General features: G+C 38.0%; 1 protein-coding gene across 3 annotated transcripts; it reads right to left on the bottom strand.

Moving 5' to 3' along the window:
* Window positions 1-20,863: 20,863 nt before the first annotated feature.
* GUCY1B1 (guanylate cyclase 1 soluble subunit beta 1) lies at window positions 20,864-64,813 on the bottom strand. 3 transcript variants are annotated; one of them, XM_025874361.2, is made up of 14 exons: window positions 64,681-64,813; window positions 63,940-64,013; window positions 50,042-50,142; window positions 48,446-48,564; window positions 37,676-37,873; window positions 34,028-34,258; window positions 32,637-32,753; window positions 31,533-31,666; window positions 28,833-29,030; window positions 26,040-26,277; window positions 24,847-24,987; window positions 23,953-24,107; window positions 23,285-23,411; window positions 20,864-22,064 (listed from the first exon to the last, which is right to left on the bottom strand). In XM_025874361.2, exons 1-14 carry the CDS (start codon window positions 64,681-64,683, stop codon window positions 22,041-22,043), a joined length of 1,860 nt encoding a protein of 619 aa, XP_025730146.1. In that variant the 5' UTR covers window positions 64,684-64,813; the 3' UTR covers window positions 20,864-22,040. The 3 variants fall into 3 exon arrangements, with proteins under 3 accessions (XP_025730146.1, XP_073748505.1, XP_073748504.1); XM_073892404.1 differs by lacking the exon at window positions 34,028-34,258; XM_073892403.1 differs by lacking the exons at window positions 63,940-64,013; window positions 64,681-64,813 and adding an exon at window positions 51,717-52,018.
* Between the last annotated feature and the right edge of the window lie 2,759 nt (window positions 64,814-67,572).

Raw genomic sequence — 67,572 nt, 5'->3', positions numbered from 1 at the left:
AATACGTATATCTCATCACCTGGAAATCCCAATCATGGTAAATACTTCAGAGAAATTCTCCCACAGACACGTGACAGGCTAGGAGTTTCCTTATCTACACAGCTGTCAGGCGGGAGACCTATGTCAGTGGTGTGGGGACATGCTATGAAAGACAAAGCAGCAGAGAGACACTTTGGAGTAAACGCGATCATGCCCAAAACTGATCTGTTGATAAATCTTAAAAATAAAATGTTAGGTAGAAAAAAGCTTAAAAGGCTCCTGGGTGGCTCAGTCAGTTAAATGTCTGCCTTCAGCTCAGGTCATGATCTCGGGGTCTTGATGGAGCCCCATGTTGGGCTCCCTGCTCAGCGGAGAGTCTGCTTCTCCCTCTCCCTCTGCCCCTCCCCACTGCCCATGCTCTCGCTCGTGCTCTCTCTCTCTCTCTCAAATGAATAAATAAAAAATCTTACAAAAAGAAAGAATAAAATTCCTTAAAAAAAAGAAAGGAAAGGTGCCTGGGTGGCTCAGTTGGTTAAGCGACTGCCTTTGGCTCAGGTGATGATCCTGGAGTCCCAGGATCGAGTCCCACATCGGGCTCCCTGCTCAGCAGGGAGTCTGCTTCTCCCTCTGACCTTCTTCCCTCTCATGCTCTCTCTCTACCATTCTCGCTCTCAATAGATAAATAAAAAAAAGAAAAGAAAAAAGCTTTATTAAAAACATAAAACACTCCCAAAGGCTATCATGGGAGAGTTTACGTAAATTGAATACGCATGTACACAGAATAAGTATATATGTCTTAAGAGAACACGTATTTAAAAAGTAAACGAAAATATAATATAAAATATTTACATAAAAAGCACATTAGAAAGATTGCCTGTGGTGGAAAGGGGAATGAGAAGTGGGGAAACAGAACAAAATGAAATAAACAAGGTGAATAAATAAACAGGAAATACAAGAATGATGACAGTGCAATGTGAAAATTCACTCATTTCTCTGTCCTGTGGACCAAAAAATAGAATAAAATATTTGGCTGCAAAGCCATAGTTTTTTTTATTTGGTTGTTTTTGTTTTGACACTTGTGAAAAATCATTTGTTGCGCTAATAGTATGACTGAGTCTCAGGCTTAGTGCAAGGCAGCTTCTCCCTTCTTATATTACAATTCTTTTCCCTTCTACTTATCCAAATTTGTTAAGCTAAATCAAGGAGATACTATTCTTACTCTTTTTTTTAACATATTGAAAAAAATATTTAAACGATTTGTATTGTGAGTGATTCATGGAAGAAGGACTCCGCAAATATTGTATGCCTAATATAAATGAGAAAGTAGCAGAATATAATCAGGATGACTCCTCTATTTTTTGGACTTGATGAATCTTGAATTATAAGAAATTCTAAGTATTTCACATGACTTTCATTAACTTATCTTCTGATATTCCTATGCTTTAAAAATTACAAATAGAGGGGCACCTAGGTGGCTCAGTCGGTTAAGCATCTACCTTTGGCTCAAGTCATGATCCTGGGATCCTGGGATTGAGCACCACATCGGGCTCCCTGCTCAGCGGTGATCCTGCTTTTCCCTCTGCTGCTCCCCAACACCCCCCCCCCGCTTGCGCTCTCTCACTCTCGCTCTTTCTCAAATAAATGAATAAAATCTTTTTAAAAAATTACAAATATATATTGTTTGAAAAAATTAAATAAAGATTGTTGTAATGAAAGAAGTAACTGATTAAGAATGGAGATTCTTAGAACGTAAGTTTCACTTCTCTTAATTCAGACCCAAGATCTTAGACTCTAGACCCTAGACCCTGGAACAATAATGCCAGTCAAGAGAATTGGACAATGCAGAGCAATATAAGGAGTAGCTTTTGGATCCCTGAATCAATAGATCAGAATTACTTTGGGGAAACAATAGGTATTATGGATTTCATGAGATTCTGATGCTCAAGGGTCGTCACCGTACCCTTGGTTTAAAGTAGCAAAAACTCTAAAACAGATTTACCAGAGACCAATCTTTTTTTTTTTTTAAGATTTTATTTATTTTTTTGACAGAGAGAGAGAGAGAGAGACAGCAAGAGAGGGAACACAAACAGGGGGATTGGGAGAAGGAGAAGCAAGCTCCCCGCTGAGCAGATTTATGAAGATGATTGTCCCCCTGACAGAAGTCTAGCATTGCATCTTAGCATGGAATTTTAGGCCTGCAAGTCATTAAATGCAGCAACTACAGATGATCCTTAGAGGAGTCAATGATTGATCTGTTACCAGGCTTTGGTGGAGACAGATCCTGCCACTGAGACATCAAATAATTCTAAACCCCAATACAGTTGCAATGTCAGAGACACCTTCCAATAAAGACAGAACAATGCAGAAGGACTCACTGATAAGATGGAAATGGTACTTACAGAAGCATGTTTCATGGTCACTGTGAAGGAAGGGAAGGGTGGGAGTATACTGCATCCAAGAACACATGTAGCTGTGCAGTTAGGGCCAATGACAAAAGCCCCCAAATGGTGAGCTCCTATTGCTGAATGGCACAGACACCGTCATTTCCCTTCTGTTTTAGCAAAGCAAGCTGCCTGATATGCTGATGGAAAATTCTTCACTGACAGATGTAAGTCAGTTTGGAAATCAACCCCCATTCACCCTATGAGCGGTAAATCTTTGGTTAAAGAAGGCAGAGTAGGTCCACACGATGAACGTAAAAGAACGTAAAAGAAAGCATTATATTTGGGAATACTGAAGCTTGGGACTCCCACCCCCAGAATAACATTTAGATATTTATAGACTAACAGATTGATCTAATAGCCTTGCTCTATGGCCAATCAAATAAGCCCTCAAAAATTGGATAATTAGGAATAGCTCTTGGCAGGGAATGCAATTTTAGAAATCTCTCTAAGAATTCTGAAGAAAAATCTAAATGGGTTATGTAGATGTCCATCTGAAAAGCCTAGCAGTTGACTCAAAAGGAGTCTGGAATGCAAAGACTGAGGCTTATTCTGGCCCCTGGAGCTAGCTACTTGGTATATGAAATATAATAACACAGAGGTGTTCAAACTATGCAGTGATTGGTAGAAAAGTGACCTATTCTTTTCTCCTGTGGTAAAACACTTCCCAGAATGCCAAGGGGAAAGAAACTGCCTTACGGGGCTTTGGGTAAGATAATGACAATGGCTGGCAGGTAGGTTACCAGTAACCCCACGTGGAACTCTTACCAGTAATGCCAGGTGACTTCAAATGGGTTCTGACTGGAATAGGCATGGGCCTATTCCACTACTTTGGGCTTTATTACCCTTTGACTGAAGCCAATCCCCTCAAGGGTTTGGAACAAGATATTGTGTTTCTGTTTGAGTCTACCAAAGTTCAAAGTGACACATCACTGCTGTTAATGTACCAAGACGAGGTGAGGTGAGAAACTTAACATCACATGCACTCAGGATATCTCCTGAATAAATTTATTTATTTGAGAGCAAGAGAACCAGTGGTGAGGAGGGGTAGGGTGAGAGGGAGAAGCAGACTCCCTGCTGAGCAGGGAGCCCGATGCGGGACTTGATCCCAGGACCCCGGGATCGTGACCCGAGCTAAAGGCCAATGCTTAACCAATTGAGCCACCCAGGTGCCCCTGAAAATATAACTATTCCTAAGGGAACAAATGGACTGGTTCCACATTATGGGCTCACCTGGACTAATTGGAAGTGCTGGTCCATTGCCTGTAGTCGCAATACAGTCCCATGAGCTTTACCTTTCCAATGGTACATTTTCTTGGAAATGGACAAATGGGAACACCCTAGGAAGGCTATTTCTGCCTGTGAGGGGATGGTATGGCTGAATCTGAAACTCTCACCTGGAGAGGCCACGTCTGCTTTAAGAAAGGTAAAAAAAGAAAATGGACAGGCAGAAACGGTGGAAGATGGAAAGGCAGCACATGAAGGACAAATAACACTGGGAAAGAATTCTACCATTCTGTTCCTGAGAAGGCGCCTCAGAACAAGAGTCCTGATACTCTTAATTCTCTCGGGTATGGTGGTAGGTCATGATCCATGCTCATTTGCTTTTCCTCTGAGATAGAAAAGTGACCTGAGGCCAACTTATAAAGTTGACCCAATAATGCCATTTGGGATATTTGAAGAAAAGCTATAAATCCGCATCCTTTGGTGACCTGCCTGAAAAATAAACAAGTTGGAATCATCTCTTAGGTTTTGTTTTTCAGGTTATGTTTATCCTATTCATACTTTTGTATAGCCATAAATCACTGATGATTCACCCACAGAGTCTTCAGAAAGGACGGTACCTACAAGCTGAATATTTTGAACTCCCATTCTCTAGGGGGCCCTGTTCACCAAGGTGCATAAAACACAATCAGAAAGTGGCAATAGCACTTGTGGGGCTTAGCCAACATTGTCTCACCATCCTAAGAGGGACTAGGTGCCTGAGAAACAGGATTTGGTGTGTTAATACATGGTTAAGCTTCAGAATACTTACTGAAAAAAAAATTTTCAGAGAAGGTGAAGAGAAATAACTATTTGCATTGTTGGAGATATCAAAACAGAGATGAATCCTATGAATCAGATTGGTAAAACTTGGATAAACAGAGAGAAGGCAAGGCCTTCAGCACAGAAGCTTGGAAAAGAATCTTACAGCTGCAGATTTGTATAGTGTGTTTGCCAAACGTCAAGGAGATTAGTTTAGAGAGAGTGGAAGGCGAGTCATGGTGAACTGGAAATCCCTTTGAGTAAAAGGAGTGGTCAGATTATAGGAACCCTTGAATTCTTATGTAAGGTCATTGATCTTCATCCTGTAACAAATTGATAAAGAGCCACTATAGTTTCTCAAATGGAGTGGTTAGATTGTGGTTGGAGACAGAATGGAAAAATAGGCTGTATGGTACAATTATGAGCACAGAGTATGGGAATCTCCATGCACAGCCAATAGTAATGTTGACAGAAATAATTCTGGAGATCAACATGCAAGTACTTAGGCAGATTAAATATATACATAATTAGGATCCAGCAATTTTACTCTTGGGGACATAAATACATATTATATATAATCTATATTTGATACTGTGTAGTATATTATGTATTTGTTTTATGTATATATCATATATATCATAAATATCATAAATAAAATATAGGTCTTTTAAAAAATATATAGGTCTTTAATAAGCTTGTATGTTGGGGCTTGTCCCTTTGGAACACTGAGAGTCCAGCTGCCATGTGTAGGCCACAGGAAGAGAAAAAGGTCATAGAGGAGTACTGAGGTACCTAATAAGTGGATAAACTCTTCTTAGACAGTGGCCAGCTAAATAGAGCTGAATGAGTGACCCTAGCTAAAGCCACATGGAGCAGAAGCACAAAGATGAATATGTTGTTTTAAGCCCGAAGTTTAAATAAAGAGGATTAAAATACTGTAGAAATATGTGAATAATCAGAAAACAAGGGAGATGTAAAAGAAAGAAAGAAAGAAAGAGACAAAGGAAGGAAGGAAGGAACGAACAAACGAACGAAAGAACGAAAGAAGGAAGCTAGGTAGCTACCTCTACTACATGGGAACTGCATAATTCTTATCTGGTGCAGGATTCTTTAAAAGCTATCTATAGCAGGGACACCTGGGCAGCTCAGTTGGTTAAGCGTCTGCCTGCAGCTCAGGCCCTGATCTCAGGGTCCTGGGATCAAGTCCCAAATCAGGCTCCCTGCTCAGCAGGGAGCCTGCTTCTCCCTCTGCCGCCACTCTCCCTACTTATGCTCTCTCCCTCTCTCTCTCTGACAAATAAACAAATAAAATCTTCAGAAAAAAAAGCTGTCCACAGCCCTCATTTTTTAAACACGATTTGGAGAAGGAAAGGACACGCAGTTGCATGCTGCACAGTGGGACGCATAGTCTCATAAATGTGATGCAGACAACTGTAGGAGAAATCCATCCCTGTGATCTGGGCATGCTGGAAACAAAAAAACTGAATATAAAATAGTTCTACTACACAGAGGATGACTCTCCACATGGTTAGAGATTGTCAGAAGATCTAAATGAAAAGGAAGAAAAACAGAGAAGAAAAATAAATAAATAAAAGACAAGGAAGAGCTATCCAACTCAGGATACTAGGCTAATAGTTAATGCTCAACCACAAATAAACATTTTGAAAGAAATAGAAATAAAAATTAGGAAAATTGTGTATATTAGCAGAGTATTAATATCTCTATTACATAGTATGTTCTTTGTTTTTAAAGATTTTTTTTTATTCATTTGAGACAGAGAGATACAGAGAGAGAGAGAGAGAGAGCACAAGCAGGGGGAGGTGCAGAGGGAGAGGGAGAAGCAGTCTATCCGCTGAGCAGGGAATCTGATGTGGGACTCTATCCCAGGACCCTGGGATCATGACCTGAGCCGAAGGCAGAGGCCTAACCATCTGAGCCACCCAGGTGCCCCAACATAGTATGTTCTAAAGAGTTTATAAAAACAAACATCTCACCCATGAAGAGGCTAAAGAATGCAAATATGTCATACCCCCAAGAAGGAATAAGAATGATCCAGAAATACATGCAAATGTACTCAACCTCACTAATCATCACAAAAACACCAACAACAAATGAGGGCCTCAGAGATTTAATAAATATAAAAACACAACAGTACCTGCTGTTACCAACAGTACAGGAAAATGGACCTATTCTTAAACTACTAATTTGTCTCACTGTGAGCGTAACTTGGAAATACACTGAAAGGTATTAAACATTATCAAGAAATTTCTCTTCTTGAAATTTATTATCTGAAACTAAGAAGAAATAGGCACAAAAATTTATGATTAATGAGGTTCATGGCAGCATTATTTGTAATGGTTAAAAATGGAAACAAATGTAATTTTTAAAATGTGTTAAATTAAATGAATGATTATCCAGAGATATTTTGGGTTGATATGGGAAAATTCTCACGAATGGTATGTATAATGTTATTTGAATTTTACAAAAGAATATATGAAATTTGATTATATATGAGGCTTAATTAGAAGATAAATTAGCATATTTGTCAAAGCATATAAAATATGGAGAATAGAAAACAGGGACTGAATGGTAATTTAGGCATACAAGCTAGAGAAAACTCCAAAACAAATATACAGTATGTTATATATTGATTAAATATAAGAAAAATGATTATCAAATTAATCAACATAGCAAAAGTATTATCACCTTAATTACCTAATTAAAAGATTAATCAACTATGGCCAAGTAGATTTTTATCTCAGGAAGGCAAGGATAGTTTAATATTTAGTAATTCATTGATATGGTATGTATTTCAAAGCATATAGAACACCTGATTATCCTAATCAGTGCTAAACACATTATTTGATAAATTTCAACATCAATGCCTGGAAATAAAAAAGGCTTAAAAGAACTAGAAAAGAAATTTTCTTAACATGGTAGAAAAAAAAACAAACGAGCTTCTGGCCAATATTACACTCAGTGCTGAAAGTCCAGAAGCTTTGCCATTAAAATTGGTACATAACAGAGAAGCACATTAATGTTTCACCATGTGTGGGAAGTCCTGACTAATTCAATGAGTCACGGAAAGAATAATTATTAGATATAGCAATTGAAAACAGGAAAGAAACAATATTATTGGTAAAGGTAATGATTATCTACTTAGAAAAAACAAAATCCAGTAAAAATTATGAACACAAGAATACAGAATGTATAGAAACTAACAAGAAATATTCAGGATTTTTATGATGATAACTATAAAATTGTATTGAAATATGTAAAATAAACACATATGGAATGAGACAAAGGATTTAAAATTGCATTTTGCTAAATTGTTAGTTTCTGAACCTATTAAATAGGCTTATTATTCTAACCGATATCTTATTGGGCTCAGGTTTGGTTTTTTTTTGTGGAAATTAATAATAGTAAGATTTACCACCATTTAATATAAATTTAGTTATATTCCAGAGAAAAAAGCAGTAATTTTTGAGGTAAAGTTTAGGGAGACTTTCTTATCAAATTCTTAAATGTATTATCAAGAACTTACATAAAGAACTACAGTACTGGTTGGAGAGGTGACCCATAGGTACATGGCACAAACTGATGACCCTAAGACACACCCCAGTATGTAAAAGTTTAGTAATAAATCAGTTCAGTAATAAATCAGCATTACAACTAGGGGAAAGAAGGGTATTTGAATTTGCAGTCAACTCTTTGGATTTTACAAGTTCAGTTCTTATCTCTTATCATATACCATCGTAAACTCAATATCAATTAAGATGAATACAAGAGGAATAACTAACTATAAAATGTAAAAGACAATATAAGGAAATATGTGTATAGTCATCATGACATTTCTCCTGCTGCATACCATAGGATCCTCTTGTTCTGTGCTTATGATTGTTGCTTTGTGACCTCCTCTGAGTTTTATCATGTGTTCCTTCTCTGGACCTGCTTTTGTCCCCTGCCTGTACCCCAGGCCTCCAAATCCTGTCATTCGTTGTTAGTCATAAGGTTTAAAAGGCTAAAACCACCTGTCATATCTCCCTCACACTCCCTGCTCACTTGTCCAACTCGAACTTCATCACCTGACAGCAATCTGATGTTCAAACTTGCATCAGAAGCTCACCTCTCACCAACTGCTTTGCTTATCTCTAATATGGTAGGCGTCAGACGTGCTGGTTTGGAAGCTTGGGTTCTGGCATCCAGTTGCCATGTGTAATTACTAGCTCTTCCACTGTTTGACTTTTGGCAACTTAACCAAACTTTATGTGCTCCATTTCCGTTTAAGTAAAATGGACGTAACAGAAGTGTAAAGAAGAGGCAAGAATGAAACAATGAATCATGGAACACTACATCAAAAACTAATGATGTAATGTATGGTGATCAACATAACAATAATAAAAAAAGAATGAGATCTTAAAAGCAGTGAAATAAAAACAGGCAATAAGATAAAGATAAAAATAAGTATATAAGACTTCCTTATAATACTAACTACAGAGTTATTTCCATTGAAGTTATATTGTATGAAAATAAATGAATAAATAAATAAATAGTGTATATTTTTATTTATTAAAAAAAAAGAAGAGGAAGAGGCAAGAATGACCCCAGGGCAGCCAAAGGCCAGGACCTAGGTCCCACTGCCGCTGCCATGCCCAAGGGGAAGCCTGGAGGAAATGCTAAAGGAGATAAAGCCAAGGTGAAGGATGAGAGAAGATCTGCAAGGTCATCTGCTAACCCTGCTCCTCCAAAGCCAGAGCCCAAGCCTAAAAAGGCCCCTGCAAAGAAAGGAGAGAAGGAACAAAGGGAAAAAGGAGAAAGCTGCTTCTGGCAAGGATGAGAATAACCTTGCAGAAAATGGAGGTGCCTGCACAGAGCAGAAATGGAAAGCTGAGCGTGCGGGCCGTGCCCCACGTGGGGTGTGTGCACTTTTAATAACTGTGTGCTTCTGGTCACCGTACCGTTTAAAATACTGTTTCTTTTTTATCAAGTTTTATAAAAATGTAGGATTTTGTTTTACTTTTTGTTTTGTAAGCTATGTTGTTAGCACACAGAGCTTTTCGTTGTTGTTTGGCGGAAAGGCGTAAGTCACTAATAGGGTGTCCCTGAAGCTAGATTGATACAGGGGGGAAACACCTTTCCCTTCTAGTTGTGAGAAACTTCCTCTTGGTTCCCGGGAGGAGGGATTCCTTTACGTTGACACACATTAGCCACATTGGCACAGATGCTTTGTAGTGTGAAAAAAACAAAATTCATTATTTATGATCTCTTCTCCTTCTCTGCCTTCCCTGTAGACTTGACTCCCTTAAACTCAGAGACCTGTTGGAATCTGATGCCAAGACATGGTTCCCAGTATGTCAGGCAATCCAGACTTTGCAGTGTCACCATGGAGATGGTGTCCCTCCAAAGAGTTCCTTTTTTAGCTTGTGGATCTTCAGATTGGTGATTCTGCCATTTCTTTTTTTTTTTTTTTTTTTTGAAGTCAGGGCTGGCTTGTGGAAAGTTGTTAAACAACATGCTAAATGTGAAATGTGAACACTCGCTCTGATGTTCAGAGCATCACATGAAGACTTCACTGTGTTTTATAGTGGCTTGCTGATTTCGGGAGTCCATTGAAGAAGGGGGTTTGAAAGTTGTTGTATACTGTTAATGATTGTTTGCCCATGTCCTGCCTGAAACACCATGATTGTTTATGAAAAGTATCTTTAATAAAGCTCGATACAGTTTGAAAAAATAAAATAAAATAAAGTGGAGGTGATAGACCAATGGGTTCCTGTAAGGATTAAACAAATGTTTAATGCAAATGCAAAATGTTCCAAACAGTGTTGGGCTCATGGGGCTACCCAGGGACAGTAATATTGCTCCCTGTCATCGGTACTGTAGGTTTTATTGTGAGCTTGAAGGGCAGCAGGGATTCTGATCACCTCTTACCAAATCTTTTTCCAGCCAAATTCAAATAACTGTTACAGTACAGTACAATATTTAAAGAAATGTAGGGGTGCCTGGGTGGCTCAGTCGGTTAATCTCTGCCCTCTGCTCAGGCCATGATCCCAGGGTCCTGGGATTGAGGCCTGCGTGGGGCCTCACATCAAACTCCCTGCTCAGCGGGGAGTCTGCTTCTCCCTCTCCCTCTGCCCCTCCTCCCCCAACTCCTGCTTTCTCGTGCGCTCTGTCTCAAACAAATAAATAAAATCTTTTAAATTAAAAAAATAAAAAGATAAAGAAATGTATACTGAAAGAGGTTTGTAACATTTATTATAGTTTTAACACTATTTTTAAAAGAACTTTTTAAAGGGGTTTACATGTTAACAAATGCAATGAGCTATATATAAAGTTTCGAATCTGAAAAAATGTATAAATCAGGAACAATGGTTTAGCATGAGAGAAAAGAGCATGTGGTCAGTATGACAGGCACCTTTTCTCCCACTTAAGTCTGGAGAGCTCTTATATTTTAGGGACATTTTATTGAGCACAAATGAAGTAAAAATTGCTCGTGTGTCCACAAGTGTGCAAAACGGCTAGTAGACAGCTTTTGAGTAATTCATTTTCAGTTAGTACTTTGGTAATATTCTTGTCAAGTGTAAAAATAGGCTCAGTTGACAGGGAAAAAGAAACATTTAACAGGAATACAAAAGAAAAGGAGAAATGGAATGTGGGTGGGAAACTAGATCTTAATAGTCTTAGCTTTGTCAGAAAACAATAGGTGCTGCTTAGTGCTTTATAACTGCTTCTTGCAAAACTTTCAAGAAAATTGTCAAGTGAAAATGTAAGGTTCTTTATAATCTTTATATATTAAAACATTAAGTTGCCACTCTTAGCAACTTATAAAAAGGTCTGATTTCTCTTTCCTTAAATATTTTTCTAAGAATCTCTCAGCTAGAACTCATTTTCTTTTATTACTCTTCTTATCACTGTTTAGATTATGTTGTAATACATAGAGTGTTGAAGCTCAAAAGAAAAGCTCTATTTGGAGCACCTGGGTGGCTCAGTCAGTTAAGCATCTGACTTCAGCTCAGGTCATGATCTCAGGGTTCTAGGGTCGGGTCCCACATCTGCTCACTGCTCAGCAGGGAGTCTGCTCCTCCCTCTCTCACTGCCCCTCCCCCGACAGCTCGTGCTCTCTCTCTCTCTCACTTGCTTTCTCTCAAATAAATAAATAAAATCTTTAAAAAATAAGTCTCTATTCAAACTGCATATTATAAGTTAAATAAAAAAGTATAAGCATATATATACTTTTTTTCTTTATCCCATGACCACTTTCACTTTCAATTATTCAGCTATTTCTCTTGTTTTGTTTTTATAAATAACAAGGTATGATTCAATGTACTGGCAAGGAAGAAACAAAACAATCAAATATTTCAGATGACTATTCACTTTTTGTAGAAGATCCAGTCAGCATCCTGTGTAGTTAGACCTGAACTGTCCGATAATCACCATCAGCTTCTAGTGACCACTGAGCCCACTTGAAAAGTGGCTGGTGTTAAATTAATTAAATGAGGCCATTAGACTGATGTGGCTGGAATGCGATGGAAGCTAACATAAACAAGCCAAGATCTAAGCCTGTAAATGCCTCAAGGTTATGAAATTGAAACCCAAGGACAACCAATCACAAACAGCTACATAGGCTTTAAACTATAGCCTAAACCATCTTCCCCAGCTTTCCTGAGGTATAAATGACAAGTTAAAGTTGCATACATTTAAGGTGTGCAATATGATGTTTTGATGTATGTATGTATACATTATGAAGTGATTACCATAATCAAGCTAATTAACATACTTATCACTTTTAATATTTACCGTCTGTGTGTGTGTACAACCCTTAAGATCTTGGCAAATTGCAAGTATACAATACATCATTACTGCTAACTGTAGTCATTATCCTGTACATTAGGTCTCTGGAACTTTCATCTTAAGTTTGTACCTTTGTTTTTGTTTTGTTTTGTTTTTATTTATTTTTGAGAAAGAAAGAGAGTGAGCCGGTAGGGGGAGAGGCAGAGAGAGAGAGAGAGAGAGAGAGAGAATCTCAAGCAGACTCCCCACTGAGCACAGAGCCTGACAGAAAGCTGGATCCCAAGATCCTGAGATCATGACCTGAGCTGAAATCGAGTGGGATGCTTAACTGACTAAGCCACCCAAGTGCCCCAAGTTTGTACCTATAAACAACATCTCCCCATTTCCTCCAATCCCTATTCCTTGGTAACCATTCTTCTACTCCCTGTTTCTAGGAGTTCACCTTCGTTAGATTCTATACGTAAGTTGGATCATGCGTTATTTGCCTTTCTGTGCCTGGCTTATTTCACTTATCATAATGACCTAATGCCTTCAAAGTCTATCCATGTTGTCACAAATGGTAAGATTTCTCTTTTTTAAAGGCTGAATGATATTTCATTTTATATGTATATATCACATTTTCTTTATCCATTCATCCATTGATGGACACAGATTGTTTCCATGTTTCAGTTATAGAGTTCTTTTTTTTTTAAGGGAAATGTTTCATAAGTTAATACAAAATGGGCAATAAATTTCACTAGCAATAATCTTACATGTAACACTGATACTTTCTGTCTTTAAGAGGTAATTTTCTATTCAAAGGATGACTGCTTGAAATAGAGGTACACTTTTCTCCTTATTTTTAGAGAATCAAAAACACAACTCTTTATTAAGGAATTTGAACGTATGTAACATAATTAGGTAAATAATATAAGACCAATTTTTAACAGAAACACATACACTAATACTTTCATACACTAATCAGGATCTAGTCATTCTGATTTTATCTTGCAGCCAAAAGTCCACACCAGGTCTTTGCCTTGGATCTGTGTATTTCTTAGAAGTTACCTTTAAAATCCCTCAATTGATTACTCAATGTTCCTTAACCATTAACGTGAGTACAGTTAAGTACAGATTGTCTAACTATTTCCAAAAGGGCCAGGCCAAAGTCACAGCATCACTGCATTGAAATTTTTACTGGAGAAATAGTGGAATTTTAGAGTAAGAATTAACTTTAGATATCATCTCATTCAACTCCTTTTTTTAGAGATTAGGAAACTGAATCCTAAGAAGTTAAATGATTTGTCAAGAACACAGGGCTAACCTTGCGAGAACTAGACTCAGATTCTTGACTTTCTGTCCAATATTTTTTTGTTTTGATTTTTTTAAAACCTACCCTAAGTTATTTCCTTTCTCCATGTGGTAGAAGTAGCAAGGAAGAATATTCTTTTTTTTAAGGAAGAATCATTTAAATACACTTTTAATTAATACAAAATAAGTTTTCTGATTTTCTCCCTGTAAATAAATAGCACTTTCTTATTTGTCTTTGATAGCTTTTAACATGAGACAAATACAACTTAGTTTGTCTATAATAATTCTGTACAAAATTATAAGCTTCTGTCACAATTGCCTGTTTTAATAAATTTGGACAGCTTCCTATAGAATTAGCAGGAAGTATGTGGGTGAAATCTTGGAAAAAGATATGTGTGCCTAGGTTTCATGCTACACAAATAGTTAAAATGAGATAGAAATAATTATTTTATGACATTCCTTTAAACCTGGGGGGGGGGTGGATTGGATAGATTCAAGGCTGCACACAGGAAGTGACAGTCAGGTGGGAGCCAAGGTGGTGAACTGCCCTTCTGCGAGATAACCTCATGTCCCTCCCAGGTTTACAAGCTTACATTCTAAATAGCATTCTCTGCCGCCCTCTAGAGCATCTGAGTTGTTAGTGAGGACAGCAAAAAGAGAAACCTACTTAGGGGTAGGCAGGTAAGTGAGTTTTCCCCTTTAAGAATTTGCACCCACTTACAGTATGGGTTTTTGTTTTCGTTTTCCCGTACACCACCAAGCAATTCTCAGGAAGTCACAGGAAGTCAATTATCAGTCTTACAATTCAACTCCACTCTGACACTATCTACTCAGAGACAGTATCAGAATCCACAGGACAAGGGCTCAGTCCTACAAGACTGTCCCTAATTCAGAGGACAATTGCAAGTCTAGGTTGTCACCTGTGTTTCTGATCTAAGATTCTCACAATCCCCTATTTGGGTTTATTAATTTACTAGAGTGGCATGCAAACTCAGAGAAACATTTACTTACTAAATTACCAGTTTATTATAAAAAGATATAACTCAGGAACAGTCAAATGGAAGAGATGAGTAGGGCAAGGTGGTGAGGGGGAGGGCAGAGCTTCCATGCCCTCTCCCAGGGCACCACTCACCCTTTATCTCCACGTGTTCACCAACCAGGGGCTCTCTGAACCCTGTCCTTTTGGGGTTTTATGGAGGCTTCATTACACAGGCATAATTGATTAAATCATTGGCCATTTGGCCCTTCGATTCAATCTCCAACCCTTCTGTGCCCCCTGGAGTTCAGAGCTCAGGTGTGGTACTGAAAGTGGAACCCTGTAATTAGTGGTTGGCTCCACTGGCAACCAGCCACCACCTGTAGGTGTGACCTAAAAGTCACCTATTGATGTAAAAAAGATACTTCAACACTCTCATCACGTAGGAAATTCAGAGATGAAACATATATATATTCTTACTATTGATTATAATATCACTTCAATGACAAAGAAAACAGAACATGTCATTTGGTGAATCATTATGTATTTAAATAAAATAATGAATTGGTTCTAAAAGATATTTTTTGTGTATATAAATTGGCATTCTACTGTGAAAGTTTTAAAACATGTACTTATATCTTCAATTCAAACTGTCAAAACATTTTCCTAACATTTGGCTCTAATTTTTTTTGGTAGTTTTCACTAGTTTGTTTCACTGAACTCTGATCTGTCTTCAATAAAACTTCTGTCTTGCCACCACATTAAAGCAGGCCCAAAAACAATCACGAGAGGCTCCTCACCATCCTCCATCCTGATTCTTCTCTCTCTAAATCAGCCCCTCTCTCTAAATCAGCCCACCAATGACAATGGTTTCCTCCAAGTACAAATTGAATAATGCCATTTTTTGAAATCTTTTTTGTCCAGTCCCCATTTCTCATTCTCTTCAATTCTGATTTTTGACCCCACCACTCAAAGGGACTGCTCTCTCCCTTCCTTCACTCAACAAACATTAAGTGTCCATTTTGTGGTGGGCTCAAGGGATAAATCTAGGAAAGGAAGAACTATTTTAACCTTAAAAACTTAAAGCCTAATATAGAAACAGACATATAAACAAATAATGTGCTAACCATGGTAAGTATTGTGAAACAATAAGGAACTAAATTTGCCTAGGAAATCTCCAACGAGAGAACACTGAACTGAGTGCCAAAGACACTCAGTTGGGAATCTGCCAGCAGAGTATGGGTACAGGGCATTCCAGAAAAAGCAAAGTAGAAAATTACAAAGGCAGCGAACAACAGATAAGGCTGGTAAAAGTGACAATTGTGTATGCTCTCCTAGGGTGTCTAGACAATGAATAGCAATTAAGTGATCTTAGGCAAAGAGTAATTTTGATTTGAGAAAGACCACTCTGGCAGCACTTTGCGAGTGGGGAATGGAAAGTGGAAAGACAGGAAGTAGAAAGCCTTAGAAAGATCTTGTAACTGTTTAGGTTAGAGATGATGAATGCTTGAAGTGAGACGTGTAGGCAGAATAAAGTAGACTTTAAAAAATATTCAAGATGCCAAAACTGAAATTTAAGTGCTTCAAACGGAGGGATGTTTGTTCACTGATGCATCGCCAACACCTAGAACAGTGCCTGCCACAAGTTAACACTCATTAAATGTACGCTGGATTCTGGGAAGATGGCAGTTCACTGTAGTTTTTTTACTCTTCCTGAATGTCCCTTTAAGACAGGCATAACAATTAAAATTGCGAAGTCAAAAACCCACAAGATGCCTAAATCAGAACAAAATCATCTTAACTGCAACCCAAATGTACCCCCAAACCCATGGATAGGGAACCACTGATAGATAAAATCATCAGACAGTGTTATTATCTATGAAGAAGGAAATAGGAGGAAGGACCTGGTGCTCCAGATCAGAGGATCCAATATCACAAATGCATACTTACTAGAAAGCTCAGTCGACCAATCTGAGACTGCAGCAACAAAAACTGGAACAGCAATTTACAGAAACCAATTGCTGAGGGAGTATAAAGAGACTAGGGGAAGGTCTGATGATGATGGGATGGGATGGGATCTACGACAACAGAAAATAACCTACAAATTCTCCTTCCCAGGACGAATGTTGTACAGAAGAGATGGCGCCAGGAATAGAATCCCTACTGATCAGGACAGAACAGTTGGGACAAAGAAAAGGGAAGGTGGGGGAAAAAAAAGTGAAAATTAAAAACACATGATTGCACAAGTCTTGGAAGAAAAGGAAAATACCAAGTAAAATTGGAGAATTAAAAAATAATAATAATGAAAAAAATCATGATAGCTAAAACATGATATATCAGAATACTTGGTCCAAATGCTTTTATCAGAGGACATTTTATAGCATTCAATTTTTAAGACAAACATATAACTCAAAAAAGTGGGACAAAGAAAACCTGAATTAAATAAAAGAGAAAGAAAAAATTAATGATTAAAACAGAAATTTAAAAGTTGGAAAATAGTAAAACTAATCCAAAAGCCGGTTTTATGGAAACAGGAAAAGGTCACTAATTTACAGGACTAAGGGACGAATGAAGGAAAAAAAACACTATTTGAGGCAAAATAATCTTCAAAAGTGAGAAAAAATTTAAATATCATAAAAGTTTACTTTGTATGCCTATTAAAATCCTTTTAAAAATCTGAATGAAATTGATAGTTTTTTTAATAAAAAACTAATATTAAGTCTAATTAAGTTAAAAAGTTAGAGATCAGTTCCCAGAGAAGTAACAGAGAAAACAATAGAAAGCTACTCCACAAACAAAAACAAAACAAAACAAAACAAGGCACTAAATCTGGAGATCTTCATAGGAAATTGTTTCCAGCCTTTTAAGGGTCAGGTAATGAAAATGTTAGTTAAACTAGCCCAGAAAAAAATTGGGCAAACTTTCACATTTGTTAACATGTGAGGAAATAATGATCAGTTCTCCAAACCTGACAAGGACATCATCAAAACATACAAAACTACAGACTATTCTTCTGTATAAAAATGGATGTAACAATCAAAGTGAAATGTTAGCAAACAAAATACAGTGGCATGTTAAAAAAATAAAACACACTTATTTAGGTCGTGAGGATGTTGATGAAATAAGCCATATAAAGTGGCAAGAATAAAATCTTGCACAAAGTTAAGGTGCAACTACTGTTAGTCATTATTATTAGTCATCACAGTTTGGACAAGTGAGATTATTAAAGGACATGAGGAAGAAATCAAGGAACATCAATGCTTAACTAGCTGCCAGGGAACAAACTTGGAAAATTTGCATTTCCCAATCTCAAAACTCACTACAAAGCTACAGCAAACAAGACTGTGGTACTGGCATAAGGATAGACCTCAATCAATGGGAGAGAACTGAGAAGTCCAAAAATAAACCTTTACATTTATGGTCAATTTATTTTCAAGAAGGGTGCCAAGACAATTTAGTGAGGAGAGAATGGTCTTTTCAACAAATGATGTTGGGATATGTGGATTTCCACCAGCAGAAGAATGAAGATGGACCCCTAGGGCCGCCACATATAAAAACTGACTCAGGAGGTACCAAATACCTAAATGTAAGAGCTGAAATTATAAAGCTCTTGGTAGAAAACACAGATGTAAATCTTTGTGATCTTTGGATCAAGCAATGGTTTCTTGGAGATGCCTAAAGCATAAGTAACCAAAGAAAAACAGAGAGAAATATAATTACATCAAAATTTAAAAATTTAAGCTTCAAAGGGTACTACCAAGAAAGTGAAAAAACCCCACATATTAGGTGACAATATTTGCAAATCATGATCTGGTAAGTCTAGTGTACGGAATATAAAAACTCCTGCAACTCCACAATTAAGAAAGCAAAATAGCTCAATTTATAAATTTGGCAAATAATTTGGGTTTTTTCCCCAACTTTTCAGTAGCCAAATATCTTTCATTGGTAATGTTATTAAGCTTATATTTTGCAGACTAGACATGGGAAGAAGAAAAATGGCCACAAAACGGTGAAGGAAAACAAAATGCCAGGACCCTCTCACCCATTCATTTCCTCTGAAAAAATCCACAGGGAGAAAATGAGCATTCCTGTATTACAGATGATGATACCGTGGTTCAGAGAGGTTCCCGGGCCTTCTGACTTTTACCCCTGCCAAGTTCCTCGCCCATGTGGTGTGGTAGTAATCATCCACGCTTTCCTACCTCATGATAAACGGCCACACCTCATCAAAGCCCAGCACACTTCAGCTCTGCTTCCCACACCATCACCAACGCTCCTGCGCCTCTGTGGGCCCCTGGTGCGTCAGTCACCAGTCCTGAGCACAGGGGGAGCTGCCCGGGTCTCTCCGGAGTTGTGGGACGCCCACAGTGGGCGCCAGCGCGGGAGAAGAGCCCAATGGCGGTGGGAGCCCGGGAATGGGGGGAGTTGGGGGTGTGGATCCTGGGCAGCCCAGCAGGCAGCTGGACACTCCCCCTCCAGCTCTGGATCAACACCTCTACTCAACGCCTTCAAGGCAGAGGGCGGCGGTAAGGCGGTCAATGGGGACCCCATGGGTGGCCTGGCAGCACCGCCCACCGACTCCAAAGAGCAAATAATTTGAATAGGAATTTCTTCAAGCAAGATATACAAATGACTACTCAGTACATGAAAAGATGTTCAACATGATTAGTCATTAGGGAAATACCGACCAAAACCACGATGGATGGCCCTTCATGCCCACCAGAATGGCTTAGATCAATAGGACGGACAATATAGAAAGTGCTGTGCAAGATGTAGAGAAATTGCAAGCTTCATACGCTGCTGGTGGGAAAGAACACTGGTGCAGCCACCTTGGGAAACTGCTTAGCAGTTCCTCACAAAGTTAAATCTAGAGTTCCATATGCCCCAGAAATTAAACTCTTAGGTATATACACAAGAAAACTGAAAACACATGCACACAAAAGCTTGTCCACAGATGGTCACAAGAGTATCATTCATATTAACCAAAAGTGGAAACAACTCAAATGCCCATCAGTTTATGAATGGGTAAACAAAAAGTGGTATATCCATACAATAAGATATTATTCAACCATAACAAGTAAGGAAATACTGATTTATGGTACAACATAGACAAATATTGAAAACATTACACTAAGTCTAAGAAGCCAGATACAAAAGGCCACATATGTATGATTTTGCTTTTATGAAATGCTCAGAATGGGTCGATCCTTAGAGACGGAAAGTAGATTAGCATTACCAGGGGCTGGGGGAAGCGATTAATTGGGATCGACTGCTCATGGTTACAGGATGTCTTTTGGGGGTAATGAAAGTATTCTGGAATTAGATGGTTGTACAACTTTGCGAATATACCAAAACTACTGAATTGTACACTTTTAAAGAGTGAATTTTATTGGGTTATAGCTCAACAAAATAAAATCCAGCAGGCCACAAAAAGCTAGAAAATGGATTAAAAGGGAATTGTTGAAAATTTAATAAATTTTTAATAACTCTAGAATCCAGGTGGCAGGGGAATACGACTCCTATACAACTCCTTTGACCTTTTCTTTATGTTTAAAATTCTTATCCAAAAATGTTTGTGAAGTAATTGACCAGAAACAATTTTTTTTAAAAAACAAATACGAAGCAATCAGGGTCAGTGCAACAGAGAGACTTCAAGGAATTTAGAAATTAGGAAGAGAACTTTATGCAAAGCAAAGTCAATGCACAGGATCGCTGCTGTCCATGAGGATAAGGCAGGGGAGAAACAGGAGACACTGAGCGTAGGCCACTGGACTTGGCCTAGAGCCTTGCTTCTTTTTTTTTTTTTTTTATTTTATTGTGTTGTTAATCACCATACATTACATCATTAGTATTTGATGTAGTGTTCCATGATTGATTGTTTGCATATAACACCCAGTGCTGGCATTGATTCACCTTTAAAGGAGACCTTCCTAAAACCCTCCCCAATCTCCCTGCCCTCTCCTGTTCCCATCCTACCTTCATCCTCTCCTTTCTCATTCGCTAAGTAATCATTCAGTATGTTAACTATGTTTCATCACTACCAGTCTCACATATTTTAATTAATTGTATATGTGTCTTTCACTCCTAAAAGACTGAGATCCTCAAGGCTGTTGTCATTTCCTATAGATCTGTGGATCTGCCCTCCAGGTCTAATCTTGCTTCTGCCACTTTGTTGGTACTAAAGAAAAACAGCGTTTGAGGATAAGGCTATCTAAGAGGAGCCATTCAACTGTGTAAGAACAGTGAATCGAAATTAATTTAAAGTGCAGAATCAGGCAAATTATAAAATGTACTTATAAAAATGACAGTAATAATATGGCCAATAATAACATTAATATCATTTTTGTTGAAATACAGTCTAGAGACAAGTGGAAAAAATAATTTATTGCGATTCTCTTACACATGAACATGGGACATTTATACATATTTAGAGGTGCTGATATGAAATGCTAAATTTAAAGACAAACATTTTTACACAAAAGTAGTTGCACTATATTTTATAAAGGTAGGTCTTAATAAATTATCAGAGATATTTAAGAACAATAGGCCAATTATTCCAACAGGAATGCTTTCTATGTCAAATTTAAAGTAACTTTTCTGAACGTGATGGCCTGGATATAATCACATTTTTCCAAGCTAAGAAAAAGAAGCTCATTTCTGGAAAGAAAAGGCCAGAAATGGCCCTTTCGGGGGCATCCCAGCAGTGTCTCCAATTTTATTCTTGGATGTGGTTAGAGCGCCTAACATTTATCCCAAGCTAATGTAATAGCTCAGTGTAGAACAGTACGGCTTTTTATGACTGTTGCATGTGGTTAATGAGATTTAATACAAGGGATATAGTACAAATGAGAATTTTAGAGGAATTATAATGCCACATGATTGAGTGAACCACCAAATATTTTGGTAGCAGAAATGTGCATCCTCTATTTTTGAAGGAAAATGAGCACAATTCAAAATAGTCACTATTTTCTTAGCATGGTATATTAATTCTTATTCTGGGAATCTGAAAATAAATGGCACTTTTTCCCCTAAAACTTGGAATTCACTCCTTATAAAATGATTTCTATAATGATGTACACCAACGTGATATAAACTTTGTTGTATGTTATTATAGTCATGAAAATATACATAGACATATACATGGAACACTAAGCAGATTTGGTAAGCCATGATATGATATATACACATGACCAAATACTGTTCAGTGTCACTTAATTAAATTCAACAAATATTTATTGGGTGCCTACCACTTGCAAATTACCATGCTCGGCAATGCTTGTGGTAGATCTTAAAACACAGGAAGCTCACATCATTCACATCTAAAGCCAAACTTCAGGTAATATACTAAACCTTGAACATAATCAAAAGCAGAGCTAAGGTTGAGTAATGAATCATGAAAGCTATACCAAGGAGAAAGGCTTGGGATAACTGCAAAAGACAAAGCGAAATCTGTATCCACAGGGAATGATGGCTCCCAGGCTTGGCACGTGACAGTGGACAAGCGCCCATTCTGCGGTCTTCTTCATCCCACAGTCTAACATTCAGTCATCATCCTGTGTTGTTTCCTTTAAAGAGTAGAATAAACAGGGATTCATTTTGTGATAATAAAGCTAGGAGTATCCCCCAAAATATTTTCTTTCTTTTTTTCTTCAGATGGAAGTGTGATCTGCATTCACATCTGTTTTTCTGTCCTCTCACCCTAATTCTGGGCCACCCACCTAAAATGAGCAACACTTGAGGTAGCGTTTAATTTATCAGAAGAACACCCGTAAGCATGTCAACACCACAAGTAAACTATTTAAAGTAAAAAGAGCAGAAAGAAGATAAAGATAAATATTTTAAAATTTGGCATTCCATTCCTTTTAGGACTTAGGCTCTACCAGCATTTTTAGGGGATGTATGCATATGGAAAAAAGAAATATAATCAGCGAGTCTCACTCCCCTCTAAAGAACCAATACATCAACAAGGGAACAAAGTCTCAAACTCGCTCCTGATGCAGCGCACTGCATTTGGGAACAAAGGGGGCATGACCTTGGTGTGTGCAAGCCCGGTGGGAGTCGGGATTCCGGGGCGGAGGGCCAGCGTCTGAGAACTGTTCTAGCATATGGCTTCCAGCTAGAGTAGGACCATAGCTCTAGCGCGAACCTGAGGCTCCCCCACACAATCATTCAGGTTCGGGAAGATTATAAATCGCTCTTCTTTCTAGGAAAAACGCCCAAGGGACTAGGACGTCTAGAGATCACCAAACACTCCACAGGGAGATGGCTTGACCCTCGGAAGGACCCGAAGCTTCATGACGAAGTAAACTCCCATAAGTTGTGGTCCTGACTCTGCCCAGTGGTGATCTCAGAATGGCTTAAGGAGCTAAGGAAAGAGTCCGGGGAGTCTCTCAGAGCCCTTTCACCTCAGCCGTGTTTGAGCCAGATTTTGGTGGAAGAACAAAAACAAAACAAAACAAACAAACAAACAGACAAAACAGGTCTTCCCCATCTGGTGCTTTTGATTTTAATTTCATGAGAGGACAAAAGCCGGCAACCATAAAGTATCCCCTAAGAAGTTTTTATTGTTCTAACTGGCTCATTAATGTTTCAGTATTTCCGCCAGTATTTCCGCTACTTTACTTGAGAGTTCACTTCTGTAAACAAGAGTTCTTTTCAAATAAAACATATACTCAGTGATTATAAATTAGCTCTCTCTATATTTTACTTATTTATTTATTTTTAGCTGTCTATATTTATATTCTGTTTTTTTTAAAAAAAGGAATTGCATGCTGTTTAGTCATACCTCTGTTCCTGTATTTTTTCTGGAAAGAAACCAAACTTGCATTGGCTCTTTTTTGCCCTTCATGGACACAGGGCCTCGGTGCTCCAAATGGAACTGTGGATCTGAGTTTTCTGGTGTCATAAGACATCTAAAAGACAGGGGACAGGGAATAGGGTAGGAGACATATGGAGTATGGTTGCATGGAGAAAGTGACATGAACCAAAATTAGAAATAGAGACAATAATGACACACACTACAGTTTTATTTAAAGGTAACACAAGGTTTTAGTAACAATGATCATATAGGGAATTCCTAAAGTGGTGTGAAATCATTAAAAGTAGGAGTAATGATCCAGTCTTCTCGAATAAGAAATAAATAATCCGAAGAGCGTTAAGTGATGACTGCTTATTTTTTAAAGATTTTATGTACGTATGTATGTATTTATTTGGCACAGAGAGAGAAAACAAGCAGGAGGAGTGGCAGGCAGAGGGAGACAGAGAAGCCTGACTCCAGGCTCGACCTCAGGACCCTGAGATTATGACCTGAACAGAAGGCAGACGCTTAACCAACTGAGCCACCCAGGTGCCCCATGATGACCGTTTAAAAATAACAAAATCACTGAGAGTTAAGCCGCACGTAAAGAGACATTTTTCTTGCAAATCAGTAAATACTAAGACATGTTTTCTTACCTGTACGTATATTCAGACACATTTATTTTTCCTTTTTCTCCAGTGGTTTCTGTTCTGCTTGTGAGGTTAACGGTATTTCCAAAAAGGCAATATCGAGGCATCCTCTGCCCTATGACACCAGTAACTACCTCTCCAGTGTGTATCCCTATTGTGATCTGCAGAAATCAAACCTTTGTTTCAATAAGTTCAATCACCAAAACACTAATTTTTGATTACTTTATATTACAGAATGTAGAGTCATCATATAAAAATCATAGGAATTCTCCAGAAATCCAAGTATATTACAGCATATTTATAAAATAGAAGAACTCCAAGTGTATTTATAAAAATAAAAAACCCTCACAAAATCTGTCTTCCAAGAGAAACATTCTTTTTCTAAAGCCTGAAGATTTCAAAGATATGAATCTTGTAACTTATATGAGACACAGGAAAAGAGATTTTAAAAACAAACTGAGGGTTCTAGAGGGGAGGGGGGTGGGAGAATGGGTTAGCCTGGTGATGGATACTAAAGAGGGCACGTTCTGCATGGAGCACTGGGTGTTATACACAAACAATGAATCATGGAACACTACATCAAAAACTAATGATGTAATGTATGGTGATTAACATAACAATAAAAATAAAAATAAATAAATAAACCAGAAAGGACAGGAAGTTTTATCTCATCCTCATGATTTCAGCACATGGAATAGACTAAGTAATTTCAAATAGGTGGACAGATTTCCCATCTCTACGAAAAAATGGAATACAATGGGTTTGAAAAAGATTATATGTAGTCCTTGTTCTCAAAGAGTCTTTCCTTATACATAATTAATAATTGCCTGGTAAAAAATGTGAGTCAGATGTCCACAAAGGTCTACTACTACTATTATAATATCTGTTTTATTTACTAACCTGAACAGATTCGCCGTCCACTTGAACCTGACCAGCAATTTCCATCATGTCCAAGGCCAGGTGGCAAATAGATCGTGCATGGTGGATGCACGGCTCTGGTAAACCACTCACTGTCATATACTTATCACCAACTGTCTCCACCTAACACAGCACATATAATTTACATGTTCATTGGTTAGAATAAACATTACCATTTCATTTGCTACCCTTATATATAAACAATGTTTTTCCAAGGCTACCAGTAGCTTTAAACTTTCCTTCTCTGAATTCTTTTAAAATTCTAGTGCACTCAACTCCAATAAGATTGTAATTGTAATAAAAACTTGTAATTATTTCAAATTTACACACTGGCACTTGAGGTCTTTGATTACAGGCAGGTACAGACCGAGCATTATTCTCTCCCTAATAATTCCTGGTTTCTCACCCCAGATACCTTACAATTCAATAGGACATTTAATTACCAACAACTCCCTAAAATAATGATGGGTTACGGCACAAGAGACACTGCCCAAAGCCCAGTGATTTACCATGTTCATTAACCATTTATATTTTGATGTGCTCACAAAGTGTTCCAGTGTACTTCAGAAAACCACTCTAAAATAGATAGATTTTGTGGCACTCCTATTGCTCCAGATGCCTGGAGATGGTTTAGTTAACATTCTTGCTTTTATGAAGCAATAATCCCCTGACTTCAGTTTTCCAATATTAGAGTTGTTTTTAATTGGAACAAAGAGCAGAAATGCCTTATAAATGTTTATCTTCAAGTCAGTGTTATCTAAAAGCAAATCAGAGTCCCCAGTACCCTTCTCCTGCTCTCCGACTTCTTTCCTATGCAAAGCATTTATATATTTCAGTAAAAATGTCTCCTGCAGAGCACTACAATGAATTTTATGTTTATATTACATGTGATAAACAACCTGCACAGATTCATTAATGTAAGTGCAAATGAGCTGCTGAACATTTCATTTTCACCAGGGGATCATCAGCGCTACTCCTTTCGGTTACCAGGAAGAGAAAGTTTTGTAACAAGAGGGAATTATTTAAGAAAACGGCAAACAGTGAATACACGGAGGCTGGCTGCGTCATGGTTATAGGGCTAGCGTTCAGAGAAGGTGCCTGCAGTGCCTCTGAGCGTTAGGGTCCCAGAATTCAGACTCGGAGGAGCCCTGCATTAGGATACGATCTGGACTTGCCTTATAAACAAATGGATTTTTCCGGGAGTCGGTCAATGTGTCAAATCTGGTGTAGAGGTCATTGAGGAGGTTTACAATCTTCATGGCCCCTTCTCCAGATGCATGCTTGCTACAGAAAGCATTGAAGCCCACAATGCCACTAAAGAGGATGGTCACATTGTCGTATCTTTTGGCAGGCACCGGACGCTTGTGTCTCAGCTCATTGGCAACAGACGGAGGGAGGACAGAATACAACAACCTGTTCAGTTCAGCGGGGTGGGGAAAAAGCCACAGTAAGAAATGCTGGGAAGAGCTTTAGTGCTTCTACTGTCCACCTCCTAGAGCTTTGATGTCGTGTGTACTGTAAAATCCTGGAGTGGTAATAGGACACCCATTACTGTCCATTTATGTAAGGGAGGTATCAAAGATACTGACATTTATTTGTTTTAATCACATACAACATTTCCACATACAAACCAGTTCATACCAAATGAAAATAAGCCAAACAAATAAATAGGCAAAGCGGAAGACTGGCCATAGGATGCCACAGTTTTCATCTGTGGGACTGAATTCCGACCTGCCATTATGGTTCACAGTATGAAAGCTGTCATCACGAGCACTTAAAACGCTGAGTAGCATAATACCAGGACCATGTTTATCTCTTAGGAATAAGAAATCCACCTGAATTTGTGTAAATAATATTAAAAGAAGTAGATTTCGGGGCACCTGGGTGGCTCAGTCGGTTAAGCGTCTGCCTTCAGCTCAGGTCGTGATCCCAGGGTCCTCAGATCCAGCCCCTCATTGGGCTCCCTGCTCAGCGGGGAGCTTGCTTTTCCCTCTCCCTCTGCTCCTCACCCCTGCTCGTGGTCTCTCTCTCGCTCACACTCTCTCTCTGTCAAATAAACAAAAATCTTAAAAAAAAAAAAAAAGGTAGATTTCTCTTCAGTTTCATGCATGCCTCACTCCTCTGTGGAAGAAACTGATAAACCAGATGAAGATTGGACTACGCAAGAAAAGACTGTATTTCTATAGGTAATACAGAGATTACTCTGATGGCTTCAGGGATTACACTGAGGGACAAGCGTGGTAAGCACAACAGGAAGGGGATGAGAGCTGAGGGTTGACAGGAGAGAAGCAGAAACAAGGGCAACCGATGTCTCTTGGCATGAGGATCCAGCAGAACAAATGATGCCTCTCTGCTTTTTTCTTCCCTGTAGCCAGAGGGCATTCCATGCTAAGTTTAATCTTACAGGCTTCATAAAATATGCTATTTTCAGGGATGAAGTTGTACCACTCATTAATCAAACCTACAGTTTGGACTGCTTCTCAAACAGGGGGAGGAATTTGAGCTGCCTGCCCTATATGCTTTCTGAAATTTGCAAAATACCTGGATAGACTAAGTAGTCCACTTAGGGCCACAAGGAAAGTGAAGAGGTCTCCAAGAAACTAAGCATAGCTTAGTCCAGACAAGTGAATTAAGAAGCTAAGGATAAAGACGGACATTAAATGGCATTCTCCATGACATCCATGTTATTAATCCATGTTATTAATGCATAGTTAACTGATGTGTTTATGCGTTGACACAGCATTCATCCAAGGGCAGCTTCACATGTATCAATGGAAAGAAAAGTATAGAAAGTGATGCCGTTATCAATACCTGGGTGTTCAAGAAGAATGAAATAGTTCTTATGTATCTTAAGTATTCAAAGGAATTATTTGAAAATGAAGAATTATCTTTTTTTTTAAGGTTTTCTTTTCTCCCATGACAGGGAAAACTATTGGTATGAAATGATCAGATCATCCCACCAAATTTGTGGGTTTTTATATATCCCTTTTGGCTCTAAAAGTTCATATAAAGGTAACTAACATAGCATTTTAACTTATTAAAATTCTAACTATTAACTTTGTTTTGTTCAGAAGCATGCACAAAAGACATAATTTTATTCCTTAAGTTTCAACTATATAATATACATTTTTTGAAGTTATTGAAACTTAAGGAAGTTTTATCCTTAATGCTACTCGTCCAATTTTTCACAATTTAACCCACCATTCATAGAAAAATCGTAGTTTTAGACTGTTTTTTTTTAAAGATTTATTTATTTATTTGAGAGAGAAAGAAAACACATGGGGGTGAAGGGGGCAAAAGGAAAGAGAGAGAGGCTTTCAAGCAGACTCCCCGTTGAGCACGGAGCCCGAAGTGGGGCTCGATCTCACAACCCTGGGATCGCCACCCGAACCAAAACCAAGAGTCTGACCCTGAACTGACTGAGCCATCCAGGTGCCCCAGATTTTATTTTTGTTAACATATTTCATTACAGATGCAATTGTTGTGATTACAAATGACATCACAATCTGTCAAATTCATATCTGCCAAGCCCTAAAATAATCTAGACTCCGAGAAATCTTTTAAAAGACAATGGTCAGTTCTAAGTACAGTGTTCTACGTAACCCTCAGAACCCAGGCAGTCCCTGGCAAACAGAGGATACTCAGTACACAGCTCTCACATGAAGGAAGGAATGAATAGAGAGTTCAACATTAAATACGCATTTGAATTATTGTACTGATTTTCCGAGAGAGCTATTTTGGCATCTGTTCTTTCAACATGGTTTATAAAAATAGAAGACATATTTCCACTACCATTAAGACTGATTTATTTCTGTATGCATAATTTCTTTTTAAGTGACATGGAAGGTTTTATTTACTACTCTGGAGCTACAATGGGCTCCATGCCTCTTTGGTGTGGTGATCAGACTTAACTGTAGCTGAGTCACAGTATACGATGCCCTTCCTTCACCACGAGGTTACATTCTTACGTGTCTGTCTTTTTCTTTTCATCTTCCAAGGCTCTTAACGTGAGCTGCAGCCTGTCTGTGAGGATTTCCAGTTCTTGGGTCAGTTTGTATTCCTCTCTGAATTGTTCTCCCAAAAGAACGAGATCGCGTGTGGCGTCGTGCAGAGGGATGTCACTCAGATACAGACCTCTCCTTGTCAGATCGTCAAGATTCATCACACTGTCATACAGGGAAATGAGGCAAAATCAGTGCCAACTTGTCTACATGATAATCCTGAGCCTAATGACTATACAGGAGTATAACTCTGTCATCTCCTTCCATTCAATTTCTCCCACCCATTCAATAGGTCAGGTTAAAGACAAGAAAATTTGGAGTCACATGAAGACTATGACTTCATTCTTTTATATATTTAAAAATCTATCAAAGACACACATTTTGCCAAATCACCTTTTAGATGCCATCAGCCTAAATTGAAAGTTAAGGTAGAAATCCGTCCCATGAGACCTGATCAGGTATTTATCACAAGGCTGTTATTCACTGCTATCACATTTTCCTCTCGTTATAAAGAGATGAAGACAAATTTCTTTCTACCCTCTGTAACAGGGATGATAGTGCTTCTTTTGAGAACCCAGTTCATTTTGGCCTTACGGATTCTTGGACTCTTGTAACTGGTTACTTTTCCTCTTTAGGTGCAATGATTAAAAGTTTATAATCAGATTTATGACCTGAGGTATTTTATGTATTTATGACTTTGTGACATGTATTTTATGTGCTACTCTTCCTTCTGGTTCTAATTTCTTCTACCACCCTTCTTTTCTTGGAAAATTTTTCTCATTTTTGAAACATTATTTAATCTTGCTAGATTTTATGCATCTCTGTAACCTAAGTTATTTTTACCTAAGTTATTTTTAGAATAGCGATGATCTGGTAAGTGACTGCTTTTTAAAACTTTATTTTTTGCTTAAAATGTCTTAAGGTTATGTTATTGGATTGAATTTTTTAAACACAAAGTAACTACTTCTGGGCATTCCCAATAAGAATTTCTCTAAAATGACGTAACAAGTTTTGACTTTACTGAAGAATTTTAGATTGATAAAATGTCTCCTTGTTATACGTTCTCAGCAGAAATGTCCACAAATCAAAGCAAAAATTAGCATGTCAGTATAGAAAAATAAAATGATCAAAGAGTTAACTAATGAAACACATGGTCTCTTTAGATTTTGTTAAAATGCATATGTATGTTAAAGCTCACTTTCAGAAAAAACCCATCTGAAAAGAGGTCAGATCATCTGCTAAATGATATACAAGACCTACTCATGAGTAGAGAAAAAAAAGATTATAATCTTAAAATGAAAAGGGCTGAAAATGCTCATATCGAGTTAGAAAACAATCAAATTATGTCTCACTCTTCCAAAAATTATTCTAATGGACTATTAACATTTTTTTCCTAAAGTTAAACTAATCGTCTTGAAATTATTTACTTTACAACTAAAACTACTTTTAGGTGATTTCATTTAATGGAAGTACAAATCTTTCTATACATACGGACAGGTACAATATAACAAACTGTGAATATGTCACTATGTGAATTTCTGCATATGGCAATTAACAAGAAGACTCCAAATTGTCTGCTTCTGTTTCCAAAGAGAACTTTACCTCCATGAATAGAAATTGTCCCTACTGAAAAGCTGTCATTCTACTAAAGCTCAACTGGAAAAGAGGCAAAAGAAACAAACACTTAAAGTAGATGAAGATATAGTAGATCAATGTAGGTGACTAATTAAAAAATATAAAGAATTTATGTTCTCTAATTTTGTCTCTTTTATTTTTGTGATACATATTCTCAGGAAAAAAAGTCATTAGTCTTATGTAGTCTTTAATAGTGTATTAAAGGAAGTTGTACAAAGTTTCTTATGTTTTTCAGAGATTTTAAGGCAGTATCTTTAAATGAAAAGTGATCATGGCGAACTTTAAATTTTTAGCCAATAGCTCACCAAAAATGCTTGATTGAATGTGTTACTAAATAATGTGTATAGCTTTCAGTTACACAAAGTTATAAATACACAAAATATCACCTAACAAGTTCCAGTTACCTTTTTCTAAGTAAATGTAGATATATTTCTCTTATTTTGAGTTCCCATGCATCTTTTAGTAAAATGGTTTGTCAAATTGGAAAAACAACATCCTACAGTTTTACTTCCCTCTCATGTTTATTATAAATAACATAATTTACATAAATTTCAATGTAATACTATATTTTGAATAGTGAATCCTGATTAAAGTTGCTATATATTTTTGATATAAAATAGTTCAAATCCAGAAATAATTTTAAAAAGTAATTTCTCAGTGCCAAACATATCCATGTATTCATGCCATCATATTAGAAACTCTACAGAATTGCTTTTCTATATGACACCTCTTTGGAAGGTATAAAGCTATAGAATTAGCTACCTGCAGATGAGATTTTTCCATGATCTAATGGCATTAACACTCAGCAGACTGATTAAGACAGGACAAATAAAAAAGAATACATGATTTCTTCTGAGCTTATTACAAATGTGAAATGAAATTATCTTTGTTATAGAGAGGTATATAAACAAGGTTGTAAAATCTGATTACACTTAGAACATGTAGACATGATTAAATAAAGTGTTATTGAATTTCTCTGTTAGCTAAAGATGGGTACTTATATCCATTATAATTAATCTAAAAAATGATTACCTTGGTGAACACAGAAAAAGTATGCTATCTGCTTCAGGTAAGTAGATCATTTGACCCTTGAGACGTAAGCAGCTGATCTCAGTCCCAGTCAGTTCATCCTCACATTCTAATTTCTCTACATCCAACAATCCTTCCTTGAAAAGGCAAGACATAACCATTAACTAGTACCTTTCTCCCTACCTAACAATTCAGCAAAAAAGCAGGACACGCATGCTTCATTTCCCACCAAACCATAAGGGAGAATAAATGCACCAAGTAGATGAGGAAGGGCATTTCACCAAGATGGTACTAAGTAGTAAGCAAAGTTGGCTACCTGGCAAACACTGCAGGGAAATGAATTGACCATCTCCTTTAAACCCAGAAAGACAATAGGTGTACTACTGTTGGCATATTTGTTTAAAGCTGCCGTGAATCGTATTTCTGATTTTCTAGTAGGGCTACAACACATAATACTAAGTTCTAGCAAAAAATAAACCAAGCGTCTCCATTCTCCACGTGTGGATTCACAGAACAGCTGAGAGTAGTTCCAAATACATAAAGTACGTGTGGGTAAGGCCGTTGCGAGGGCTGCAGGAAGGACAAGATGTGTACTCTACGACACTTTTGCTATACCAATCTGCAGAATGGAAACTATGAGATCTGGGTGCTACCTAAATAATCAACTGAATGAATATGTTATCACTTTTATTTTCCCACAAAAATGGCATGAAGAATAATAGACAATTTAAGGAAGAATTAAATCAGGGCTTTGATTGAAATTTAAAAACATCTTTATCAGTTTTGATTTCTAAAATAGCACATGGTAGCTTTGGGGAGTAAAAGATGTTTGTTTTATTATGTGAAACTGACCTGTCCCGATGAGACAGTCTCAAAACTTATTTTTGTTAATTCTGATCAGTTGATAAAGGTTCCACTGGCCCTCAGGCAAACCAAAAATCAGTAACATTGCCTTTGAAATAGGACTCCCTCTGAGGTTTTGGTTGGGATCTGTCTATACCTTCTCCATATCATGGAATGGTAGAGTAGCTAACTTTCCCTCAGGGCCACTTCTAATTTGTAACATCCCTTACTCAATCACATTGAAAGACGTAACATCTTAATTACCTTGCTTCTCAATACGAAAACCGTATTGATGTGTGAAAGGATCCCATGGAAACTAATGTCAATATGAGGACGAACGAGAGAGAAGACGGACAACAAGCTGCAGTTCCCAGGGTGGAGCTACAATGTAGATGAAAAGAAAAGAACATGTGATTAGCTGAAATAATTCTTTTGATTTGAGATTAGATTAAGCCAGCTCAAAAAGACTTAAAAATAGAAAACCATAATCACTTGGTAGGGGAATTGCCTCAACCATGGACTCCTCTCTTGACCTATGTCACTCAGCAATCAAATGGGCATCATATCGTTGCATGAACACGAAACCTAATATGGCTTCAGAGCATTCATATTCAAATATAAGCTAACATAAGTAAGAGAAGCATTTTCAAAGAAGAAAGAAAAGAAACGTGTCTTTTAAAAACGTAGCATGAGGTCTCAAATGCCTGTGGCTTAAGATGAACTTTAAATAGCAAAACCACCAGCAAATGCTCATAGTTTATTAAGAGATGGCTAATAATAATAACAGGTAACAGTTAATAATTGCTTAGACAGTGCACCAAATGTTCTTTATGCGCTCTGTCTCCTCACATTATAATGAAGGGAAAATAGGCAGAGAGAGGCCAGGTAATGTGCTCACATTCATACAGTGAGAGAGAGACAGGGCCAGCATAGGAACCCACACTGTACACTACCCTGCTTCTGGATGTATAGGTCTACAACAGATCCCATCTGGGCTAATCCTCAATTAATAAGTCTCTTTAACTACAAGTGGGAAGTATCTCTAACATGTTAGATACAACTTCAAAAGTTAGTTAAGTGAGAGAAAAAAGTAGAAAGGATTTTTCAAATGGGTCTGAATAATACAAATCAAACGCAGATTCTCATCATCACCCCAACTGTTGTCCTTTGATGCTTTGTCTGCTCAACCCTATGAGAATCTATCATTTTCTTCTTAAGTGTTTGTAAAATTCCCTTCTTTTCCCTGAAAATGTCAATGATTGACTTTGAAAGATATTTGAAGTCAGCGCATATTTACTCAATGAGTGAATAAATAAGTGAAAGACGCTTGTTACCAGAAAATCACCCATTTTCTCGTTTGAAAAAAAAAAAAGCATTCCCATATAATTTTCCCACTGTCCGTGTAAGTGACTAAAACAGAAAAATAAATAAATAAGTGACTAAAACAGAAAAATAAATAAATAAGTAGCTTTCCTAGGGAAAGTTGCAGTATGCTCAAATATACTCAGCTCACATTTGAAAAATTTATGATATGTGATGTGTTGCACATCACATGATATACAGTCAATGTGTTAAATGAATAAATGACCATATGTAACAATGGCGTCTTCATGGCCTTTTGTCTCAGGCCTCAGGGAAGTGTGAGGTCATTTTACCTGGGGAAGCACTCTGTATATGGCATTGCCACACTGAGTAACCACTAGGTCCCGGTCAAATATTATGTGAAAAGGAAAAGCTTTGCAGAAGGTATAGGGGCTGATGCGTGATTCCTGGGTACCATTTTCTTCAAATCTATCAAGATCTTCATAAAAGTCTTCTTCTTTTGACTCTTTTTCTTCAATTAAAAATTGAGTATGATCACATTCTTCATTTCTTTGCTGAATAACCTGGATTTCAAAGGGGGAGATGGTGTTGATTGTCTGCATTTCAGTTTGGTTAAAATACCTAAATACTTAAGAAACTGGTTATGAGAATTGCACTTAGAGGGTTAACTATGCAAATACTATGCATGTCTTAAATAGGAAACTATTTCTAGATATTGTCTTGTGCAATGTGAAAACTGAGTAATTATTTACAATAAAATTGCAAATCTGGTATCGGTCCTTTAGTAGCCCAGATGGCCTCTTGGGTAGAATTAGGAGAAAAGCACCCCCTTGTCCTGGAGGTTCAGCCCACTCAGCCAGGTACACTTGTTCAGTGAACGACCTACAAAGCATACAAAGTGGCTCTATTTAATATGATAAAAAATGATATTCACAGAGAGAAATGAAATTTAATAGAGATATATATTTTAAAATACATGCAATGTCACAGTGGCTGGGTGGCTCCATTGGTTAAGCATCTGACTCTTGATTTCGGCTCAGGTCATGATCACTGGGTCGTGAAATCGAGCCCCATGTTGGGGCTCCGAACTCAGGGAGGAGTCTGCTTGAGGTTCCCCTTCTCCCTCCACCCCTCCCCGGCTCCCACCAAATAAATAAATAAGTAAGTAAGTAAATAAATAAATAAATAAATAAAATCTTTAAAAAAATACATGCAGTGTCATTTTTATCCATCAGTTGGCAATTATGCAAAATACCAAATTGGGTAAGACACAGAAAAAGAGTCATCTCAAATACCACCAGCAGAAGGGGATCTTGATTAAACATTCTGAAGGGTAGACTGATAATATATAAGTAATCCCCAAAAAGTTCTATATTCTCTGATTTAATTACAAATCTAGGAACTCATTCTGAGGAAGTAATCATAATAGTGAGTAAAGCTCTGTAATTTAAAGAAATAACTACATTTCTAAAATATTATTCATAGGCAAATACATTATTAAGGTTTCGAGAAGATGTTTTTTCTTTTGAGTTTAAGGAACTACAAACAACACATCCCCTTAAAAAGGGAAATACTGTATCTCAACTGCGGCCAAATCCAAATGGGAACTAGCTGGGGCAAGAGTTCTTCAGTTACAACTAAATGAAAGCAGAATATTGCTCTTTTTCGCTTTTTTTGTTCAGTTCACTGCGCCATATTCTGAAACTGCAGAATGAATCACAATTAATACGGCCGCTATTGTATATATTCTTTCAAATACAGTTTCCTGACGGAATTAGGATATTACTACTATCAGTGTCATCCTAATCTACTACACCGGCTAAATATCAGTATTCTTACTTATGATTTAAGCATTCTATCCCACTAAAGTTGCTTTTTCTAAAGTTTCATAAACAAAATAAGAGTCAATCTTTAAAATGTTCTGCTCTGATTCCATTTTAGCTACAGGAACTGAATTATATGCAACCTCAATTTACTAATTAATTCCTCAATTCTGCTCTTTTGCTTTGATTAAATTGTCAAAATGAACTGCTTTCTGATCATATTTTTAACCTCTCCTCGGCATATTACTTCTTGACATGGTATAATATTCCTTAAGTAGTTAAACTGTCTGGTAGCTCCGGACCTGTTAAGCTTACAGATTCAACATAATACTTCAGGAAATTAAAAAAGTGCCTTTGACAAAAATTAAATATACAAAACATAACTAAAAATGAAAATATTTCAGAATTCTGTGATGGCGTACTTGAATCAATAAAGGCCACAAGGCAACCTAAATATTGTATAAAGTAAAGCACATAATTAAGTAAAAACTTGAATTTTATATAGAGTGTGCTAATGGCTGTCAGCCTTCCATGACAAATACACTAATAACCATAGCAACTGCAGGATCCAAGTGTGCTCGAATTTGTGTTTCTTTCCTGAAGTTTCTGTGCTTGTCTCTTGCTCAACTTGCCTAAATAAAAAAACAAAACCAAAAGTAGAAAGACACAGTGCATAAAGCCCCTGATGAAGGCTCACTTAGTACAGATGTAGTTGTTAGTGGGGTGCCTGGGTGGCTCAGTTGGTTAAGCGACTTCCTTCAGCTCAGGTCATGATCCTGGAGTCCCGGGATCATGTCCCGCATCGGGCTCCCTGCTCAGCAGAGAGTCTGCTTCTCCCTCGGACCCTCCCCCCTCTCATGCTCTCTCTCTCTATCTCATTTTCTCACTCAAATAAATTTAAATAAAATCTTTAAAAAAAAAAAGATGTAGTTGTTAGTTTGGTACCAGGATCAAAAATGAGGAATGAAAGGTATCTAATATTTTGACTAACTTCCAATGAGATTCCTAATCATGGATAAATTTGTATTCATCGCCCAAGGTTTTAATTTAACTTTTAAATGTCTCTGGATTTGATAAGGTCAAGTTACACAGAGTCCCACTCTCTGGTTGTAGAAAAATTAAGGCCGCACCTGGGAATCACCAAGTGCCCCCATGAAGCATGGACACCAACTCCTGAAAGAAAGAAAGAAAACCACAAAGCCTAACGTAACACTACTAGATGAACTAGACGGGACACTTTTCCAATGTCATCAATTTAAATGCTACAATTTTTATTTGGCATAATACTGTACTTAAAGCTTGGGCTTCACATATGAGCTAGAACATAACTCTGACACCTAGGAAATATCCATAAAGAAAAAAAAAAGCTGAAATGGGGTATCCTTTTCCTTAATTTTCTCTAACTTAGGGCAACTGAAAAATGGCTCTCAAGGCTGAACGTGCTTAGCGCACAAAAAGCAGTTGACTAGGAGAGACCGTGTGGGTCACAAAGAGTCAAACAACAGTTCTCTTTATTGCACACAGCTAAGACCACATATTATCAATAGCAACACAACTTTTAAAGTATAAGACCTGGTTTCTTTCACCTTATAATCTAATAAAAGAATTAGAATTAGAATTAGATCTTTTAAAAAAATAGACTAGATTTAGAATTAGATTTTTTTTAAAAAAGCAAAATTTTTACATCACAAAAGGTGAGATTCCAACTATATTTCAGGGACAGACCAAAAAAATCTACAAAGAAATAATGAACAGCAGAACAATATCTGATTTTATATTCTCTTAGAATTTGACTATCCACATTATGGGTTTTTTGTATGCTGAAGGCATACAGTTACATACAGCTTAGCTAGTCACGTATCCTTCTGCTGCCCAGCTGGTGTGTGCTCACAGGAGATGCAAACTAGGTTTCATGTTGCCTTAAGCAATGTATAATTGGAAAGAGATATCTGCTGCCACAGGGAAAAAAAAAAAATATCCTATAGAATGATTTCCAAGGCCAAATGTAGAGTATTGCTGGTGCAGCACTGTTATAGCTCAAATATATATCTAATGAGGTCCACTGGCAGTGATAACCAAAGGTAAATTCACAGGGTATCATGCTTAATATTCTATATGTCAGATGTGTTCAGAAGAGTCTCCATCACTGACCATTACCTTCATGTCTATTTCGGTGCCATGTATCTGTTGAGCTACTGTTTTGATGATTCCGATGACAATATCCTGAAGTCCTTCTCTCTCTGAGTAGTAGTGCAGAATGAGTCCTTTGCCCTTTTCTGCATCGGTGCATCTAAAGGAAGGAGCACGCATACCCGGGTAGATAGTAGCGAGGTGGTCATGCAGAGCATCAAGGTTCTGCAATAAAGAGGAAATGGCACGAATAGATGATGCCTCCACAATGGCAGCTGACATTGAGAAAACAAGATAGAGAAACAGGGCCCAAATCCGAGGTTAGTTGGCAGAATGATTGAGTGAACGTTCACAGAGCACACAACCTTCCCCTGTGCCCTGGGACAACTGTAAGGTAAGAGCCATGGAGAACGTAAAGCTAAAGCAGTATGATTAAGCCTATGAAACATAAGCATATTATTTTGAGAGGTAATATTTTAGAATTAAAAACATTTTATAAGTTAAAGTAGCAGGATTGTTTCATATTATTAGTACCCTCCAATCAAGATACAGCATCACCACTGACCTGTGAAATAATTATCTTTTGGAATGGAATCTTGGAAAACTAATACATTTACCAGTAAATGTTTTCTGTACTTGTAGCTTTGCCATTAACATAGAACATACCAAACTCCCCAGCATCCTGTTTTACTCACTGATACACAAAACTTATTTTATAATAAATTGCACCATTGCACCAGGGGCAATGGTGTAAACTGTATGTTTTATTTGGTCCAACGTGGTCTTTCAAATAACAGTTCATAATGTGTTAGCCTGTGTGTGTCACACACATGTAGTAAGATACACACATCATAGCACAGTATAAGAATTAAGAGTGAGGTAGCTTTAGAATTAAGTAGACTTCGATTTAAAACATGACATTGTCCTCAGCCCTATAACAGCAGCGAACTGAACTGTCAACACCTAAATGAGCAAGGAAACAATTATCCCCTAGAGACTACATAAAGGAACATAGTCCTGCTGACACCTTCATTATGGTCTAGTGAGACCTTAATGGACTTTGACCAAAAAAATACAGAATAAATTTGTGTTGTTTTAGGCACTTATATTTCTGATGATTTGTTACGGTAGCAATAAAAACTAACACACCAAGCAAATAGTAATCGATCAATAACTGGTCATTATCACTAAAAACAAACAGGTAAAATAAAATAGTTTCAGAATCCCATGAGGATAAAAGAACACATCAAAAAAGAAGGTGCTGGAGAGAGGCCAAAACTAGTTCCAAATGTCTCAAAGAAGCCAATTTAGGAAAACAGAGACGAATCCAGTGAGATATTAGGAAGTGAGTACAAGGTGGCTCCATGGGTGCCCAGATTCAAGAAATACTCCACCAGGGCACCGATGGCACTCTGGTTTAGTTTTTTTCTGTCCCCTCCATTCAATGATTCGTTCATTCTGTAGTTACTCCATATGCATTATGTATTATGAACTGTATGAGGTACAAGCTGGGGGCAGGGTAGAGGGTCAGACACAAATCTGCATGACACGGACCTTGACTTTAAGCAGCTCATGGTTCATATCACAAATAAATGTGCAGAGTGGTCTTGAGGCATAAATATCGGAGCCAATAGCTCAGACTGAAAGAAAGGGGTCCAAAGACTTCAAGGTGAAGAGAAGCCCTGAGCTAGGTCATGAAAGGTTTGACGTTCTGATTCAGAGAATTATTTCAATAGTCTTCTCAGTTGAGTGAATCTGGTTTCTTTTTCAACTGCCTTCATGCCTAGTGATTTTTGTTTTCTTCCTGAAAATTACACCTGTTAAAATCAAATTGGGCCCACTCTTAACAAAAGTTTCAGTTTGTCCTGATTGCCTCTAGAGGTTGCTATTGCCATATAAAAGGAATCCAATATGGCAGACACTAAGTATTGGACAGTTTATGGAAACTGCAAGCCACTGAAGGCCTAAAACTATTTTACTTGGTTGAGTCGTAGGAAGTTCTTATAAGTTTTCCTCATGAAAATTCTTCCCTGGGAAGGGAAGACGTGAAGGCTGTTCCTTTATAACTCTTCCAGATCCCTTCTACAACTACCGGGGTTGCAAAAAAATGTGAGAAAATCTGGTGAGAAGAAACATCACGAGAAAAGTTGGGTACTTATTTCCATTTCTCACAAAGTAAAAATTGAGCTTGTTGCTGCATTTAGGAAATGTCCTAATGTAGTCAGTCCCAGGTACTATGCTGTGGCTGATTTCAAAGAAAAAAGAAATTGAGTCCAATGATAAATTGAAGTATGTATCTTGATTTCTTTACATTTTTCCCTCTACAAAATGTTCAAATATACCATAAATCAATATGCCAACATCACTTCCATCCTCACCTATTTTCCTCTTGTGTCAAATTGTACCATTAGCACATTTCTATATGCAACTAAACAGATGGCGTGAGACAGTAACTGACACCATTTACATAAGTAGCACCACTGATGCCAACGAAGGCCAGAGATAGGCCTGGGTAGCCCAAGACCCTTGGCCATGAGTCACACAAGGGTAGACACGGCATCTTAAACGTGGACCCACTTTAATTTAAATAAAAATACTAATAATCCTAAGGTATTAAAATTGATAATAAAACACTGCTTAAATTGATCACTTCAAAGCAAGTGGAATACCAAAACGCATCAAGCCAGAATGTTCATCTTTTAAGTTTTTGTGGTAACCAACTCTCCAGAGTTTTACTGTTTTATTGAATTTGCTATTCATTAAATGGACAAGTAAAGTGCTTTCCTGGAGCATAAAAGATTTAACACCACTTAATCTGAGATTGATTTTCTTTAGGTAGTATCTAACATACAAAATACTCCAGGATTTCTTTAGTTGCAGCTTTCCTTACTTGGTTTTACTCTCTCAAAATTCAGGTGATGACCACAGCCTGTCTACTATTAGAAATGGACTTCATGATTAAAAATTAAATTGATTTCATTGAGTACATTTCTATTGCTAAAAATGAGCCTTCTTCATAGTTAAACTGTATTTCTTTGCAGCAACCTAAAAGACGACAAAAAAAAAAAAGATTCTCAAAAAAGCCAAGGGAAAACTCTGTCCACCTTTTATAATATGATCTATATAAAGCTAATTATTCATCCACATGACGGTAGCAATGTAGTCTGGAGAACAAGAGTTTCATATTAAAACTGGTATTCTGTTTTATTTCTAAATATACCATGGGAATAGGTATACAAAAAAAGACCTGAATGGCCAGTTATAAAGAAGTATACGTACATAAAAGAGACATAAAAAAATGTAAACACAACATATATTTTAGCACAGTAGATTCCCAGCGAACAATAAAGCAAAGCTTAAGTATGCTCTGACTTCATTTTTCTTAGCTTTATAAAGTCAGAAAACAAGAAAGGGATAGAGAGCAGGTTCATTTATCTATTTTCTTTCAAGATGCCAAAAAGAGGAGTCAGGTTTTCATTTCACTTCTTATGTTCCAATATCATTTTACTGCTTTTTCTACAAGCAAAACGAATATACTTTTTCTACTCAGGAATTCTGCTAATCCGTAAGTCCAATTCATCTTGTCACCTAGCATTTATTATTTACAGAAGAAAAATGAGTGGTGGCATCCTGGGAAACTGTGGTGGAGATCTGGATTTAGTAAAATCCACAGATTTAGGAAACAAACGAGAATTTATTATTCTTTTGAGAAATACTTTGAAGTTCCATATTTTCAAAGATCTTGGAATGGTTCAAAATAAATGCAAGTTGTCTCTGTAATATGCACAGCAAAAATAAGTTCATACATAATTATAGAGGCAGAGTTTCCAGGAATTAACTACCTCATTTCCCTGCCTCCTCGGCATCTAATGAAAAATATCTAAATGATCCACATGTTAAGCGGGTGGAGTAAGTCGTCGCCTTGAAAGTTTTAAGAGAGATTTTTCAGTCTCCAAGTAGCCTTATCCTAGTGAATGGGGGGAAGGGAGTGGCCTGTGTTACTGGAGAACATGACTGAAGTTTAGATTAGGAAGAAACCTTCAAAATCAGTCATTTCAAACCTCTCTTTTTTAAGGAAGAAAGATGAGATCAAGCATTTCCTTTCTTTATACTTCTTATACTTCTGAAAAACATGACCAACACCAGCATTTGTGTACAAAGCAGCATGCAATTTGAAACATATTTTGTCAAGTTTTATGGGACATAAGTCATTTTAGAACTTGAACATCAAAAAATGAAACAAGCAGCACCTAAATAAAGGTGGAAAACCCAACCCATATAACGGGAAGCACCAAGGCTGGGGTGTGAATAGCATGAGATCAGAACAAGTAAGAAGTTAATGCTTTCATGATACCCCTCCTGCCTTTTCCTCTTGGAGCTACTTCATGGGAAATAGCCCTCCAGCTGAAAAGATACAAGCTTTTTAAGAAGAAATAATGTACGGCACTGTTTAAAAAGAAATTGTATCAGAGTCACTAAAATCGTTTCACTGGTAATATTGTTAAAACTACATATAATTATCATTACCATCCTCTCGAGAAAAGTATGTTAATTAAAGAAAAAAAGGCAAATAATCATAGCTCTGTAAAATATTTTACTTATTATACTGCTTTTAAATTCATGCTTAAAAAATATCCCATTTATATACTGCAATTGACAATGTTTTATAAAATTGTGAAAATATATGTCAGTTATTCAAAGAGAAAACAGTCTTACAATTCTAAAATACTCATCTTCCCTTATAAGTCCTTACTTGTCCATTTTAAAATTGCAGGTTATAGAAATTGGCATTTTGGGTGTTGAGAGAAACAGATCCTTTTGAAATTCAAAAGTTAAAAATAAAATGAATGGTGCATTTTTGTCTAAGAAATATTATAAATAATTTAGGGAAGTATTAGAATTTCACAGCTGTTCAGGAAAATCCTCATATTTCCCAAAATAACACTTCGCACAAACATTTAAGAATTTTAGATCCGTCATCAATCCCAGACTGCCTCTGGTAGGCTGGCCAAATCACTGCTGTGTTTTAAAAGCCAAAACCTCGAGTCCACCTGAATTTGAAGAAAATCCCATTGCAGACTGCACAGAGGTACTGGTAGAGGAACATTCATGGATATGAACTGAATGAATGAGTGAAACTGCCACCATACCAAAATTAGTGGAAGGAACCAGTGTTTCCAGCAAATGATAACAGAATATTTGCTTGATATTCAACTGAGATTCTGAGGCATATTTAAGCAGGTGCATAATTTAAATCCTGACTAATCTCTAAGATTGCACATTGCTCATTTAGTTTTCATTAGTCAACCTGGCAGCTTTCCATGCTCATTTAAATTTCATTTTACCTCTGTAAAAGTATTAGGAGGTAAACAATATACAATGTAATAGCAATACAACACCACTGAGAATGAATTGGGGGCCCCACTGTAGATTGACTTGGGTTTTATTTCCCGAGGCTGTATATCATTCTTATCTTATCAAATATGGCCTGCTCAAAACTCTTGACTCATCTGTAAATATGTGTGTAAGTGCACGTGTACATACTAACACAGATATAAAAAATGAAAAGCAAAACAATACACAGAGTGCTGTTCCAATTATGCATTACTGCATGTCAAAGCACCCCAAACTTATTGGCTTAAAACAATAAGATATTATTATCCCTAGTGGTTCTGTGAATTTTCTGGACTCAGGAAATTCTTGGGTTGTGGTAGATAAAGCTGGGGATGGTGTCATCATAATGTTCTACCAGGCTGTTTTCCCAGGACAGGTCACCCAAAAGGCTGGTAGTATTTGTTGGCCCTTTGCTGGGAGTTGAGCAAGCACTGCTGTCTGAGAGCCTACACATGACCTCTGCACGTGGGCTGGACTTCTCACTTCATGACGCTGGGCTCCTGGAGCGAGCATCCCAAGAGCAACTATTCCCAGATACTCAGGTGGAAACTTTAAGACTTCTTATGAACAAGCCTAGAAAGTATCAAAATGTTACTTCTACCATGTTCTATCGGTCAAATAATCACTAAAGCCAACTCAGATTCAAGGGAAGGCAAATTCTACCTTGTGATGGGAGTGGCAAAATCATATTTCAGGGGAGCATGTGAAGTGGGAGATATTAATGCAGTGATTTTCGGAAAACACGATCGGCAATAATGCAAATAGGACATTGGAAGTAAGATGAGTGTGGATTAAGGTGCAAATACTGTCATATCGGACATTCCTTATGAGCTAGTTTTTTTTTTTTAAGAAGGTTTCAAATCCTCCATATTTTCTTCACTGTTTTAATCAATACACTAGAAGCTTCATATAGAAATTTACTACAATAGCAGCATGAAACGGCACATTTTATTACTAATTTACAATTAAGGAAATAGAATAGAAGAAAAATTCTTGCTGAAAGATGATCTTATCTGTAAGACAACATATCCAAGTAAAATGTATAAAATTCAAAAATCAAAATCAAAATGTCTTCTTGTTTTTATCTCTTTTTGATAAATCATGTTTCCGTTTATTAAATAAATTAAAGGATAATAAATTCCAAGGTTTATCTACTATTTTTTTTTTTTTTTTTTAGAGAGAGAGAGGAGCAGGGAGGGACAGAGGGAGAGGGAAAGAGAGGATCTTTTTTTTTTTAAGATTTTTATTTATTTATTTGACAGAGAGAGACACAACGAGAGCGGGAACACAAGCAGGGGGAGTGGGAGAGGGAGAAGCAGGCTTCCCGCGGAGCAGGGAGCCCGACGCGGGGCTCGATCCCAGGACCCTGGGATCCTGACCTGAGCCGAAGGCAGACGCCCAATGACCGAGCCACCCAGTCTCCCCGAAAGAGAGGATCTTAAGCAGACTCTACCCCCAGTGCAGAGCCTGTCGCGCAGCTTGATCTCACCACAGTGAGATCATGACCTGAGCCAAAATCAAGAGTCGGATGCTTATACTGACTGAGCCACCCAGGTGCCCCAAGAACCATTCTTAGTAACGTATCCAACTGAGAAGCTGAGGAAAGACAACGTCCAAGGAATTCCTCACTGGAACCATGATGAGTGGTCAGAGCTGCCCAGCCTAATGCATAGTCAAATGGTTTTCCATGTTATAATTCCAGTAGTTATTTTATTGTTACCTGGGAACTCCAAATGGAGATATTAGAATGATCATTTTAAAGTTTCTAGATAGAAATAATGTAACTTGTAAATTAATCAATAAATAGTAATTTGCCATGTCCACACGAGGTGGAAATTGGTCTAGTGTGTTGTCTATTATTATATATTTCATACTATAATTCAACTCTAAAAAAGTTATATCGTCTCATCAAAAGAATAATAATAATAAAATAAAAATAAAATAAGTTTTGTTATCTTTAATAAAATAATTAATCTTGAGCTCTCGGTGTATTTGCTTCCTCTTTTTGTACAAACAACAAATCTTCATTCTTCAAGCTTCAAAAATGATACTGATTCATTCTCAGATACAGATTGTATCTGTGGAGATAACATCATTAAGACATTATACATGGTTTCTGGCTCCATGAAGTTTACATTCCAGCCCAACAAACAAGAAATGATAATAGAGTGTGAGAATTATGAGGGCTGGGGAAATAAGTGTACTGTGAAAATATGGGAAATGACAATTACCCTGACTTAGAAAGGGCAGAGATTGGAGAGGGGAGTAGTGTCCTCCTGGAAGAAGTAATTTGACCAACGGGATAAGCAGGATTTATTTAGGTGAAAGTAGCAGTAACAGTGTTCCAGACAAAGGGAAGAGCAGGTGCCAAAGGTCAGAGGATAGAGACAGCAAGATAAAAACAAAGATTCTAAAAAGGAAGTTCCGTTTGGCCAGGCTGCGGGACAGGAAGAGGACGGAGGGACAGGGGATGTAAGTAGTCTCAATCATTTTAATTACTTTCGACCTTTTCCAGCAAGTAATTGAGAATCGTTGAAAGATTTAAGCAAGAAAATGATATAATCAGATATATTTGTACTTCAGAAAAAACAGCAGAGTTATAGAATGGAGACGAGATCAGAAGAGGCTTGAAGGGAGGCTGGGAAGCCATCCAATCTCTAAAGAATGATAGCTCTCACAAAAGTGTAGAGGAAATGAAGAAAAGTGGTAGAATTTTCAACATACAGTATTTAGGAAATTGACTCTAAGGCTTTGATGATTGATTAAAATCAGGGGGTGAAAAAGAAAGAAGTTTTTAAACTCTTTAAAATGAAACCCAGTTTATCTTACTCTTTAGTGAAGGATTAAAGTCTACAAAAAATAATGTTTTATTAATTTATATAATGAGAAATGTGAATTTTTTTATTTTTATAAAGTTTTTTTTTATTATTATTTATTTGACAGAGAGATAGAAGCACTAGTAGGCAGAGAGGCAGGCGGAGGGAGAAGCAGGCTCCCCGCTGAGCAGGGAGCCTGACGTGGGACTCGATCCCAGGCCCCTGGGATCATGACCTGAGCCCAAGGCAGCCACTTACCTGAGCCACCCAGGCGCCCCGAGAAATGTAAATTTTTATATGGGAACAAGGATCTTAAGACAATCTATGAAAATCAGTTGCTTTGTTTTGTAATCACTTATACAGAAAAAATATTCATTTAATTTCTATGTAAGTAGCCTAATCATAAGACAAATACCTGGAGTATTTTAATCCATTCAATTTGCCGGTAAGATATGCAATTTGAAAAACAGGGGACAAAAGAATTAGATACAAAATATCCAATTTTGGTGAAAACTTGGCAGTATTCTAACTTTCTAGTTTCTTCATTATTCACACTCACAGTGAAAGAAAAAATCTTATGCAATTTAAAGATACATTAACTAAAGTTGCATATTGACTTTGAGGAGAAAGGACTTAGGGCTACTTAAAGTAATGCCATCCAATGGAAACAGAAGGCAATAAAAGCCACTAGAGCAAGGCACAAATACTTGCCACATAAGTAATGTTAAAGTTAAAAAAGAAAAAAAGAAACAGGTGAAATTAATGTCCATGATATATTTTTATAGAACTCAATATATCCAAAATATTATCATCTCAACATGGAATTTATATAAAATATTTATCAGCAATTTTGTATTCTTTTTGTACTGCTGTTGAAATCTGTTCTGTATTTTACCCATAGCACATCACATTTCAAATACTTAGTAGCTACACGTGGTTAGTGGCTATCCTATTGGATGGTGCAGTTCTAGAACACAGGGAAACCCACCAAGAGGCTGCTTGCTCTCTTCCTGTGCTGTTACAAATTTAGTAGAGGGTCACAAGGAGTAAAGGTTTAAAAAATTTTTTGTGGGGCACCTGGGTGGCTCAGTCGTTAGGCGTCTGCCTTCGGCTCAGGTCACGATCCCAGGGTCCTGGGATCGAGCCCCACATCGGGCTCCTTGCTCAGCTGGAAGCCTGCTTCCGCCTCTCCCACTCCCCCTGCTTATGTTCCCTCTCTCGCTCACTGTGTCTCTCTCTGTCAAATAAATAAATCTTTAAAAAAAAATTTTTTTTTTGTAAAATCATTTGGGTAGTTGTTTTGTTATGGAGATGTGGCCATGAGAACAAAAGTTAAAGTTAATTGCAACTTTGCCAATAAGGTGACAGGAGTCAACAAAAGTATTAAAAAACGGAGTATGTATTCAAAAATCCAAAATCCCAATAAACTTTCAATACCAAACTTTAATCCATTTAAAATAACTCTTTTAAATACAGCCTGTTAACACTTAATTTAAAAATCTCCTGGTAGTGACTTCATCTGGAATTGGCAGCTTTTTTTTTTTTTTTTTTTGACACCAGTAGTTCTATAAATCCACGGCAGGGCATTGCAAACCAGTTTCCATCTTGATTTAGTGCTGTTTTAAGTTTATAAGAAAAATGTCACTATGTAAACAACAGACATTTTGATTAAACACTACAGTTCTTATTTTGGCTATGAAATCAATAATGCAGCTGGATTGAAAGTAGTTTACATTCCCTCCAAACTGGGCTTCGGCTCAGCTAGTATTGCGCTGACATCATTTTCCAGCAAGATCTGGCCACTCTCAGCAGCTGGGTCAGAAATAATCCTTTACAAACAACCAAATAATTTTCAACGTTAACACATTTCAAGAAGAGGGTCTTACAAATGCCTGTGCTTAAAATAGGGCAGTCAATCCAAAAATAGCCTCTCATCTAAATGGGTAATTTACTAGTAAAAACTTTTAAGGTAATTTAAACAAGCATAGAAGACAAAGGTCTTTGGGGACATTATTTTTTTCACTTGAACAGAAACTGACTTTGGGAGTGCTCTCCTATTTTCTTTTCTACAGTAGCTTAATTAATAGGTAACTGGGAGCAATGCTTCTCAAATTTGTTTTGGTGGCCGAGCACCTGAAAGCCATCGTGCTTTCTCCTAAACTTTGAGCCCACGGAGAAGGTCATCGATACTATTTAATTATACTCTACAAACTGAGAATACCTTAAAAGAGAAAAAGAAGACCGCATTATATATCTGAAACATAAAACCACAACTACTAGCACATATAAACCTTGAAAAAGGGGGCAGTTAAACAGATCACAATAGGCCATGCTGAGATTCTCAGAGAGCATTAATTTACAACTTGAACATTCAAGGTCAGCAACCAAAAGTTAAAGAAAAATATATGAAACAAAAATGCTAAAATGGATTCAATACCACCCAATAACATTATTTTATGTGATTCACTGTGATTCCATTTTAGCAGCAAGACACCGTCATCTAGCTGGCTGAGCAAAAGTATTCTAGAGCCTCTGTTTAAGAATCAGTAACTCAGAACTTTTAACTCCGAGACTTCAAATTGCTTACCTGTAGAAATTCTCTGACATTAGATCCCAGGACACGCAAGATTGTATCATAACCAGACTCTTGACAAAAGACAAAAAACATCTTCCCGAACATTTGGAGGATTTCCCCAGCATTGAGATCTATTTATAGGTTTGGGAGAACAACAACAATAAAACATATTACAGCTAGAATATTGTTAATGCGAAGAATGAAAATAGGTGCATAATTAAAAAATTAAAATATCCTCAATTTTTGCGCAGGTAGACATTGATCACAAGAAAAAATTCTGACCTGAACAATACAATGAAATCTGTGAAGACAAAATATTGACATGTCAGCAGCATAGATGTGTACCTACGTGCCAAACAGTTTCTCAGCTTTCACAACAAACTACTTAATTAATTTTGAACTTTTTTAAACCTATATTTAAGGTATTAACTTATTTTTTCTGAAAAACACAGAAAAAAATCAAGAATGCACATGACAGTATGTTGGTGAAAAATGGTTTTCTTAATGTAAATATGCATATTTAGTAAGTTGGTTACATGTAAAATGTATCCCAATATCCTGCGTTTTTCTTAATGTTCAATTATTAATATTTCCTAAAATCTTTACGTTTTTTCTGTAATATCCATTTTAACTGCCATCTCATTAACTTAGGGACACAACAATTTATTTAACCAATCCACTCTTATCAAAAAGGTAGACTTTTCCAATTTTTGATAATACAAGTTATCCTGAAATGAAAATATACATAAATCTTAATGCAAATAGATCTAATAATTCCTTTAGGAAAAATTCCTAAAGGGTTTGTACATTTTTAAGAGACTTTAACTAATGATGCAAAATTATTCTCTACAATGTTGTCTTAATTTACCATCAGATTAACAATGTGTGCGATTTCTTCTTTAACTCTACTTTTGACTACACTAGACACTTAGTTTTAAAAATTACCAAATCTATACGAATAAAATTTCATATTTGTTTCCATTTTGATTACTAGCAAGGCTGAATATTTTTATTATTAACAAATTACCATTCTTTCTTTGTAATTCTTGTATTCTGTAATAGGTATTTGCTCTTCTAGTTATCAGTGGCAAAGCTAAAAAGTTTTTCTGTTCTACCCAAACTGTGGCCTAGTTGTAAATTCAGCACATGAGAATAATTTTGAGAACAACTTTTTTTTCCCATGAAGCTGTTTTTGAACTTTGCCTACTTTGCATGAGCTTTCCCTGATGTAGACCTCAGTTTCTTGTTTTCTTTTACCAATAGTTAATGGAACACGAGATTGCAAGAGAGATTTGGGGACAATACTTTCTGCATACTACACTTTTGTAATTACTGTGTTGTTGACACCATAACTGAAGTTATTATTACATGAAGTCTCAATAATTTTTTTCCACCCCAACACATGGTTTTCTGTGAGGGGGTGCGGAGAGCTTCTCCACTCTCTAAAGAGCTTGTGAAGGAAAACTAGGACTCAGGAAAGCCTGAGCCTTCCCTCTGCCGTTGTGCAGTGTACAACCTATGGAACTATACAATGGGATCTTGGTTCATGTACTCCTTTGGGCTTCTACGTATAACTCAGCCAAAGAAGGAAAGTCACATTCAACTTACTGAGGACTTTGCTTGCAGCAGCAACCAAATCATAAGTTTTAGAATCATCATATATTATTCTGACAAGAAATTGTCCTTCTTCATCTAACTGTGCCTCTTTTCTGGAAAACAAAAACAGACAGGAGGCAAATGCTGAAATAAAAAAATAGCTATTATAGCTAAAACTATTGCGTAAACGATGGTTTGACACCTGAAATGGGATGTTTTTGGCCAATTTGTTTAAATCAATGCCATTTGCCTAAAAGTCTAATGATTAAGAAGAAATCATTTCACATTCTCTTCCCCAAATTAACATGATATATTTAAGCATAGTTTAGCAAGACTAACATTTACATAGTACTCTAATGCCCAATGCAATGCCTGATATTAACTATAATCAAGAAATAACTTTTGGTTCAACAAATAGCAAATATCAGTTGAGTCCCTAACTGTGCCAGGCATGGTTCCAGGCATTAGGTATCAAGCATTTAGCAAGATAAACAAAAATACCTGACCTCTTGCGGCATACGCATTCTAGGAGGGGAGACAGACCAGGCATAAAACTAATAAGTAACATATAATGGTAAGTAGTTTGAAGAAAAATAATGACAGGTAGTGGGGTAGGGAGCTTGAGTACAAAAGCCAAGAAGCTGAGATACTGGCAACTGAGTAGAGTCTGAAGGAAGCTCTGGGAGTGAGCCAGAGCAATGTGGGGAAGAGGGCTAGGCAGGAGCAGCCTGGGGCATTGGGGGACCAGCAGAGGCCAGTGTGGCTGGAACAGGCGTGGGGGCAGAGTAGCTGTAAGGGAATGGGTCAGAGTGGTAACAAGGTGCCTGGGTGGACATTAGGATGACTATGGCGTTTACTTGAAAGAAATGGATGGTTTTTGCCTTTGTGACCCAAGAGCGAGAGGAACAGACCTATGTTAAAGGAATCAATCCTGCTGTTGCACTGAGACTGGACCAAAAGGCTTTAGGAGAGAGCGAGGAGACCAGTGAGGGGGCTACTGCCAACACTCAGACGAAAAAGGCTGGTAAGTTGATTCAGAGTGGAAGCAGTGCAAGGAGGGAGAAGTGGTCCAAACTGAATATATTCTGAAGGCAAATTCAACACGATTTGCTGGTGGATTGGTTACAGGATGTGAGAAGAGGACAGGAAACACAGATGACACTGAGGTTTTGGCCTGAGCAACTGGAAGGATATTGTCACCAATGGCTGAACTGGAAAAGGCTATTGAAAGTGGACTGGAGCAGGGGTGGGTTGGATCAAGGGTTATGTTTTAGGAGCGCCCGGGTAATTCAGTTGGGTAGGTGTCCAACTCTTGATTTCAGCTCAGGTCTTGATCTCAGAGTCCTTGAGTTCAAGCCCCGCCTTGGGCTCCAAGCCCAGCATGGAGCCTACTTAAAAAAAAAAAAAAAAAAGACTTATGTTTTAAACATAGAGTCTGAAGGAAGCTCTGGGAGTGAGCCAGAGCAATGTGGGGAAGAGGGCTAGGCAGGAGCAGCCTGGGGCATTGGGGGACCAGCAGAGGCCAGTGTGGCTGGAACAGGCGTGGGGGCAGTTTTGGACATCCTAATGTCCAAAACTCAGGTTTGAGGTGCCAAGTGGATGGATAAAATCTCCTAACATATCCTTAGCTTATTAAATACAGTAGCTCAAAATATATACAGTATTCATGAAAGGAAATTATACTCACCATTTTTAATAGTTGTCATGATCATAGAAGTATTTTTATCTTGATAAGATTTGGATTATTTTTCTCAAACAAGTGCCCAAAGGAGAAATCTATTATTCAAAATATTGCCAGCTGTAGAAGAGAACTGACAAGTTTGCAGATATCTTTTCCAGTGTTAAAATCACAAATAGGTGGAGCTTGGATATAATCCATTTAACTCTCAATCCAATTCATCTAAATCCCTGTAGGCAGCCAGGAGAATGCAAGACAAACCAGCACTATCATCAGGTGAAGCTGCAATACAGTAGCTCGAATAGCTACTCATGAAATGCTGCCAAGGCAGGCCACAGTCCCTTCCCCTCTCTCTCCGGGCTAGAATACCAGCGTCTGCTCAAGGGAAGAACTCCAAATGGTGGCATGGATTAGGTCCAGGGGGCATGGGGATATTCTTAAAAAGTACCCTGTCTACGTATTCAGCAAATTAAAAAGATGTGGAAGTCTTCCTTTTGCTGAACTTACATAGCTATTAAATGAAGGGAACACATGTTCCAAACCTCAAGTCTTTTTAATACCGAAGGTCAGTGAAATATCCCCAAATTTTGAAGATGTAATGTACAAACACTGACTTATCTCTTGATAAATGCTATTATGTGTCTTATACATTCTAATTTCTAATTGTATAAAAATATAAAATATAGGCAGGGAAACCTTTTAAAGAATCCTCCCCTATCCCAATAACCACTGCTAATATTATATTGGAGTTGTTCATGCCTGAATATACTTGTATGGATGACACACACAATTATACTGCCCTAAAAGTCTCCTTTTTTGACTTAGTATTTGATGGATATCTCTTCATTTCATTCAATACATTTCTACACTTTGCATAAAATTGCACTGTATAGAAATACTGAAGTTTTAGTAGATACTGAGATTTATTTTTACAGGGATGTAATTCCCTGTTATTTAAATTATATTTAGTTTACACGTGAAAAAAGCCAGAGGTTGATCTGTGAAACAATTTTAAATTTTCTCAAAAATGAAAGATTTTGGACATACTTTTTTTTCCCAATAACTCGCAGATGACAGCAAATATCATATGAACCCAGAAGTAAACTGGATTAAAATACATTCAATAGTGTTCGTTTATCAAATGCAACCGATAGAACTATTATCATCATATGTCCGAGTTTGTGTTATTATATCCTGCTGCTTCCTATTATTTTAAATATCTCTTGGATAACCCTAAAGAATACAGTCTTCCCCCTCTTTCCAAACAGTATCACTTGCAGTAGTTTGTGTTATCTTTACCTGTATACTCAATAACTGTATTTGGGCTAAGCATTACATTTTTCTACTTGGTGCATTATTCAATGAAAGAAGTCAGCATACGGTAAGACATATTGAGAGATTTATTTTTAAAGTGGCTTAAATGAGGTTGGATGAAGTGGGGGAAAAAAGACCCTTTCTTTGGTTAACAAGTAAACCTAGACAGAGAACTCATCTGGTTTCATCTGTACCATAAGTCAGAGTGTTTTCTCACGCAGCATGCAAAAGAAGCAGCTAAGCTACTTCCATAGGAGGTTGCACTAAGCTTGGGCAGGTCACCTCTCAGTGCTTCCATTTCTTCATCTGTAAAATAGAGGAACAGCAGTACTTACCTGTAACCCTGTTGGATGGCAGAATTAGTCTACATAACGGATTTAGAATAGTGTCTCCCACCCATTTAATGCCCAATACAGCCAACCGGCAATATTTTAGTTGTTGAAGAAGAGGAAGGAGGAGGAAGACAAACTGGTAAGTGGAGGAAGAGAAGGAAAGAAATGACAATCAAATATTGGGAATTTGTATTCAGCATCAAAAAAGTCAAACTAAAGGTGCACTTAATTTGTTGATTTGATGGTAAGTTCTCTTAATTCAAACAGCCAAGAACAAATAAATCCTGTCCCCCTAAGGACTTTAAAAATAAAGACCAAGCTCTCACCTAGAGATGGAATAAGAAATCATCATGTTCCGTATATTTGAAGCCACAGCAAGTGTTTAAAAATTAAGTAGGCACACATGAACAATTTTCCTAGTAGCAATTCCCCTCCTACTTTTAGTGATGGCTATTTGTTGGAATAGAAGTTGATCTTTTATTTACACTAACTACCTTTCCCCAAAAGAATAGTAGGTATTTTTACTGTGGTGTTCTGTGGTTTTGGCTTTTGCCTTTTGCTTTTCTAATTATTGGTGCCTAACCCAAGTGCTGGAATAGAACATGTGCTCAATAAATGTATGAATGTTTTAAAAGAAGTGAATGTATTAATTAAACCCATTTCCCTCACATGTTTCTAAACTGCCTATTAAAAATCAAGCAATCAAACATTACTGGCAAAACTGAGAAGTTTGTTTTCAAACTACTATTTAATTTTTAAAGACTAGGTACACAATTTGTCATAAATATCCAGGCAGCATTTCTCATAACTCCATACTTAAGGAGTTAATCCTTAACTGTGAAATGTGAATGTACAAAAACCTGAATTCATATTCTGACGCTGAATTCCTGCTGTTATACACTTTTCAGATAAGTTTAGTGTACTAGAAAGACCTGACTTTTAAGTAAAGAGGTTTCTCATAGAGGTAAGAAAGCAGGTGTTCTGTGATGTAGACCCTGAATACCGGCATCTTAAAAATAAAGTCTCAAATAAGGTCTGATCTCAGAAGGAAAAGGTGAGCACATATCAAACAATCAACCTGGCCAGTTATCTTTGAAAACCATTATCACAGAACATGTTTAATTAAAAAACAGAATGTAGATATCACCTTGACAATAGCCCCAAGATGGTCTATTTTAGTGTACAGTAAGGACATCATAAATGTTGAGTTGTGTCCAACCAGTACTAAAATTGAAATCCCCCACTTACAAAACACAGGTAACTCTATATAATATCTAGAAAGTTAAAAATTCACATTGTTTTTTTTCTGAGTGGTTGTGAAGTATTAATGACCTCTCAATTTTCAGTAGTGAATTCACACTAGGTCTGAATCTGCAAAGGAGAAACTCTGGATTGAGGCAGCTGCAGAGGGGAGAAGCAAGGGAAGAGATGGGTCCTTTAAATGCAGTGATGGCTTCCTGCTTGGAGTCTCTTTCAGTTAATAAAGGTCCCTCCTTAAGGCAATGTGTTCACTCATCCAAGTACTATAAACAGTAACAGTAAATGCTGTCAAGAGTGACACATATTGAGGCAAAGTGACATCGCTCTTGATATATAATTGCATTTCCTTTCTTTGTACAGGTCTCATTTGTGACTGCCCAAATTCTGAAGGCACATTCATAAACATCTCATATGAGCCATTTTCAGTAGCTTCATCAGACAAATGAATTCACTTAGATCTTTGTGTGTGTACTTCATCATGAACTCACCTTGTGACCTGCTGAGTCACAGCTCTTCTAAAAATAAATGGGTTGCTCAAAATTTCTGAGGCTCTGGTTTTCTTTAGTAAATGTGCTAGTTGGTGAATAAAACCACCTCTAAAAATGTCATAGCCAAAATCACCTGTGTAAGTGCTTGAAAAGCCCAGGAAAACAAAAACAAAAAATGAGTAGTACTAATACACATGCATATTGCCCAGGCCCATGCTAAACTGGCTGCCTTTGGAAAGAAGGTCATAGGTTCTTCTCTTTGGGGGAAAGCACATAATATAATCATTGCAAGCCTACCTCTGTTCAAATCCTTGCTGTGATGATTAACAGCTGAGTGATTTGACACAGGGTTTTAAAGTCTTGAAGGCTCAGTTCCCTTACTTACAAAACAAGGACAATGAACAACTCTATTTTCTCTGGTGGTTGTGAGGATTAGGTGAGACAATGAGTATAAAGCACTTTTCAACACTGGGGACTGGGACTGAGGAACCTTATGGTAAGTGTGCGGTATATATGAGCTGTTACGTTCAAAACTGAATGACATGATGAGCATTCTCATCTGGTTTTTTTTTTTTAATTTAATTTCAGTATTACAAACAATTATCTACAGTTTATAACACTGACTTTCAACAGCACTGTATCTACCCAGCTTTTAGACACTTGCTAAAGGATTCAGTCTTGTCCTGAATCCAATCCAGTAGCCGGTTTTTGGTATATGAAATTGGTAATTCAACAGTAGTGTTTTCAAACTTCTATTACATCCATACACGGGGAGAGATGACACAAAAGAACTCTGACTCTTCCAAAAGGAGCTGCTATAATATACTACTTGATCTTCTGCCTTTGCTGATATTAAAAAAAAAAAAAAGTCCATTTCAACAGAGTTTATATTGTGTTAAATAGTGGTTATAAATGTCATCAATCTGACATACTAAATCCTGGTTACAGAAAAAAAATCTGTGAATGTGTATGTGTTCTACTCCCTGGAAATTAAAAATGTGAAGGATTATATATATAATATGTTATATATATAATAACACACCACACACACACACACACACACACACACACACACACACGGGGGAAAGAGAGAGAGAGAGAAGAAAAAGACCACAACATACCAGGCTCTTTCTCAGGTAACTGTTACAAAGCCTAGAATCTACTGAGACAAAACAAATATTAATCAGTAATAGAAATACATAATTATAAACCCCAGTATGTACCATAAAGAAACATCACAGTTTCGGAGGTGAGAGAAGCCTTCCTTTAAGAAGTCACATTTGTTTTGCCATCTCAGAGCCGAGACACATTTCCATTTCTGGGTAAGGGATGGGGAGAGTGAAGAGGAGAATCTGCTAAGCACAGGTGTTATCCAGACACATAATATGACCTCACTGATATGAGGAACTCTTAATCTCAGGAAACAAACTGAGAGTTGCTGGAGGGGTGGGGTGGGAGGGATGGAGTGGTTGGGTGATAGACATTGGGGAGGGTATGTGCTATGGTGAGCACTATGAATTGTGTAAGACTGTTGAATCACAGACTTGTACCTCTGAGACAAATAATACATTATATGTTAAAAAAGAAGAAGAAGAAGAAGAAGAATATAGCAGGAAGGGAAAAATGAAGGGGGGGAAATCGGAGGGAGAGATGAACCATGAGAGACTATGGGCTCTGAGAAACAAACTGAGGGTTCTAGAGGGGAGGGGGTGGGGGGATGGGTTAGCCTGGTGATGGGTATTAAAGAGGGCACGTACTGCATGGAGCACTGGGTGTTATGTGCAAACAATGAATCATGGAACACTACATCAAAAACTAATGATGTAATGTATGGTGATTAACATAACATAATAATAAAAAAAAATTCAAAGTCTTCAGGAACTAAAAACTGGCCCATGAGGTTGGAGTGCTGAGAGAAAGCAGGGTATGTGGACTGAAAGATCCCCATGTTTGAGTGATATGAAAATTGATCACAAAGAATTTCAACAAAACAAAAATATAACACTTCTTCATTCGACAATGAATGGTAAGTAGATCAGAATATGCAATGGATCCAAAACCACAGTAACAAAGAGGTACAAAAAATACTTCAGAATATTTGCCTTTTACCTGGAATAGAGACTTCTTTAACCTCAATATCTTTCGACAGAAAAAAGGTGCTCCATCTTACTAGGCACAAAAACACCATTTTCCACTGTTTCCTGTTTAATGAACAACGAAGCAAAGAAGCAGATGGAAAAGCTGCAAGTACTCATGTCTTCTGAGTTGTCACCCTCTGAACTGGGCCAGTTATACAGATTTCTTAAAGTGTGTTTTCCTGTTAATGTCTACACACTATCGACTCATAACTATCGCTTTCCAACACACTGAAGAGAAACATGTGCTCAAGTTCCTTATCCTGCAGAGAGGCAAGAGAGTCGAAAGGACATTGTTCCCTGTGAACAGTAGCAATGTCTAGTTAACGTCGGCCACAGCTATGTCTGGATAGGTCAAAAGGGAGAATACAGATTTTCTAATTTTTTCTCTGGCTCTGATGTTAATGAGCAAAGCTCCTTCTCTGAAATACCTAATTAAATAATATGTTTCTATGATTTTGTGTTCAATTCTCAAAAATTGCAGAAAATATTTGCAAGTATTACAAGTAAAACAAAGACTTAGCTTGATTTCAGAGAGATACTTCAAATCATCAAAGAAATACCCTGAGATCAGGCTATGACCTGGCCTATCACACATCATGCTGCTCACCAGACATGGTCCAGGTTCCGGGAGAGTCTTATGTGAAGAGCTCACTGGCAGATATGTGGAGGGATTTACACACGGACATCTTTCTCCTAGTAAGAATAACTTCAAATGCTAGTGACCTTATCAAGCAACAGACTGTGCCCACCTCCATCTTTCAGGCTAACTAGCAGGTCTTCCTACAGAAAAAGGTCTCGAACCTAACAATGATCTAATTTACCAATTTTTTCTGTATATTATTTTTTTTATTTGGACCGAGGAAGTTTCTGGGTGTGACAATATGGTTTCATCTTTATATGTATATTACATTAGCTCCTATTTCTATCTTAAGAGAAGCATTTCTATCTTGGCAGCAGAAAAGCAGGGTTGGAGTCCTGACCTTTTAGCTTCCTGTATATAACCCCCTAGGACAGTCCTTTAACCTCTTGGAAACTCAGCTTTATCACTAAAAATAAACAAACAACAAACAATATTGCACTCACTTATCTGTGGAATCTACAAAGGACAAACTCAGAGAAACGAGTAAAGTGGCAGTTACCAGCGGGTGGGGGTGGGGGAAATGGGGAGCTGTTGTGCAAAGGGTAAGACTGCCAGTTGTAAGATTAACAAACTGATTATAACTAATAACATTGTATCATATACTTGAATGTTACTAAGAGAGTAGATCTTAAATGTTCTTACCACAAAAAAAGAAATGGTAACTGTGTAATAGAAGTGGTAGCTAATACTATGGTGGCAATCATTTCACACTTAATAAATGTATCTAATCAACACATTGTACGCCTTAAACTTACACAATGTTATGTGTCAATTATATCTCAATAAACCAGGAAAAAAATGAGCTGGAAAAGTCTTTCCAATTTCAAATGGGTACTGTTGCACTCAACTGAAATTGCACAGAGGAAAAGACTGGAAATTTTAAACAATTTTTAAAATATAGAGTACCAGTGATATATAAAAACCTACTTGAACAAGGGTACAGAAAGGTATAGAAATTTAATTGTATGGCCTCATGAATATGAAAATCTGATTAAAATATGACAAAACATAAGGGGCACTGGGTGGCTCAGTGGGTTAAACGTCTGCCTTCAGCTCAGGTCATGATCCCAGAGTTCTGGGATCAAGCCCCCATCAGGCTCCTTGCTCAGCGGGGAGCCTGCTTCTCCCTCTGCCTCTGCCTGCCGCTCCCCCTGCTTGTGCTCTCTCTCACTATCTCTCTCTCCCTATCAAATAAATAAATACAATCTTAAAATAAATAAAATAAATAAAATATGGCAAAACATAGTGCCTTATTTTGCTTGTTTTAATTTTTTTTAATAAACTATATATGAGGAGCAAATGCTACATTTTCAAACAATAAATAAGGATTAGGTGAGGGAGGATGAGAAAAATGTAAGATTGATTCCAAAGTGGAAGCAGCGTCATGAAAGTAACAATCTTCCCACAATCTGCAGAATGGAGAGGATGGGTGGGGCAAACCAGACACACAGAACCCAGTCATAGTGCTGTTAAGAGGACAAAGGAAAGTGCTAGGAGCCAGAATGAAAGAAGAGGAGAGTCTAAGGGGCACTTCAAATTCAAAGAACTGGTACCAGTTGCACAGAATGGACAAAAGGGAAAAACAAGTGAAAATGACAAGGAAGTGACTACTTGTCCTAGAGTGATGAGGGAACATTTAGTTATGTAAACCTCAATGAGCTACTACTGTTGCTTAAAGGAGAACTTCGTATCTTTCAGGTGAGCTGGGGAAGAGAAAAGTTGAAAAATTTTGGTTCTAGAGTGAAATTAATAATAGCTACCACTTATTAAATAGTTCCTTTTCAAAAACTGTGCTAAGCACTTTCAGATATTTTTCAACATGTTACAACAACTCTATACAATAGGTATTATTGTATAGAGGCTTAGAAAACTTAGGCAACTTGGGAAAGTCACATAACTAGCTTATAGCAAAGCACTTGCCTATATGAACCATAATGATTAATTTGTGATTAGCAAATTCAACTAGATACATTAATTTCAAAACCGGAAGATAAGCATGTTTCTATGCTTGAGTTACAGACAGAAATCTTTCCATGTCTGTGTTACAGGCAGAAAAGTCAAGAAAAAATAAGACAAAAATATCCTGATAACTCTGAAAAGAGTTAGTAGCATAAGATTTTATTTAGAGGCAAGGAGTATATCTTACTTTTCTACCCTCAGTGCCTAAAACACTACACTATGCTCATGAAGACTAAGCTTAACTAGAAAATGAAAAAAAAAAGGAATAAATCAATGAATGAAAAAGTATGATGCCCTTCTGTGGGTAAATCAGATAAAACCATACTAAACATATATGAATTCTTTATTCAAGGAAGATAATGGACAGCCTTCTAGAGGAATTGCTCCAACATGTACCAACTAATGGTGTGATTACATCATTTTCAAATCTCATACTAAAATTTCAATCCAAATATTTATCTCATACCTTTTATTAAGACAGAGAAGGGCTAAGCCATGTACTGTATAGCACTACGGAGTTTCATATCTATTTTTAATTTGTTCCTTGGCCTGCTCAACTCGAGGCAAAGTAGTTTTTAGGAAGGCATTTTGTTTGCTTGTTTTCAATAAACTTTTAATCATCTTAGATTTTTTTCAGTTTTTTGAATCCATCTTTATGTTTCAGTCAGTGAAGTTAAACCAATCTAAAATCGAACCCATTAATTTGATGCAACGATTAGTTTTGCCAGGGATGATGGAAGAATAACAGATATGATTATATCAAGTAGTTAAGTGCTTTTCTAATAGCTATATTCTGACTTCATGTTTCTCTGAAATGATGATTGATTTTTTTCATCACCTTGGGACCACGGCTTCTAGAAAGGACCATCTGAAAACTGAAAAGAAACCAACAAAACAAGATTTAAAGTAGATTCAGAGGTCTCTTTTTCTTTTTCATATGTATAGATGGTCTAGATCAGAGGTTAGCAAACTACAACCTATGGATTAAATCCAGGCCACTGTCCTAATTGTCTGGTCTGAGAGCAAAGAATCATTTTTATATTTTAGAGAGTCACATTTTAACAGTTATGTCCATACCTACATAATATCCTCAATATTGACTCTTGGCCTGCAGCACCTGGATTATTTACTATCTGGCCCTTTAAGAGAATGTTTGCTGATCCTTAGTCTAGATTTTTTTTCTTAAAAGGAGGAATTTAAAGCCTCTGTGAAATGGTTATATGATTGGTAAGAGTGTAAGTGGATACAGAGTTTACAATGAAGCATTTTTGGCTCCTACCACTTAGAATTTGCTGTCTGGTATTTGTTACTTAGGGTTTTATTTGTCATTAAATGTTTGGCATCCTTTCTCATGAAGAATGGATAGTTATTTCCTACTAGACCAAAAAAAGTTATATAAAGTTTTATAAATATTGATTTATATAGTTTCTCACAGACCAAAACGGAAGATAGAGATGTTTGGTACTTACGGAGACAAAAAAAAAAAAAAAAAAAAAAAATACACACATTTAGTTTTTCATAAAAAGTTAAAACAGAAAGTGTATTGTATATTTTGCATATTGAACCAGTGATCCTTCCCTCCTAGAGTAGAAGACGAAATTGAGAGCAGGCATCAGAATCTTCCAAGGAGCATGTTCAAATTAAGCTCCTCCAAATTCTCCTCTCCTGCCCCTAGGCAGTGAGAATCTCTTTGCTGTGCTAAGCAAATGCTCTTCCAGGGAGTACAAAGTCACCCCTCAGGGGTACTGACTGGGTTGGAAACCAATGAGCTGCTTTAATCCCTCTCAACACAGAAAACTGAACAATGTTCTCTATTCCAGATCCTAAATGGTACCCAAGACAATAAGGGCTCCAACAAAAGGGATGCTCAGACAAAAAAGGATTAAAGTTAACACCTGTATTACAACACTAGTTTAACTAACAGTATTCCCCTTGCTGGGGTACATAATTGTTGCAGGGGTACATATAAAAAGACCCATATGATTTGTTTCATTTTACCGGAAAAAAAGATTTTGAGTGATTTAAATTATCAACACTTGAACAGTGTTAAGTGTTAAGACAGATTAAGAATACTGTCCAGAAATACTTAGAGATAAATTAGTGAGTTAAAAGATATTGATGTTTAATTAAAAATCAATACACTATTTTTTAAAGTAGAATGTAACAAAGTTCTTAGCCTACTTTGACAGAGTTAAGTTCTCACACCAGTGGAATTTGAATATTTTTCGATATTTTGACCTTCTCTGGGGAAAATGTGGCCAATACAAACAAATCAGTGATAATTTAATTTTTAAAATTTTTGATACATTTCTCTATAAAGCATATTTTTCATCTTTGTATTTAACAGTGATTTAAGTTGGTAATGGGTAGGACATACACTCTAAATCTGGCTAAAACACATAATAGCTATTTAGCCATAATAGCTATCTTTTATTGTGCCCTCAAATTTCAAGTATATTGTCATAGCATATTCTCCCAGAAATTTGGAGATTTCTATATTATGGACGAGAAAACATGTGAGTGATATGCATGATGCTTTTATAAATTCACAAAGTGGCTTAAAGATAATCCTATACTTAAATTACATTCTAAAATCTTGCTTTTGACGTCTGCCTTCTCTATAACTCTAACAAGCATAATAAAAATTATGAAGTAGATCCAAATCTACTTTATTCAAATCCCTAAGTAAGCTTTAGTACCTAAATACTCATTTGATTCAATCCATAATTTCCAAATCTCCACTTCTCTTTATAATATGTGGATATGCCCTGTGGGTAACATAAATGGCTCATGGAACATGAAACCACGCTCAACTGTACAGAACCAAGGGAGAGAAAAGTCGCATTCTAGAGCTTAATATTTAACCCTGGCCGTTTCCTTGGAAACGGATATTTAAAAGAACCCATTAGCATGTAACTGCATAATAAGACTTGTTAGAATTGATTGCCAACAGTTGCAATGTATTTAGAAAAAAATAGCATGAAAACACCACCTACTTGATATAACAAAATGAAATCAGTGAGGTCAGGAAATGAAAGTAAAGAATAACAATGTGTTCTCCTCCGCCCACCCAGGTAATCATTTCCTCTACTTCCATTTCAGTGTGACCAATTGTTGCTCCATCGCTCCAGTATGAAAACCCTTATACATGGTTTTGGTGTAGCTAGTTGGGTTGTGCTCATCTATACAAGTCAAACGCAAATTTCACCAGAGTAAGAGAAGAGAGAATTTTGTTAGATCGAAATGTTCAACGTGCCTGCGGAAATGACCCATCATTCCAACAGGCTTAAAGTCTCAGGTGGCTGTGGTTATTTCCGTCCCCATCTAAAGTACCGCCGGCGCTAGACTAAAACTAGGATGCTCTCCTACAAGGCAGCCTTCACCATAGTAGAAGCCAAAAAGGGCGGGGGGGGGGCGGGAATGGGGTAGATTTTGATAAAATGAAAGAAAAAAAAATTCCAATTTTACTTTATTTCAAATGAATAAATGCACTTGATTCAGTTGCTCAAGAAATCATCTCAAGAGAAGGGCACACTAAAAAGGCTTAACTATTTTATGTGTCTGCGAGGTGTGTGAATTCTAAACGAGCCAAGGTTTCCTGTTTGTTTCTAAGGCCTCAGGCTCTCTGAACGTCGCGGAGGCCTTAGTGGTCCCCGGGGCCCCTCTCCGCGTGGGAGTCGTCCGGCTTGCAGAGGCTCGGAGCCGCCGGGGCGCTGGCAGAGCGTTCCCACGCTCAGGCCGGGTCGGGAGGCCGCGGTGACCCCGGGGGCTCCTTCTCCTGGCTTTCGCCCTCGCAGCCCCGCCCCGGCCGCCGCTCCTCTCCGGGTCCCCGCTCCGGAGCGTGGGAGCGCAGCTGCAGCGGGGAGCGGCGGGCGGAGGCATCTCCGAGGACGCGCGCCAGCGACCCAGGCAGGAAGCGGAGGATGCAATGAGGCGCGGGGGACAGTGCCGGGGCCGCCCCGGGCCGCCCCCCACCCCCACTCCACCCCACCCCACCCCACCCCGCGCGCGCACACGCACGCACACACACACACACACACACACGCACACGCAGCGCGCGTCGCCAGAGCGGGGCCCAAGCTAGAGGGGCCAGTCACTTACTTGATGTCTTCCCACACCTCCGGCCCGTAATTGCGGATCACCAGCAGCTCCAGCGCGTGATTCACAAATCCATACTGCAGGGACAGGGGAAACCTGAACGTCAGGGACCAGCGGTGGGTGGGAAGGGGCTCGAGGGTGGGCTGCAGCATCAGCTGCCACAGCTCTGGTTTAACCTTGTCCCCTGTCCTCTAGCTCCGCTCGGTTCGGGGTACTCGGTGCTAAAGAGAGGCATCAGACGCGCGCCACCTCCACCCCAATCAAAGGCCGATCCTTTCCGTCACCGTCCACCCCATCGCCACGCCACCTTCTTACCCCTCCGCTCACCTGTCACCGCTCCGAAGCAGAGTGGGCATCCGGGAAAGTGTGGCAAAGGGGACGCGAACCCGGCACGTCCCCCGCCTCTGGCCCTCAGCCACCCACGCCGGTGGGGTCCGCCTGAGCCGAAAAGCCGCCGCGCCTCAGCCGCAAGTCCCCTTCCCGAGCCCGGGAAGTCGCGGCGCGATGCAGAGTGGCGGACCTTCCCCTCAGGAGCGAAGGCACTGACCGCCCCCGTCGCGACCCCCAGCGTTCCCACCACCCCTGCCCAGGACACAGGCAAAACAGCGAGACTGCTCCCGCGGCCGGCGGTGCGTTCCCCCGACCCGGCTCCAAGCTCGGGTGGCGCGGCGGGTTCCCTTGGGCAACCAGGCCCGGCGCGGCACGGCGTGAGGTTCCTAGCCTGCCCCGGCTGGAGGCACTCACCATGGTGTCTGCGACCCGAGCCGAGGAGGCAGCCCCCACGCAGAGGCACGGTCGAAGGGACCCGGGTGGCGGCTGCAGCAGCGACCGCGCAGCAGGACCGCGGCGGCAGCATAGAGCTGGAAGCAGTGCAGAGCCTCGGCCCGCCCTGATTGCCACCTCTTCGCAGCCAATCGAGAGTCGAGCAGCTGGAGGCTGGTCGTTGCCTCCCAGTTTTCAACCAGTCAGCGACAGAGGAGGGAATTCGGATGCTCTCTGTGCTGGGGCGCTCCAGTGCCTTCCAGCCCCCGCCCCGGTGACAAGGCTTTCATTTGAGGCCATTACATGACGACGGAGAAGCCCCAGTTTTGCTTCTTGCATGAATTCCGGGGGAGGAAGAATACAGCTGTTGTGGTCCCACCAAATGTATTCTTACCCAAAGGTCTGCCTTCAAGGGTAGCAAAAACTAAGGAAAGAGAGAGAGAGATAGAGAGAGAGAGAGAGAGAGTTGCAACAGTCAAGCCCTAAAAAGGAATACACCCTCATGGTCAGCATCCTCATGTTCATCGTCCTCTTGCAGATAAACATTTCCTTTGTGGCTTGATTCCTCAACAGCTTTTGGCAAACTGAAAGCTAATAATACTGAGCTTAACACATACTACTTGTAGTTAATGAGACTAGTTGAGTGAGCCAGCTAAAGTATTCATTCAGTTTGATGAGCATAATAATACAGTTTGGTGAGCATCCTGTCAAACCCAACTTTGCCCATTATTAAATTGCCCTACAAGATCCTGTGGTCTACGCTTGATCCTGGCGGGACACCTGACCCTATACCATAGACAAGAGCCATGACTCCAGGGAATTTTTAACTGTCCAGGATTGACTTCTGCTCCTCTTTCTCAGAGGTAACAGATGAACTGGGAAAAAAAAAAAAAAAGTACAAAATGAGCAACCTTTTAAGTAATCTATCTCCCAGTCAACATTCTACCAGACACTTATGTTGGTTAGTGCTCTGAGGCCCACCGCAGGGAAAAGATGAGAGGAACAGGGACTTTCTGTTGATTAAAACTGCCTGAGGCGCATGGATATGGTTAACTAGTGTTAGGTCCAAAGTAAGGAAGGGAAAGCAAGCATTGCTTCTAGGTCACTAGTCTCAAGTGGACCTGAGAAGCCAGGATACCATTCTGTAATGTGAATAGTTTACTGTGAGAACAATTTCAGTATGGTAGAGAAAATGTCAAAGCAAGAAAACTACACTGGCATTGGTACCCAGAGATCTATATTGAGGTGTAATTGATAAAGAAATAATTATATAGAGGGGCATCTGGGTGGCTCAGTTGTTAAGCATCTGTCTTCAGCTCAAGGCATGATCCCCAGGGTCCTAGGATTGAGTCCCACATCGGGCTCTCTGCTCAGTGGGGAGCCTGCTTCTCCCTCTCCCTCTGCCTGCCCCACTGCTTGTGCTCTCTGTCAAATAAATTTTAAAAATCTTAAAAAATAAATAATTATATAGAAAATAAACAAAACAACAAATAACTTATAAAAACACTAATTTTATCAATGATGAAATGATCAATTAGATTCATACAATGGAACACTTTACACAATAAATAAAATACTAAACTATTATTTATTATTAACTATTACTCTTTAACCATTAAAATAGCCTGTTACTCTATACAACTCTGAAAAAGATAGATATATAACAATACAGAAAAATATGTTATTTAATAAACAAATGACACATGAATGTAATTTTTTTGGTTATATAGGATAAAATGCTATTTGGGTAATAAGACCACACACACACATTGCTGTAAGCATAACCTTTGGGGAGTTGCATAGGAAAGTTTTGATTTGCTTGTTGTCTATAATTCAAACTAGTGGCTGGAGACATCGACTTTTACATTTTGTAAGATGATCTATACCTTTTGATATTTTTCTATGAAGATGTAATAATTTTTTAATTTGTTAAAATGAATTTTTATCAGGGGTACCTGGGTGGCTCTGTCGGCTAAGCATCTGCCTTCAGCTCAGGTTGTGATCTCAAAGTTAGATCAAGCCCCACATCGGGAGGGCTCCCTTCTCAGCGGGGAGTCTGCTTCTCCCTCTCCCTCTGCCGGCCCTTCTGCCTACTTGTGCTCTCTCTCTCTCTGTCAAATAAATAAATAAAAATCTTCCAAAAAAAAAAGAATTTTTATCATATCTTGACCTGTCTTCTTGTGACCAGCAGTAGACCCCTGTTGCGTCTCAGTCTGGAGTGTGCTGTGATGTCCTCTACCTTAGACTTTTCATAGGTAAAAGATAAAGAGGGGAAACTGCTCTCTAATTATGAAAAATAAGAAAAGTCCACCGGGAGAGAGATATAGAGGAAATGAAGGATGAGCGTCCCTGTCAACTTTTGTTCTCTCTCTCTGAAGTTCAAACATTCCCCCATCATTGTTCTTCTGTCTGGTAACTTTCTGCATTGATTGTCCTTCTGTCCAACACCTATTTGCATTTGCAAGTATATTTTGCTATTTTGTTTTCTAATTTCTTATATTCACTCTGAATCCAAAGAAAGTTCTGTTCACCAAACGTTTGCCAGCTTTGGTTTGGCCCAGAAGATACTACAAAAGATATGATGTTCGGGGAGAGGGGGGACCCACCAGCAGTGGAGGATCCCAAAAGGAAGTCACTCTGCTTCTGCAACACCCTACGCATTGTTGCCACCACCATTCCTATGACAAAGGAGCATAGGAATACAGTCACAAGTAGTCTATATGGTATTCTCAGAAACAATGTATTACCTTTGTACGGACCAAGGGCAGGCCACCCCAAGATGGGCCACTTCGGTATGCAGACTATTTTTTTAAGGTTGCTTATTTTTTTTCTTTTTCTTTTATTTATTGTTTAAGTAAACTCTTTTATTTATTT

The sequence above is a fragment of the Callorhinus ursinus genome, unplaced genomic scaffold (genome assembly GCF_003265705.2).
Source record: "Callorhinus ursinus isolate GAN/ISIS: 27379988/994484 unplaced genomic scaffold, GSC_fseal_2.0 scaffold4, whole genome shotgun sequence".
Taxonomy (NCBI): domain Eukaryota; kingdom Metazoa; phylum Chordata; class Mammalia; order Carnivora; family Otariidae; genus Callorhinus; species Callorhinus ursinus.
The sequence above is the reverse complement of the archived record's forward strand: the minus strand, read 5'-3'. Positions and strand labels throughout refer to the sequence as shown.

Bases quoted from the DNA above. Each gene is read 5' to 3' on its own strand.
- GUCY1B1 (XM_025874361.2), bottom strand. The intron at 34,259-37,675 runs GTAATGGTCAGT...TTTGAAATCCAG, and splicing joins GCACCGAAATAGACATGAAG to GTTATTCAGCAAAGAAATGA. The intron at 24,108-24,846 runs GTTAGTAAATAA...TGATTTCTGCAG, and splicing joins TGGACGGCGAATCTGTTCAG to ATCACAATAGGGATACACAC.